The sequence below is a fragment of the Coloeus monedula genome, assembly GCF_965178545.1.
Source record: "Coloeus monedula genome assembly, chromosome: 6".
Taxonomy (NCBI): Eukaryota; Metazoa; Chordata; class Aves; order Passeriformes; family Corvidae; genus Coloeus; species Coloeus monedula.
This window is the reverse complement of record NC_138786.1, coordinates 47,974,064-48,046,152: the sequence shown is the minus strand read 5'-3', so window position 1 is coordinate 48,046,152 and position 72,089 is coordinate 47,974,064. Positions and strand designations below refer to the sequence as shown.

Sequence of the window (72,089 nt, the reverse complement as noted above, 5' to 3'; positions counted from 1 at the left end):
TCAGGTTTCTTACAACTAGGCTGTTACACAGTGAGCTTTTTCTATAGTACCCTGCTGCTCCAATTGTTTGATTTAATTCTATCACAGGTTTTATGGCAGGAGGTTATGGTTCTGAGCCTTCTTTCGTTGTGGTGCTGGTTTGATCAGTCTCAGCATGTAATTGACTTTCTGGATGTAAACTTTTAACTTGTTTGCTATCCATCCTAGCATAGATTCCATGACAACAAAACAGACTAATAGAGAGCAAGGGCTCTCAGGATTAATCTGTTGGATAGGGGCAGGCATCTGGTGCAACTGTAGCATTATACTTCTGTCCCCAGACTGATGTGCTGGATGTGCAGGAAGATACAAGCGTCCACACCGGCCCTCTTTTGCTACTTCTGCACCCGTGTCCATGAATCATATACTGAGGTCCCAAATTGTAGCTTGCTTCCCTCATCTCCGGAAAAAGAAGTCAGCTTCATTTCCTCATATGCCTACACTCCATCTATGTCACATTTCCAAACTTGTCTTGGTCCCAGAGTCTTGGAAAAGGTGGCTCTTGACTTGACAGTGAGGGCAATGACAGTGCAGAGACAAGAGCTGCTAACCTGGACAGCAGCCAAAACACTGCCCATCAGCTGGCTGATCTTATCTGCTGGTTATACACAACTCCAGGGTGGAGGAGCTTCCAGGCTGCAGAGAACCTGCTCTGTGCCAAAGCATAGTGGAGATACACAAAAACTTCACAGTATGCATGGTTAGTGACTGCTTAGAACTACTTTTGCAGTGGAGATTGCTCCACAGCTCGTGTATATTCGATTTGTGGCCTGCTTTGCCACAAATAGTGGCAAAGAGTGTTAAAAAGGCAAAATAATGTTGTTAATTAATGGGATTATTGATCTTGTCTGAATCAGAGACCACTTTAGCCCTTAAACCCTCGCTGTGTTTCTCTGCTTAAAGTGGCCCCAAGTACAAGTGAAAGTAGAATGTGGGTCAAGTTTTTGTGCAGAGCTGCATTTAAAAAAAAAAACAACCTAACTGCAGAGATTAAAACATAGTTGATTTACTATGTTGAGAAAAAAAAAATTATAAATTGGTTTCATTGTTTATGTGCCTTATTCTTAAAATGGTTGTTACTGATAAAGCAAAATGGGGGAAAAAATTAACTGAAATTGGCATCTCCTCTGCTTTCTTCAGCTCCAAAACAACAGGCAGATCACAGGAAGCTCAGAGGTTGCTATGTAGAAAATACTGTTCTGCATCAGACTGGAGATCAGACTAGGTCAGTATCTTTCTACAGCCATGGCAAGATGAGGTCCTTGAATGAAGTACTTGTTCCTGGTAAGAGGAAACAGTCCATCCCCATGAAGGATGGTATTCTAAACCTTAACAGTAAGAGATTTTCTTAACTTTGAAGCATGACATGTAAAAAGGCTTCCAGAGTTATTGTGAGCAACCACAGCTCCAGGTAGTTTCGTATTCATGCCCGTTTTCAGAATTTACTCAGTTCTTGACCTTGGTGGATTTCTGCAGCAATATATTTCACCAAGCAATTACTTATTGACTTGGCAAACAGTAATCAAACACATTCTTTCTTCTACAAAAATGATGCAAGATTTTATGTTCCATTACAAAGGAGGAAACATTTTGGCTCTCTTCTTTTGTCTGAGAAATTGACATACAGCAAACTGCATTCAGCTGGCTGTATCTTTTAGATCTGATTATCTTAAAATGTCATATTGGGATTCTGGTGTTAATTTGCAGTGTCAACATGTCTTAGGGTGGATGCTTAGTGTTTTACTGAAACATAATGTTTTCTGGGTTTTCCAATAATTCAAACCAGCTTTATCTAGTTATTTTCAGCTTTCATAATTATGTGTATTTTCTTTACCTTCATGCTTAAATCAATGGGTATTATTTAGTCCAACATTTGGATTACTTCTGTTTAACAATAAAAGCCTGTACAGATGGCTGCAAAACAGAACCCTCAGACACAGTTGGATTTGTACACTTGTGCTGATTTCTTGCTTAAGGGAGCTCAGTTCAACATGCTGTACTGCCAGATCTGTCCCTGCAGAAATTCTCTTGGCTTCAGTGGATGGCCACATGGGATTGCCTGTGCTATCTGGCTAAGAGATTCCATACAATTACAAAGGGATCTGTTTGACAATATGAAAAAATGAAGTCTGAAGAGCATGCTAACTGTGTTGGGTTTTGGACAGTTCAACCATTTTGTTCAAAGTAGGGGCCATAAGAGCCAGTTTCCATTCAGAAACCACAAGAAACAATTACAACTTTGATTTACATAATGGGCAGTAGAAAATACTGTGATCACACTGGATCCCGTGCAGGTGCAGACAATAGGAGGGTCAAAGAGTTCAGCTGATTTTCTGAGGATTTAGGAATCATTTCAGAACTGAGGCAGTCTTTGGGAAGCTGCACTAATTCTGTCTGTGTGGCATTAGAAATGATGGAAGATTTTTAGAATACAGCTGCCTACAAAAAGTCCAGGAACTACAGGTAAATGAATTGTTCCTATTCATGTGAATTTCTTTGTGCTCCGTAAATCAGGTTGTAATGCCCATTATTCGTAAAAGAACAAGGATCATATCAAATTTCATCAATTTCTTTTCCTAATGGAAAAACCCTTAAAGATGTAGAAATCTGAGCAACTCTTGGGGCCAAAAGGAATTGATACTTCTAGAGAATATAATATTCCACAAGATTGCAACATAGGAACAGGCCAACAGCTTGTTTGGCTTTGTTTGGTATTGCTTATACACGGCAGGCAGAACATGCAGAGCTGCAAGTCCTGAAGCTGACTTGTTTTTATGAAGTTGTGCATCTTATCTGAATAATTAGTTGTGAATTTTTGATCATCCATTAAAGGCAAACTGCGATAGTGATTCTGTTAAAGTAAAATTACTTGTGCTCACTTGTAAGTTGGCTTGCTTTTCTCCGGCAAATGATGTTCTTTTAAAATAATCCAAAATGGTAAGCACATTTATGGTGCAATACAAATAAAACAGAATAATCAGCTATCCAGCACTAAAATGTACTTCCACACTGAGAGGCGATCATAGTTTGTAGGAAACAACTGTGCTTGTAAGCAGTGTTAACACTAACAACCAACCAAGAAAGAGTCACCGTGTAACTTCAGCTGAATCCTGAGGGTCCTGCAGCTCAGTTGGGCTGGAGCTGACCCAAAGATGGAATGCTTCTCAACACCTTACTCCTCCTAATTGTAATGTTTCTCATTTTCTTTTGCAAGTAATATTTTATAGTGTAAATGCCTCACTGGTGGTATAACCTATGACATTTTTGCCTTTTCATTCTGCTCCCATACTTTCCTCCAGAAACTGGCCAGGATTCTTGCTGTTGGTGTTTCAATGCTATCTCCCCAGTTCCTTGTAGGAGAGTTTGTTGGGTCAGATATCCAAACTGGATCCGTGCATGTGTATCATATTCACCTGACCTAAAAGGCCTCCCATAATCCTGCCTGCTGGGGATCATTTCCACGTGAAGGTGCCGGCAGCTGGCCTGAAGCCCAGCTAGGTTTGAGCTGTTCCTGAGGGGAAGCAATGTGGTATGACTGCAGCATGTTAACTGTCACTCCTGAATCTGGGAGCATGGTGAGGAAAAACTTCAGCTGTTTTTTCACAGAGGTCACTTTGGTTTGACAGAATTTGTGATCTCTGGCTCTGTGGGAAGGTGCATGTAGTGTTTCAAAGCCACACACAGTCTTGCAAGAGATGTTTGTACAGTTGTGGGCTTCAGCTAATGCCTATGCTGGATTCAGGGTGGTTGGTTTTACACTTGTGGCACAGATAACCTGCAATGAAGATAATCTAATCATAGATAATTGAGAATTGGCTTAATGGGTGTTACAATCCTGCTTTCAGTTCTGATCTTGCACAGTCTGTTATTTTGCTGCTGTCCAGGCACCACTATCAGCATGAGGTATTCCCGTTTCCTTGCTCCTGTTCCTTCTTCTGCCCATGGCATGCCAACCATTCAGTTGTGGTAGCAAGTGAATGTGCTAGTGATTATCACAATCAATAATTCTTTTTTAACTCCAGTCAGTTCCTTGACTTAGTGCTGACAACTTTTTAATGAACCTCAATTAAGAAGCCCTGCGAGCAATTTTGTTGGCACAGCTGAGGGGCACAGGGGTATTAAGAAATTTTTAAGCTACTAGTGCCATTTTTTATCATGAAGCAGTAACCACATTTTTATCATGAAATAGTAGCCACAGTTTAACTGTATTTCTTAATTCCACTGATTTTAGTAACTATTCCATTATAAATTAGGAGTAATCTCAAAACAATGCTTTCATGATCACCAAACATGTTTTGAGAAGGTGAAATATTAAAAAAAAAAAAAGAAAAATGATGGTTGGTAGTTGGAGATTTGAGAGAAGGCTTTTTCTGCCTTGCAAATAAAATAATTTAGGAACGGCATCAATAATAGAATTATTTGATTTCAGCAGATGAAAAAAGTATTATCTTCATTTTAGTGCTGAACCACCACTTAGAAAACTGCAGGGTTACAAAATCACAAATCACACACAGTACTCTCTGAAAATCCGGATTGCTTCACTGAGCCGTGTACCACAGTGCACTTCATGGCATGTTGGGAATGAGAAACAATAGAGCCTCGGGTTTGCCAGTCATCTTTGTCATCCACTTCAGTGAAGAAAAGGCTACAAATAAAGTTGCCGCGGGGGCCCTCTGCCTCACAGCCGGGTGTGGCGGGGCCAGACATTGCAGAGAAATAAATGCCTTCTTGTCCTTGGAGCTGCCTCTCTCACACCACCCTGCTTGTGGGGGGGGAGGGGGGGAATGGACAGGGTGGAAGGATACTGATGATCATCAGGCTTCAGAAATCCCATCTAGGAGTGCCATGTGATAGGTCTAACTGTGGTTTTCCTTGAGAGGGTAAATATCTTTGTGTGCAGAAAACATAATGGAAAAGGAAAAGAAATCCAAACAAAGGGAATAAATGCAGAGCAGGCACTTTGACAAGGAGCAAACAGATTCCCTTTTGACAAGCGATGGAACTGATGAATGTCAAGCTCTTTCCTTGACAGGGAAAAAAGATGTCAGAATCTGCCACTGGAGAAATCTTCCACCCAATCTGACTATCAAAACACAGCTGGCAACCCCAAGGAAGAAGATCCCTGAACAACAGGGAAAAACAACACATGAAAATACTCTATTTCTTTTGACCTGAGAAGAAAAAATTCTATTACCAGGAATTCTGTTTGGCTGCAGCTATTAATTGACACTATTGGCATTTTCTAACTCTGGCGTTTCTTACTGCTCTCCTCCCTCCCTCCCTCCCTTTCCTCCTTAGTCTCTCCAAGCACCTCTCCCCATCTTATGTTGTTCCTGACAGCTCACTAACTCACTGTGCTAATTATTTGAATGTCCTTCTCCCTGAGCTTGTCTGTGATGACTGCTAGTCCTAGTAATTTACCTTCTTCAAATAGTTATTTACTGAATAGCAATAAAAAGTAATAGCTTCTAACAGCCAAAGAAAAGCCCTGATTTTAGCATTTTACAATAGGATCCTTTACAGACAAGGTCTTAAAGTCTTCAGTGTTCATATTTCTGTAGTAGTACTCTAGTACAGGGCCTCTGTTAACTATTATGGCTGTTCAAGCACTTCTATAATGTCAACATTGGAGTCTTTTTCCTTTCTAGTATAGTGTTACTGATTTTTTTCTAACAATTATGGGATACCAACTCACAAGCTGAAGGTACAGTGTTCTATAAATGAACTTGGATGAACCTAGCAGAGCCTGCTTTATGTAGCTCTTCCTAAATGAAGGCTGCTTTGACAGTGTTTAGAGATTCCGCAGTTCATATGAGGCTACTGTGTGCTTCTGCCAAGGGCCGTAACGTAGTTTGGGGTGGAGTGCAGCTTCCCCTTTCAGTGTGAAGGTGCCAGAATTTTTTTATTTAAGCATATGGTGTACTTTCTTCATTAAATCAGCAATGTGCTTAGCTCAGGAGAATACTTAATTCTAAAATTCACAGATACCCTTTTGACAGCATTGCTGGAATGCCATTTCAGTGTTACTTGGATTTTAGGACTTTGAGCAGCCCTAAATATCAGGAATCAATGGTTGTGATTCCTGGGAAATACAGCTGCAGCGTTTCATTGCTTTCAGCACAAGATTGTCTACCATGATTAGCTATACTCAATGAAGTTGTTCTGGATATACTGATGAACACTAACAATAATTTCTTAGTCATTAATTAATTGTGTAAATTATCTGCCTTTCTATTTACTTCTATATGGATTTTCTATATTGTTTTATATATATAATATGATTTTTAGTTCAGAATGGTAACCTGATGTAATCACTAGGCTAAATTATAGAAAGAAGAGCTCATATCTAATGTGGATAATAATGGAAAGACTAGACAGGAATTGTTTATCAAAGCAAAGTGTATGGAATAAGAAACTGTCACTGAAGCATCTTAGAGGTTTTCCATATTTATGTGACACTTTGTGTAAGTAAAATGAATTCATGAAAATAAGTGAGAAGTCCTCTGTCCAAAAAAACCCTTATAGCCAGAGGGGTAGAAAGTATTTCAAATAACGATTGTAGTTGAGAAAATGAACTCAGGGTTCATGAAAGTCCAACAGCCTTGAACAAAATTTATGATCTAAGAGAAAGTAATGAAGAATCTGTGGGGAATTAAAAAAGAAAGTAATGTTTATTAAGGGAAGAAAGAGTATTTGGGATAGACAGTGAGATAAATGATTGGTGTACAATACTGAGTGTCTGGAAAAAGAAAGGAACAATATATGCCTGGCCATTTGTGAGCATCTAGATGGTCATGTGTGGTCATGATCATCCTGAATTTGATTACCAAAAAGGGAATAAGTATATATGGGAGACAGATCTGTGCTACAAGCTTTTTGACAAAGGGTTGTCATCTGGTTTTGTGCATGTCTGGGTGTGGAATAGTGGTTGTGAAGAGAGAGAATTCTAGAGAGAGAATTCATACAGCATCATAGTACAGGTCAGCTTGGAAGAGCCTTCAGAATATCTTCTAGTCCAGCCTCCTGCTCACATGGGAATGGTTGCAGACATTTTGATAAAGTTGTGCGTGTTCATATTAGTGGTACAGACTAACAGATTTTTGAATCTCAATTTCTTGGGAATTTGTAAATTTCAAGCTGCTCCACTCCTGTATGTGTGTATAAAATAAGATACAGAATATTAAAATTGTATATACATTTTCGCTCTTACCCTGATGCAGGTATATGGGCATTCAAATTATTTTGGCTTAGGCTATTCTTATTATTATATGCACTATGAACTAGGTTTGAATTGCCATCATCCTTACTTTTCCTCCTAATCCATTTCATATATGTACAATTGGTTCCACCTTCTGAGCCAAAAGAACCGCTTTTATGCAATTTAACGGGTGTAGCAAAACACTGAGGGACAGGTAAGGTGAAAAAGAAGTGCATGAAAGAAGCACAGACATACCTTTGAGGAAGAACCATAAAAATAAAATTAATGTTCCTTCTTCTCTACATGAAAATTAATTGCCAATTGCTGTTATAGAGCTTACCCTGTGTACTTACCTATGCATTCTCCTCTTTTCAAGGTTGTGCAGCATACTGATGCTTTTTGGGTTGCAAAGAACAGCTCATCAGCAGAATAACTGCAGTCTGTATGATGGGACTTTCACTGGTAGTAAGATAGAGGATTAAATTTTAATAAATATATAATTGATTAGTCCCAGTTCATACAGTATTATGACTTAGTGATGCCATCCATAATTTAGGTATATTAGGTTGGGTTTTTTATAGGTTTAATAATCTTCAGTGTGCTGAAAGAACAGTGTAATAGTTGAGGACAGCAGGATTTCAGGCCACTATGTTGTAGATTTTTTTAACTGTGTATTTATCAACTAGCTTCAATGCCTGTTATATCAGTTGTCTAGTGACAGCAATCAGCATTCTGGCAGAGAGGTGACATTGCATACAACTCAAGCATTATACAAATTGTCTGGTAATAAGCTTTTCAATACCAATAATAGATATCTATGTGATATTATTTACAAATTGAAATTTTCTAGAAAACTGGGGAAAATTTATGGTCTTGTTGGCAGTTGAATTAATGTTACTTTGCAGCACAAAAGGAGAGTGGAGAAAGGAAACTCTGTAGGCATCTGAGCTGAATTGTTGGTGAAACATGGGGATGAGGAAGATTTCTGACAAGGTTGAAGAGAGATTAAAAAATGCAGCTGTACAGTGGAAGACATGGGCTGCTAATTCCACTACAGCTCAGATACTTGTGCAAGTGTCAACAAAAGCTTTTTATTTTTCTGGGTACAAACTGATGCTATTTTAGACTAATTTATGTAGGTAGTAATGATGGGGAGGAAACTGGTTGTGTTTAAAGTCAAAACAGAACAGTCCTCTCTCCATCCTCACCTGGTTGAAAATTCCAAATGAAATGAAAGAATAAACAAAACTTTTTGGACAAAGTTTTAGAGGGCTTTTTAAATACTATAAGAACAAATATTGATAAATTAGACATAGTAGTTGAGGTAATAAATCAGAGGCTCAAACATGACAGAGATCTGGAGTTTATCTAACTCAGATACAAAAAAATGTCTGGAATTTACATTCCAGGTATGAAAGAGGGATGAGTAACTACCTTCACAGTCAGAGAAAAAACAAGGAAAAGCTTTGTATAGAATGGAGAAGAGAAATGAATGAATCAAGAAAGCTATGATTTGGAGTCTTGGAGTTGCAGACTCAAGGAAGATTTGCCAAACCTAACTCAGAGTTAGATCTTGCAGAAGACTGAATCAAAATGCAAAAGACTATTTAGCATTATAGGCAGCACATTGCAACTAGCACATAAAGAAGGGGGATCCCTAAAGGTTTTGTATACTCTAATTGCATTCCCCAGCCTAATGAGTAATTTTTGCAGCTTTCAGAACAGACAAAGATGTAGAAAGGAAGGTCAAAGCCAGAAGAGGATATACGTGAAGTGAAAAGAACTGTGGGATGGAAGCTAAACTAGGAGAGCTCAACTTGTTCAAAGGGGTGGGGAGCATTACTGACCAGTGAAAAAACTAGGGAATGAAGTTTTATGGCTTATGGTAGACATTTTAATCCACCTGTGGTATTGTGGTGGTGCTATATGGCAAGCATCACTTTTATTTTATAAACATTTGCTATATTAGCAATTATTCTGTTAGTCTACAACAACACACAAAGCTTTAAAATAAAGTTTGAAATTAATGAAAATATGGAAATAAATGGAAGATAGGATAAAATGCAGTTCAAGTTTACCAAAGATAGACTGTGAGTTTATTTTAATGGCAGCAGAATTTTTATTATGGAAACCTGTTAGATACAATTAATTTTTATTTGACAGTTTACTACTTGTGAGATTATTAGGTGAAATGGGAAATAGCACAAGAAATGTAAGTTAGATAAAGGAGTGGCTAAAAAGAGGGATGAGAACAGACCTGTGCTGGAAATGGGACTATGAGACCAAAGAGGGAATTCAACAGGGGCTCCTTATACCAACATTTGGCCAATATTATTTAACAAAGGCAATGACACAAAAATAAGAGTGTGCTAATTAAACTTGCTGATGGCAAAAACAGAGGCATTGCTCACGAGCCGTATCAAAAACTTCAGTCCTATAAAACAGGTGATCTAGCAGCTTGCAGTAATGGAAGTAAAGCTGAATTTAATACAGAATAGAAGGGCATGTCCTTAGGGACTAATAACAAGATTTTCTGGTATAATAGGGGGAATTCATAGAAGGGAAGCAACTGTTTTGAAATGCCCAATTATAGTTAGTAATTATGGTCCTTATGAGCCACTAGTATGATTCAGCCAACTAAATGTTAAATGCAGGGCTGTAGAATATTTCCAGTAGAGACTGAGTACCACCATGTCTTGAATACTGTGTACAATTCTAGTTCAGAATATGAACTGAGAGAAGTGCAAAAAATTCAGTGGACTGAGCAACGAAAAATTTTAAATTGCTCATTTAATGGCAGAAAGGCTGAGTGGCATATGATTACTGTCTGTGCATAGATTACATCCAGGTTAGCACCCTCATGAAGCAGAGAGCTATTTTAAGCCATAGGAAATTGCTGGCCTAGAAACAGATGGATATAAACATGAATGTAATTAAGGAGGAAGCCAGGATGTTTCTAAGCATTGGAACATCGTGGTTCTGGACCTGTCTCTCTACATCAGTTGTGGGTAGAAAAACCCAACAAATTTCAAAACTGAATATATGAAAAGACTTATGTGGTGAGGTTGTCTACAGAGAAGGCTGAACTCGGTGACTTGGACCATCCCTTCCAGACATATGGTCACAAAAGGTTAGAGACTAGGGATAAATGCCAAGATAAACTTTACTTGGGGGAAAAGTCTAATGATAAATTAGCATGGATTTTACATAAGAAATAAATAATGAAATCCAGGGAAAATGCAGAATTGCTAAATGCAATAGAAAATGGAAAATTCTGTTTGTGTAGCTTTTTTATTTTTTAAATACTATTTAAGCATGTAGGCTGCATTTTGAAAGGTTCATTAGGAATATGACTCCTCCTCCAAATTAACATCTGATCCTATGATCCCAAGATACTAAAAAACCAAAAAACTCACCTCATTACAGTAACTGGAAGCTTCACCTGTGGCTGCATGATGAAGCCATAAAGTCACCTCAAAATTATGCAGTAAGTTGAATGTTTTCTGACAAAATGGCATGTAACACTTGTTTTGATTTGAGAATAAAGAAGTACGTCAAAAGCATTTTTCTTACAGGAGGATCTATTACTGTGGTATTTTAAAAAGAAAGATGGCAGAACTACAGGGTACAAAATATACAATTAGGCCAAAAATAAGGGTGGATGTGGGGTGGGTTTTTTGTTTGGTTGGTTGATTTGGTTTGCATTTTTTTTGAGGATTAAAATTTGTCGCCTCTTTTCTCTGCAAAAAAGAAACTGGATAAAATTGCATGGGTCTGGATATATACAGGAAGTTCTGATCATTCTGAATTTCTTAAAATTCTCTAGTCTTCGTCATGAGAAGGCCTGTATAAAATGCTAGTGGGCCTTTCTAGCAAACAAAATGCTCTGCTTATATCTGCAAAATACCTCCTTTCTCTTCTACTGTGTTTGTTCACAGTAAATGTACTGGGAACAATATCAAGACCCTCATGTTTCTGGAATCTATATAGAAATAACAGATTTATATTCACATATGCATACATGCATGCATAGCAGAACTTAAAATACTTTACAAGTCTGAGGTTTATGTCTAAACACCTCATAGACCTCTCTTGAGTATGCCTTTGATACAGATTTTTCATATTAATTTTGTTGCTGTTTCTGTTTTGTATAATGGAACAGTGTATACATATTTCAAACTTGCCTACAAGATCAGTCTGACCATGGCTTTAATTTGAAGTTCAAGGCCAGCACTGCCATGCAGCTTGAAGAATCAAGTAAAAAAACTCCTTTAGGTTTTTGAAGTGTAGCATCAGAATGTGTATCTGAACTGAACCAGTTACCTTTATTACGTGTCCATCACAAATATACCTGTAATAACTGATCTACCCAGCAAGCACTTGATAGCCCAGCAAGCTTTTTGTAAGTGAAGATCTTAGAGGTAGGACTTGGATCAGTAAATAAACCACCAGATTTATTAAAGCATTAGAAAGATGGCCTGACAGCCTTTGTGAAAATATTAGGAATAATGCATTGATCAACTTGTGTATGTTTATTTTCTGTTTAATTTTATCTGTTGAAGGAAAAACATTTCACCTTTTCCATGTAATTTTATATCCCTATTTTATTAATAATTTGAACCACTAAGATTTTATTCAGGTATTGTTTATTACATTGTAAGAAGAAGGTGGTAGAATTGCATTTTTATAACGTAATCTTCAAAATACTTGTATAAAATACTTTAGGAAGAATATACATACTGACCTGCAAAGTAGGTCCTTTGAGGATAAAATATGATACATCAAATATAATAGCAGTATTATATAGTATCATCAACTGGAATACTTACTGTACATGTAATATAGTAGATAATTAAAAACTGAAGAGGACATTAGTAATTGGAATTTTTTGCTAAATATGAGTTATTTCCCTTTAAAAATACAAGAGAAGCCCTTTTGAAAGACAGATGTAAAATTATTATACCTTCATATCCAGCTGTGTTCAGTTTTGATCTGTCAGTTTTGAGGATTGGAAGAATAACATTAGACATTTAAGAATAACTTTTTCTTAGAAGACATCTTCTTGAGTTGCCTCTCTCAAACAACAGCAAAGCATGAGACGATGGAGAGCTCTACATCTTTTCCTCTGTGAGATGCCCCAGCCATGCCATGCCTGATGCAAGCAGCATGAATCTGGTTACTTGGGAGAGAAAGCAGGCAGGGAGGAGAGCTGGTGGAGGTACATCAGACATGGGAAGGGTGAAGGGCTGGGAAGTGTAACAGCGGCTTTGCTGGGAAAGAGAGCACAGCCAGTCTCCAGCTCCCCACAGCCCTGCCCTCCCCAGCCATGGGCCCCTCCAGGCTGGGCATACTTGTGGGTCTTTGTCCCAGCCTGTCCTTTTCCCCAGGGTGGTGCCTGGTTCCAGACTAGGGCTGTCTCTGGTGCTGCCAGTGCTCCCTGCTCCTGACTGGGAAGCTCCTGTCCTGGCCCACACAGCTCCTGGGCCCCCAGGAGCTGCCAGCCCACACAGCACCCTGACAACAGGGTAGAAAGAGGAAATTAAATAACTATAGGGACTTCAATAGCACCACCGAAGTTCCCAAACATGTGATGGTCCTGCAGGAGATAATTTTTCTGTGCTGTTCTCCTGGCAAGGCCAGCCATGGGATGGTGCTGAGGGTACAGCTCAGCAGCTACACGTTGCACCTGGCAGAGCTGAAACCAGAGTTCTTGTGTTTCTGCCTGCTTGAGTAGGTGTCAATAAAAAACTAGCCCTTGGTAAAATTACTGAGTAGATCTCAATACATCTGAGTAGTGCTGGCATAGACAAAAGGATTTCTTAGTGAAAGAAACATGAGAAAGGGCTGGGAAAATGTAGAGTAAGGCTGGAAACTCCTGTTGTGCTCCATGAGTCCCACTGCAGGGAGATAACAGCTATAGCCCCTTCCTTTTACGTTCACCCAGTTCCTCTCACTCTTGGAATATGCTAAATGCAGGGTATCAAAGCCATGTCGGAGTAAGCTGCACAAGCATTCTAATCATGATATGAGTGCATCATCACATGATGCTGGCAGCACTCAGTTCATCAGTGAGGTTTGAAAAGGCTGGAGCAAAAGCCTGCTAGTCCATCACATTAGGGTTATTCAGGGGAGCCAAAGATGGCTCCCAACTGTTCCTCTAGCTCTGTGACCAGAATGGAGATCTGAATTACTGCTTCACATAGCACCCATTTCACAAATGTCAGATTCACAAATATCCACTACAATTTCATTGTAATAAGGAAAATGGGTCTCATGAGAGGGCTTTTTTTTGCCCCTAAATATAATGCCATAATTTTAATCGAATCATACAAAAGAACTCAAATTCTAAATCTACTGTAATCAATCACTCTCACATCTGTTTAGGCAGTTCAGTACATTACTCATTGTAAAGTTTTTCAAAGAAGAAAATCCTTATCAAAGAACAAAAATCCTTAAAATTGATTAATTAAAAAAAATTAACTCTACCAGACTTTATTATGTTAAATAGGTAGAAACAAAAAAAGCAGACCAGAGTGTTCTTAAGGGACTTGTTAGTTCCTCTAGTTGGTTAGTTCGTTCCTTCTTATTAACAAGGAACTCATATTGTATGCAGCTATTGTGGATTTGCCTGTAATGTAAAAGGCTTGATGGTTTGCTTTTATTAGGATAGAACTGAAAAAAACTATGCTGAGTATTTCTTTACTCTAGACATCAAGAGGTCCTTTGGTTAGGTTTTTTAGTAAATCCTAAGGAAAACTGTGGCTAAACTCTGTTGAGGCAACTTATTTATTTAATACATTAAATACATTGCAGAAAACTACATTTCATCAAAATGGGCCCTGCTTGCTCAGTAATACAAGGAAATGTCAAAGTAGATTTTACTAGAGAGCCAACTTCTACTAACGTTAAATAGCAACTATTTGTGCAATAATCTAAGGGCAACATTCACACAAGTTTAACTTCACTTGTGATAATGGAAGAAATTGCTTTCAATTTTGTGGTAGTGTTAAATATGTTTGGTTGGGGTTTTTTTGTCACAGTAAGAGATGTATGGCAACAATAATAACACTTCGTTAATGCATCCTTCTCTTTAGCCATAATTTGGTATGACTTTCAGGGACACAGGGTATAAATCTGTGTTTAGGATTCTTATAAACTCTATCTTTGGTCATTTGCTTTACTCTCAAAAAGCACATTTTCTGTATTCTCTTTGTTGAGAAGCCATTAGCTACCATCACTGTGAGCAGCTGAGAGACAGTGTGAAAAATGACATTCAGCAAATAAACTGAATGCTTTTTAATTAAATCTATTTAGTTTCTCTTGCACTAGAGCATCAAAAGCTTGAAAGCGCTTTGAGTCTCACTCCTAAGAGAATAGGGAAATAATTATTCTCCTGTAGATTGGTGGTAGTTTTCCCATTGCTGAGGTATGCAGAATAAACACATTTACAGATTTCAGAAACTATCCAAATAAGATGATAACAAATATTTCCATGAACAGGAGAGTTCTGACTCAACTTTCTCAGTAGGACAGTCTCCCAATGTGAACTGCACGCACACTGGAGTTTTGCTCCCACTCAAAATCCTGCTCTGACTTCCTACCTGTTTTCATCTGATTTGCAGCAATGTAATAACCTGTAACCTTCTTTTAAATTTGGTTGATACTGATCATGAGTTCTAAAACTACCTGGAGAAATTATGCCAGGCAGACAGAAACACAAAATTACATGTTTTTTTTTCTCAGAATAAAGGCTGAAAGGTGCATGTGGCAAGGTAATTACTTCTTAATTGTCTCTTCAAAATTGGTAGTGTGCCTCTTTTAGGTGTCTTCCCTATCTTCTGTATCAGTTCTAGGTAGGTACATATTTCTGTATGTTACATACTACATTTTCTACTTTCTAATGTTTTACTACAAAACTTCATAGATGTTAACATACCTGAACAAAAACTTGGCTTCATATCAGTAGGTGAGAAAAAAATTAAAGCCAAACTTTCAAAGCTGGAAATCAGGCCCCACTCCTTTGATGACTTCCAGACTATCAGTGTCCATGACCACTATTTTGTTCTGAATCCTCTTCTCTCTGTACTTTCATACTTATCTGCTGTTGATGAATAGCATTTTATGGACTAATAATAAACTAAAGGTAGTAAACAAGGATTAAGAAATAGTTTTAGAGTTTTCTAAAGGATGAACTCATCAACATCTAAAAAAAGGCTGCAAATGGCAGCGACTGTAGAGTTGACAAAGTCTGCAGATGGTGCACAGGTATTCATGGCAATCAACTGGAAATCTGACTGGGAAAGGCCGCTGAAGTATTTAAAAAATAAATTATAAAATGACAAAAATATCAGCTCGGTAGATGTGAAGTAGTGTGTATAGGGAAGGTACTCCTATCATCTACACACAGTAGTTACCTATTACCTTTTGCCAATCAGAAACGGTCTCTTGACAGATACTGTAGCTCAGGAGAAGACAAAAGCCGAACAGAATGATCCGAAGGTATTGAAAAAGGAGCACAAAACAAGCCAGTTGTCATAATTCCATACAATCCCTAAACTCACTAGCTTAATCATGACATGAAATTCTGGTCATGCATTAGTATTAATGTAAGAATTAGAAAAACTAAAGAAATTCAACAAGGAGACTATTATGGAGTGGCTTTTGCATACAAAGAAAAAAGGCAAAATTTTCAGTCTAGGAAGGAGAATACTGAACTACATTAATAAGGTATAAAATTTTGCAGAAGAAGGGACTAGGGTGGTTATTTTTTCCCTCACAATGCAAGAATCAGGCATTGGCTAGAGGAAAAAAAAGGAAATACTGGTTCAGACAATACATAATTAAGAAGCAGAACATCCTGTCCCAGAAGGCACAAAGAAATAATTTTTCCAGTTCCATCCATGAGAGCAGGCTCATGGATGCTATCAGACATGATGGGTGACTCCCCGGTCAGGAGGCTGAGAGAGGCCCGACTGTAGCAGGTTATTTGTTCCCCGTGCCCTCCCTGACGCTGTTGAGACAGGCTACGAGGGTGCTCGGGCCTCCAGGCATACACTCACTAGTTCCTAACAGAAAGGCCGCCTGGCTTTTTACAGCATCATCTTTTACACAGCTGAGCATTCCAGTCTCCTGGAGACATCGCTTGGGAGTTCTGTCCCAGAGAACCTCATGAAGGATGAGGGTGGTGGGAAGGAAGGGCTGGCTCTAGAAGCTCCATCCCGCCTTTCCCCGCAGCAGCCCCCTCCGCCAGTCCCGCAGTGCGGCGGCGCAGGGCGCACGATACACGAGAACCCGCAGAAAATCGGCCGCCCGCAGTGGCCAAAAGGCCACGCTCTCCTGCCCTCAGCCGCCATCTTGGGTCCGGCCGGAAGAACTACCAGTCCCAGCGCGCTTGGCGCCGCGCCGCCATCTTGCCGCCGGGCAGATCGGGCGGGGGGCGGCGGTGGCCGCCGAGACATGGCGCTGTTCCCGGCCTTCGCCGGGGCCGCCCAGCCCGGGGAGCCCATCGCCGGCAGCTCCAAGGGCTCCACGAGAGGTAAAGTCCTGGGAGAACCGTCTTTCCCTTAACAGCTCTCCAGCGGCCCTCCCCACACACCGCTGGCCCCGCTCTGGCTGCCGTGCTTGTCCGTGCTTCCCCCGCCGTGGAGCGGCGGCGGCGGGGGCGGTGCTGCCGCTGGGCCCGGGCCCATCGGCCCGTAACCATCGCCCCCGGAGGCTGCGGAGCGCGGCACGGGGGCTTGTGTTTTGTTGTTGTTACTTTCTTTTTTTTTTCCTTCCCCACTATCTTTGGATATCTTGAAAAATGTTTTTTAATTCCTTGCTTATTAAGCCAAATCACAGTTGTGAAGGACGTTTTTTGGATTATGATTCATTGTATCACATTTACTTGCAGTTGCGAGTAATACTTCTAATAAGTAAATAATAATATTAAAGGAAATAACACTTTCTGGTGTAGTGCCAAGCAGTGAAGTAGGTACTACGTTTATTAATTCTACTGGACAGGATTTGAACTAACCCTTCCTTTTGCTTGCCAGGTTCTACCACCCTTAAATCTTCCCATTCTCTAGACACTACAGCAAAGGGAAACAAGAGAAGCATTTACCTAGGCTGAATTTCTTGTATATTTGGTCCGGTCGGTATGGTGCGTTAGCTTCTTGTTCTAACCAGTTCTGCCTTACCCCGATGGCATAACAGTGGTTGATACTCACTCTGCCAGTACAGAAATGTTCTAGCTGCATTTAGGACCCTTTCTGGTAATGACTCTTGGTGTAGGGAGTAGCGGACATAATAAGATACCAAATTACAGCTTCTAGGAATAGAGGAGCTGTTCTGCCAGGGAGAGATACAGTAAAATTCTCTGGTAGTAAGACCTTGGTTGTATTTTAAAACTTTGGGAATTTAGCCTTTAAGGTTGTTACGGTAGTCTGTGTCGCTTCAGGCCACCTGTCTGGAAGATCAGATTATACAGAAAAAGATGTGAGATTGACTTGTGGATCCAGATTTCAGTTGTTAGCACTGTTTATGACTTACATTTTGGTATACTGAAAGCTTTTTGTGTGAGAATTATTGACAAAACTGGAACATAATTTGTTTGGTTTATGTTTTAGTAAATATTGTACTTTGGTTTTGACAGCAACGTTTTAATGTAAGTTGTAAAAATTAAATATTAACTCAGAACCACATTTATGGTGGTGTATATCAAATTTCACACATTCAGCTTGTGAGAACTTGAGAACTTGACAGGCAACTTTAGTATCTCTCTGATAGATGGTTCTCTGCTCAGAGCTGCCGTGAAGCCAAAGTGCATCGTAATGCAGAGATCCCAGAGTATTTTGATTTTAGTGTTATGTAAAACTGAGGTGCTTTTTGCAGACATTTAGGACTGCTTCATGGCTTTATTGTAAAAGTTGAAGTAATAATGTGTATATGTTGGTCATGTTTCATTCAGCCAACCACTTTGCATCATACTTTTAAAAACCTTCCTACACCACTTTTAAAGCGAAAGTGCTGTCTGAAACAGAAACAGAAGTGGTGCTTATGCTTCCTGTGTTGCCCAATTGCTGAGTTGCAGCAGCCTCTAGAGTGCTGCAATTTTGTATATGCTTTGATACAATTATGTTGTCAAGCTTAATTAGTGTTTGGTGGAAGATAAATTGCAAATTTATCTGTAGCCATGAGGAGAGCAGTAGTAATTAGTAACCCTGATGACATTAGTAAGCACCACATGCAGCATTATTTGCAGTCTGAACTATGCTGTAGGTCAGATGGTGCAGTGAATTTTGCTGAAAGCAGATTTTCAGGATCCTGAGAGGCAACAAAAGGCTTCGTGTAGCTCTTAAAAGTTGTTGGTGTAGACATACACTGTAATTTTGTCATTTTTCTTTTTCCTTGAGAAGGTATAAAGAGAATGCCATTGGATTACTGCTGCGTTTGTGCTCATAAACATGTAACAAGTGCATGCATATTATCACAAAATAGGTCTTTTATATCTGGTCTGTGAAAATTATAAACTTCTTAGACATTCCACAAGAAAAAAGCCTAACAACTGAAGAGATAGCGGGATACAAGCATTTCGAACATCACAATGCATTCCAAACTTTAAAACACTAACTGATTCACTTGAGATTATTTACAAGCGGTTTGAACTTGCATGTTGCAAAATGGCAAAAATGGCTCATTTTTTTCTGAGTATTAGGTCAGTTTGATTAAATTTTTCAGAAAATACTGTACTTGGAGAATTCTGAACTTCCCTGCTGTAGCCACAGATGTATATTGACTGTGCTACAGGGCTTGGTTCTCACAAAGTGATTCTTCAATGCATTAAAGATGCAACTTGATCTTAGCTGCTCAGGTAGAACCAAGCTACAGGAACAGGCTGGGAAATGGTGCATGGTGCTGTTCTGCAGCATGTTGGTTAGGCTCGTCGTGGGGGAGTGTGATTTGGTCTTGACAGTGCCATGAATTGTGGATTCTCCCATGCACAGAGATGGAGGTTCAAGATGAGCCAGGGAGGTGATCCCTCCTTATGGGGCCTTTCAAAATGGGAGTGGACTCTTGGGAAACACAAACTGGAGCTTTGCTTTATCGTATGTACTTCTTGATGTGTTTAGCTTAGGTTAACAAACTGTTTTGCAGTCTGCTCTGCTTTAAATCCTTTTGTGGACAACAGTTCAGGGACATGAGACAGAAGAAAGCTTTTCATACCAAAATTCTGTTTATGAAAAAAATACTTTAGAAGGAGGAGAGGTATCTGGCTTGACAGACAATGAGTTCATTCTGTTGAGGGGTAGAGGTCAGTGTAGTCAAGAACACAAAGACAGGAATGTGACAGGAAGAGCGCTGAGGCAGAAGTGATTGTAAAGAGCATGGAGGAGAGGCAGGGAGACCAAATTTGTTCCTTTTGTTATTATCTCTATCAGTGTGACACTGGAGGGGCTGCTGTTAAGTTCTGTATTTACACAAAATAACTTTTGTTGTTTAATAGCTAAGAAATTTCACATGCTTAAAGAATTCTAGAAATGAAATCTCTATGAAAATTGTTATAAAACTTCTAATATCAGTAAAATTGTGACAGAAAGTTTCCCTTCCACATCCTGTCAGTGTCTGATCTTATATGGTGACTGAAATGCAGAGGTCTAGGTGCAGGATGCTTAATGCTGACTGATATATACAAATTAGCATCCAGTGGCTTTCTTTCACACTATTGATAAGTCTAATGATATTTCAGTGGCATGTTTTGGCCATGTATAAAACACCTGAGTGTTACTTATCAGTAATGGGTGTGCCTATCAATAAAATTGTGTGAAGAGTATTTTCCGCACAGTCAGTAATGTATACTTTTGTTAGTTTGTATAAATTGTATTGCATTCATTAACTACACCTTTTGTTTAATTATGCCTTTCTGTAATTTTTTCAATTTCACTTTTTAAATATGTAAATACTTCTGTTCTATATTGTATATAGACATTAATGTATAATTAATATATAGTAGTAAATATATTATGATACAGTAGATCTTATATATATGTGACAAATTTATACATATATAAATATATAAAGTTAGAACTTTAAATGATAAAAATGAATATTGGATAGATTCTTTTTTTGTGTGTAGAGCTGTGTATTTTTGTGTATAGAGCTATGTATTAAACATAGCTTTCAGTATGAGCTAAATGGAAATTTCATGGACTGCTTTCGAATATGCTCAGTTATTGCACATGACTTAGTGACATTTACTGTGAATTTAGCTGTCTGCTGACTAGATTAACCCCTAACTTTAAAAAGCACAGCAAGCTAATTTGTGTTGATCTTACACTTTTTTTTACCTGCAGAATTAGATTGGCTGAGTAACCCAAGCTTCTCTGCAGAAGATGCACTATTACTGCACCAACGCACTACAGAAGATGCCGATCTCATTCCTGAAAAGTCACTATTAGTAAGGTAGAGTGTACTCCAATGTCTTTTGAAATAGCCTCTTTCTTTTGTCTTGCTTATCTTTTGTTATGTGAGACCAAATTCAGAATCTAAAAGCTTTTCGTTCTACTGTTCAGTATTTTAAAATGCTTGAACTGAGTCATGTGTAAAAGTATGAATAATGCTTCCAATGTCTTTTAACTTAAAATAATGAGAAATTGTACGTATGCAATTACATTCCCATTTTCTTTTTTTCAGAGCTGCATTTAAATGATTGTTATTTTGGAATGGAGAGGGAACTGAGCAATCATGATTCTTCATTAGCTTTTGAATGTCTTAAGTGACCCTTGAAATAATCTAAAGATTAAGCATTAGCTTTGTGATTTCTCTGTGGAAACCAGAGAAATCACCCATTTCACAGTTGAGTTTTTTATTTTTTAAAAAGCAGTTGACAATGTGAAATAATGAAATATTACATGTATCAGGTTGTGTCTGGCTGTAGAATATGCTGGCCAACTGAAGTGGGTGATGATATCCTTTTACAGAAATGAGCTTTAAGCAGCCGTGTTTGCTGAAAAACTGTTTTTAATACGTTCACTAGACTCATTGCTGTACTTGGCCTATCTACACTGTAACTAGCACTCAATAGTGAATGCAGTCAAGTTGTAGTTGTCAAGTTCAAAACTTCAGTCACTTTTAATTTGATGCAAACTTCCGTTTTTATGATGATTGGTGGTGGTCATGATATAGAAAATCTTTATAATACCAAGCACACCTGAATACATCTTTTTCTGTACTTATTCTTGCATTTACATGCATTGTGTGTTTGAAATGCAATCAGTGTTTTGTTTATCAGTCATGTATTCTACTTCTGTTTCTTCAAATCTTTGTAGGACTTTAATGTCATAAAACTAAGGATTTTGCAAGTTGCCATCAGACAGAATCACATAACAAACCCACCATAATAATTTTATCTTCGAAAAAGACTGTGTCAAAAATTAGTGTGCAGAAAAATGTTTGGGTGTTTGTTGTTTGGGGGTTTCTTTGCCCATTACTCGGGTACTTGGTTTAATAAAAACTAATTTGTTTTATCTCAGTTCAATAGAACTAATTGCTCCAATGTAGTTGGTGGTTTTGAGAGGGTTTGCTTTGTTTGTTTGGTTTGCAGAAGTGTGTGTGTTTGTTTTAAAGGTCTGCTTATGGTTCTTCCTTCGTTTCTTTTTTCTTTCTGTGTCAGGGCTGTTACTTGAGATACCTTGTTTCTGAAATACAGTATTTTCTTTTATTGAAATATTTGGAATACTGAGAGTTGTAAGAATTGAAATTAAACCATTGAAATCTTTCATTGAAAGATTGCAGAAAAAAAAAAAGTTTAAAAAGAAGTTGTGCTTTAATTAAGGGTTAGAGAAGACCTCCCTTATTCATTTGATTATTAAGTGTGGGAGTTTATGTGGTATGTACAGTAATATACATGTGTTTTGCCAAAACTATGTGTCCTTTGTGTGATCTCTCAATAACTCAGTTGTCTGTTGTACGTAGTGTTATTGTATTACATTATACTGTATTATATGATAACAGTTCCATAGTCATAAAAAATTGTTTCTTGATTGGTGAGATTTGATTTTCTAATCTGGAAGTGATTTTAAAAGTGTGGTTTTGATACTTTCTATGTAAGTCATAAAAAAACCCAGGGAAAACAAATCAGACTTTTTTCTTTTGCAGGTCACAGTGGAAGATTTCTCAGTCGTTTAGCTTGAGCTAAGTTGTTTAGCAAAGTTAGGAAATTTTATCATCTTGGTCATCTTCTTTAGTTTGGCAATGTTAACAGATGGATATTTGTGCAGATCACACATCAAAATGCCTTGACAATTAAAACGTTAAGGCTGGTTGTCAGTGATTCCAGCAGCTGAAAAATATAGTTGTTATTTAATGCAGATTTATATCACTTTTGCTGTATATGTTACTGCTACCTTCTCAAATAAAATACAGGGAGAAAAAATGTAAAGAGTAAAATGTTCTGAACTTTCTTTTTGTGGTATTCCTTAACAGTTTTACTGCTTAGCTATATAGGTGTATATATAGATGTATGTATTTTTTTCCGAGCAGGACTGCTTCAAGATCTGAGTTGTCCGAGGAGAGTGATACAGATGAGAGTCTGAAACAGACAAGTAAGAAAAGGAAAAAGAAAAAGCATCACCACAGTAAGAAGACAAAAAAGAAAACCAAAGGAGATTCCAGTAGCAGTGAATCGGATGTGGACACTAAGCACATCAAGGACAAAGGAAGTGGCAAAAGGAGTGAAAGGGAAGCAGCAGCAAAGTATGTATATATTAACACCATGCAAGATGTAAATTCATTGTGTTCTTGTGCTTGTCTCTTCAACTGAAATTTTTACCACTGGTTGATGATCTTTTTATAAGCTTTATATGACTAAACGTGCATTCAAAGCAAAGGAAACAAATTTAGAACCACTTGTTTAATCATATAAAAAAACTGTGACTAAAATATTCAGTGAAGTACTGTTGTGCAGAGCAAAAGCATGGTATGGTGATTATGAAATAAATTTTTAAAGTCATGTAGAGGCTTATGTTCAGTTTTTGTAAGCATCTTGTTTCCTGTCACAGATCTCTTGTGAGGGTTTGGAGAGGGGTTGCATTAAACATTCTTAATTAGTGCAAGAATCTTAATATGTGGCTGGGTTTGCCTTGTAGTGTAACTTCCTCCTCACAGAGTTAACATTTCCTTGTTTTTCATTTTAAGAGAAAATTTGTTGTATGATTTAATGTTTCTTTTATTTCTGCAGTCTAGGTAAGAAAGCATCAAATGTTACGAGCAGTCGCTCTATTTGGCTTGATGATATCCAGGCTCCCACAGCAGACACCTTTCGGATAGACAAGAAACCAGACCCTGCAAACTGGGCCTACAAATCCTTGTATCGTGGGGACATAGCAAGGTATGGAACGTTGTTCTCTATTGGTATCCAAACTATCGCAGAGTTGCTTGAGTCTGGCTGTGACGTTTTTATATAGAAGATGAGAAGAGATAACTGAGTAGCCTATTTCAAAATTTGACTTGGCTTTGGGCCAGTGTCAGTGGCAAGTGGTATCCCCTGGGGGTCTGTACTAGGACCTGTGCTATCTCATGTGTTCTTCATCAGTGACAAAGACAGCAGGATCAAGTGTACACTCAGTAAGTTTGACAACGCCAAGCTGAGTAGTGCAGTTAACGCTTCTGAAGGATGGGATGCCATCCAGAGGGACCTGGGCAAGCTCAAGAAGAGGGCCCTCATGAGATTTAACATGTGGAAGTGCTGCACCTGGATCAGGGCAACCCTCAGTGTCAACACAGGCTGGGGGATTAAGAGATCCAGAGGAAGGGCTCGGGGGTGCTGGTGGGTGAGAGCAATGATGAGAGCAAGTGGATGACGAGCTGGAAATACGCGCTGGCAGCCCAGAAAGCCAGTTGTATCCTGGGCTGCATCCCAAGCAATGTGGCAGTAGGGCAAGGGAGGGGATTCTGCCCCTCCACTCTGCTCTGGTGAGACCCCACCTGAAGTGCTGCATCCAGCTCTGGAGTCCCCAGCACAAGAAGGACATTGACCTTTTGGAGTGAGTCCAGAGAAGGGCCACCAGAGAGCTGGATCACCTCTCCTATGAGTAAAGGCTGAGAGAATTGGAATTGTTCAGCCTGAAAAAGAGAAGGCTCCATCCAGTACCTGAAGGGAGCCTACAAGAAAGATGGAGAGGGACTTTTTATGAGGGCATGTAGTGACAGGACATGGGGAAATGGTTTTAAACTGAAGAGTAGGTTTTGATTGAATATTAGGAAGAAATTCTTTACTGTGAGGGTGGTGAGACATTGGAATAGGCTGCCTAGAGGAGTTGAGGATGTCCCATCCCTGGAAATGTTCGAGGCCAGATTGGATGGAGCTTTGAGCAGCCTGATCTAGTGTAAGTTGTCTCTGCCCGGGGGGTTGGAATGAGATGATCTGTAAGGCCCCTTCTAACTCGAACCATTCTATGATTCTTGGATAAATGTTTTAAAAGGCAAAAGATGGCATGAAATAATGGGCATAAAGTGCATGATTTTAGTTGTTTTTAAAAACATTCTGTGTAGCAAACTACAGGGCCATCTGGAGATGGCAGCATGGGACAGATTCAAAGATATGTTTTTGAGGTCAGAAATCCCAGGTTGCATTATAAATCATCTTTGGGCAAGTGCTCTCTTTGGTCTCTGTTGTTCTGTTTCTATGTTTGAAAGGGAGGTGAAGGTATTGATTATTTTATACTAGATTTATCATGAGATTTATTTAATTGAGTAGTTAGATATCCTTGTAAAAAAGCCCAAAAGCTACAGGTATATTCTTAGCAAACAGATTTCAGCCAGGCCTTGTACTAAAATGTGTCTGTCCTATGCAATGCTGCATTTCAAGTTAGTAGAGATGAAATTGCAAGTTCAACATCCGTAGTGGGTTACTGGTCCTATGATGACCCTTCAGAACATTTCCTTGCATTAATACAGAAGCCCATCCAAAGGAGCCTACACTTGGCTCGTGCATTATGTATGTACACTTACTTCTTTATTTTCTCAGGAAAATTGTTTACTGTATATACAATAATACTGTGTATAATTCTTTGTGGAGGAGGGAGGATTTATAGGTTATATTTTTGTAGCGTTATATACCTTTACAATAAAATTGGCTGGTTACAATTCATTTCAATTTTCTATCACCTTTGGACTGTCAGCTATTTTCTGAGATGAAGAGTGTTATTTTAGCATTGCACACCACTATATCTGCCACTGAAATTACATTCTTGGTAATATTTGAAGATGGTATTTTCCTATCTTAATCCATAGGGTTATTGTGGCCTTTATAAACATGGCTTCTCTTTTTCTCTTCATGCTTCTCACCACTTTTTGATGTATAAAATGGACAGAGGCTTAGGGATGCAGAAGAAAATTACTGGACTGAACAACTGGTATCTTATTTTCAGTTTAAAATAATCGAAGTAACCCTAAATAGTGTCTGTTGTTCTTTCTCCAGGTTTGTCTACGTGGCTTAAAATGATAGAAAGGAAAAAGACTTTTCTTCTGCTTGAGTATGACATACATTGTTGAACTCAGAGGAAGCTTAGTATGATATTAGAAGTGTGATGACACTGAAAGAATTTATAAGTTGAAGTCTTAAATAAGGAGAAAGTTACCAGGTTCTTAAACTTTTGAAGCTCTACACATACATTATTTGGGTCAATTTGAATGAAAGTATTTCTTTCAAAAGGAGGTGTCTTTTCTAATGTGTATTTTGGAAGATGTTTAATTCTGTTTTCTCTTTCAAGATATAAAAGGAAAGGAGAGTCCTGTCTTGGCATAGATGCAAAGAAACACTGTATAACTTGGGACAGTTCTGCATCAAAAAGGAAGCAAGTACAGAGTCGACCTGAGCGCTACTTCACAAAGAACAACGTGAAGATGCTGAACACAGATGGGATTCTTGTTTGTAATAAAAATTCTCCATCTGACTCACTTGCCTTTATACCAGTTTCCCAAGTGGAAACTGATGATTCTTCTGACACAACAGAAGTTAATCCTCTTGGGATTTATGATCAATCAACCACAGTGTGGCTACAAGGAAAAGGGTGCAAGAGTGCAGACAATGGGTCTGTAAATACACAGCAAACAACTCAAGAGCCTGGGATAAACATGAACTCCATTCTAATGACAAAAGTGGAAGAACATAACAAGAAAGTCAGAGAAAACCCAAGAGATATTAATGCTTGGATGGAATTTATTTCCTTTCAGGTATGTATTCTAATGGACCTTATTGCTTATTATAAGTAACGAACATCATATTGTAGTTTCATTTGTTTAGAGCTGTATATCTTCTGTTGGTTAAGAATGAGCTGTTAACTCATCTTCACAAATGGCAGCATTCTTGTGATTCTAGTGATCGTTCTTCCTAAGGTTGTAGTGATGTTTCTTTTTGTTTTAAGGATGAATTAATGAGAGGACCTAGCCCGTATGCCAGTAGCGGAGAGCAGGAATTAAGAAGAAAATCACTCAAGTTAATCCTGGAAAAGAAACTGGCTATTTTGGAGAGGGCAATTGAAAGCAATCCAAGTAATATTGATCTAAAACTTGCCAGGCTGAAGCTTTGCACAGAATTCTGGGAACCACCAGCTTTGATCAAAGAATGGCAGAAGCTAATTTTTTTACATCCCAATAATCCAGAGATGTGGAAGAAATACCTTCTGTTCTGTCAAAGTCAGTTCACTACCTTTTCTGTTTCAAAGATCAACAGTCTCTATGGAAAGTGTTTGACAACACTGGCAGCTGTACAGGATGGCAGCATGGTATCCCATCCTCTGCTGCCTGGCACAGAGGAAGCTATGCTGGGTAAGGTTCTTTCTGTTTCATATTATGGTCAGATTGGTCTTCACAGGAGCTAACTGCATTAAGAAAAGATTTTCCTATGTATTGCACGAAGCTTTTCTCCTCTTCAAAATGCCTGGCATCCTGATTTCTTAGCTGAGAATTAAAGCAGATATTCCAACCAAATATGGATGTAGCAGATCCTTCTCTTCCCCAGGAGAGCTTATGATACAACATCCAGTAAAGTCTAACGTGTTGAGTGGTTTATAGTACAATGTCAAGACTGGAGAATTGCAGCCAACAGCTGGAGATGTGCTTTTATAAAAACGAGACTTGTGAAAAAAACAATTATCTTTTGTTCAGAAGTTTTACAGCTGATTACTTTAATCCAGAAAAGAGAAGGAACATTACAAGTCTGATGTGAAATATTCTTGAGAATCCCAGTTTGTAGATGGAGAATTCTAAGCTGTAATACCATGTGATCATGCCTTTTGTATTTATTCTATGCATGCATCTACTACTTCATAATTTATTATATAATTTTCCCTGGAAGGAAAATAAGTCGGATAGTTAGGATGCTGGAGTGGATTCAGGGAAGAAATGAGTTCATGCTCAGTTCTGGCATGGTCTTTAAATTTATTTGGAGCTAAATGACTTAGCCTATCCATTTCAATATTGCTTCTCTATCTTGCTGTGTCATTGTGATTATTAATCTGTGAATAGACTGAGGAGGGAAAAATATTAGTGTTACCATAAATATCACCATACCTTGGTTTTTTTTCTTTTAAAATTAGTTCTCAATCTAAAAGAGACTATTATGGAGGAGTCCACTTTTTTCATGTGCATCATAGTCCAAGAAACCTCTTGTTTTTATCCAGTCCTGTAATTCCTGTTGGAGCAACAATGTTATGCAATATCCAGTCTGGACTTACAGATTGAGATGCTGGGTTACCAGGTTAGTTTTAGGTGTTAAGATCTCATACGATCTTTGGCTGATTGATCTTGGATCAAGCACTGGAAAAAGTGCTGCAAAGGGAAAATGCTTTACTGACCAGTGGATATTGTACAGCCTCGTAGCTTCTAATTATTTCTGCTATCTCTGATTCCCAATATTTCAGTCACTTTTGTACACTAACCACAATGAATGATTCTCAGGACAAGTGTTTTATTCAGAATCTATTTTTGGAAATGGGAAGTTTTTTCTTTCATTTTGTTTTCCCGTACATATTTGAACATGTGACTCATGAAATACAAACTCATGAAGCAGTTTGCCAACTGCTATGAGATTTTTTTTTTTTTTAATAGAATTTCTTTAGCAAGTTAACTAATATTAGATTGAAGTTTTTCTAAGTACTTCTTTGCTGGCAATATCCACAGATAGGTTAAAATGAAAATGAACTCAACTTCATGAGTGGAACAGAAACACAAATAACTTCTTCTTGTTCTCTTTTAAGCCTATAGTGATTTGTTTATGAATGCTCTCAAGTATTCTATTTTTCCCCTTCAGAATTCAAATGATAGGATTAGAGAAATTTCCATTGGGAGACTTCTTGTTTTGAGATTTCTTTATTAGTGACTCAACTATGTAATTCTTGGGCTGAGTTTTAATTGACAGTGTACTTATGAGGAAGGTTACCAAGGTGTTTGTTAAGCTGAAATAGAATATTTCACAAATTAATTATGAGGTGAGTAGCAGTGTAGGTGTACATTAGGCTTGTATCTTAAACCTTTGACCTTTGCTAAGGACAAAGTGTTAAGAGCTCTAATTTTAAATAGTGCGGAACTGTGCCATCTAGTGTTCAGTTCAGTATGCAGTATTATCTACTTGGAAATAGGTAGGTGCTTTTTTAAAGTATTTCTAAATCTAAAAAAGGTAAAACTGAATTTAATTAAAATGGTAGATCAGTCTTAATGTAAATTTTGAGATAAGAATTTATAATACTTTAAATTTACTAGGAACTGTTAATATAAAGCAGATGATAAAGTAGTCTTAATTTTTGATGTGTAAAGGGAGTCCTGTTTTTCAAATTATACCTAGTGGTTGGGGAGAAACATCCTTATCTTTTAAGTCAGTTCAGCTGCAGAAGTGTCTTAGCATCATGGACTGAATTAAGTATGTATTCATGCTTTTTTCAGTTTTTGCCACAAAGAAAATGGTGATCTTTGCATTTCTTCAAATACCTTTTTGTTTTTTCTAATGCAGAAAATTTTACACTCTAATTTATTTTTGTCACCAGTTTGGCAGCAAATCCTGATGAGACATTCTCTACATTCAGAGTATTTTAATCAAAGTTCATCTCTGAAGCTGAGAGACTAGGAAAGGACAATTTTTTCAGTGTAGTTGGACACAGTGCCTAAATTGATTAAAATACTTGGGAAGATTGTATTATAAATTTAATCATTGTTTTTGTTGTTAAATACCTTCAGAAATCTCAAAGTTTTTGTTTACAGCAGTAATCATTGACTTTACCGAAAAAATTGGATTAAATGCCTACTTTACATCTTCTAGCTGAATTCACGTTTTTATGTGCATGCATCTTATATACATCTAAATTCCGATAAAAGGAGTGAATAATTTCTCACGTATTAAATATAAGATGATGATTAAGAGCAGTTGATGCTAACCGATGTTGTTACATGTGTATCTAGACACCTAAATATTTGGATTGTTTAAAACCCTCCAAAGCCAATGTGTTTAGTGAAGGAATAGTAATATTTGAAGAACTGTTTTACTGTTTTCCAAGCTGTGGGTGATTTATTTAAGTCTTTATGGGCTTGGGGTTTTTTTGCAAGTTGATTATGATTTAAAGCAATTTGAACAGCTTCTATTTTGTTAGGACTGGAATGTGATTTGGAGTGACTGAGTGTCACTGAAATGTCCTTGAGCTGCCTCATAATCTAGGTGTTTGGAACACCTGTTATTTCTCCAACTCTTCTGTTTAAGACTCTTGTTGCAAAATACGAAGAGAAACACTGGGACTTTGCTTCCCTTTTTAAGCTGAGACTGAGGCTCAGTGTGTTCTAGGGATATAGACAAATAATTTGTTGAAGAGCAAGGGATAGGGCTCTTCCCTAATTTTAAGCAGTAATATTTTGACCAAAAGACTGGTCTTCTCTTAACTCAGGTCTTACATAAAGGAAAAGGGAATGACAATTGGAATGAAAATGATATATTGTGAACATATTATCAATGTAAATATGTCATGCAAAACTGAGACAAAAAGGATTTTTGTTGTTATCTCCTGCTGCGTGCATTGTGATAATGCCCAGCATCTTCAAAGAGGGCTATGACCCATTGGCAGACGTTGGATACAGTGACATTCAGGCCATTGTATTTAACTTTCCATCAGTAAGGACAGTGCATGTATGGCATGAATAAAAAGTTACCTCTTTGGCACTGACAAGTGGGCAGTCCTAAAGTTAATTAAACAGTGACAATTTTGACATGCAGTTATGCTAGTTACTCCCTGTGTTTTGGATTTTGATAGTGTTCCAAAACAATTATGTTCTACAGCATGTTGTGTATGTATTTTTATATTTGTGGGCTGTAATAAAATACTTTGCAACAAAATTTGAAATACTAAAATTTTATCTTGTTTACCTTACAGCTATATTTATTCAGCAATGCCACTTTCTGAGACAGGCTGGCCATTCTGAGAAAGCAGTGTCTTTGTTTCAGGCTCTGATTGACTTCACCTTCTTTAAACCTGACAGTGTAAAAGATCTGCCAACAAGAGGACAGGTAGCAATTTCCATTTAAATGGGTGTGTGTCTTTATGTATTTCAGAGAATCCTGTACCAGAAAATGTTGATGAATTTTTAAGGACATAGGGAAATATTTTGGATAACAGTTTACTTAGAGGTTCTTCAAGGTGATGCTTGCATTGAAAAAATGCGTGTGAGTCCTCTGGAACTACAGGCCAAATGGCTTCTTCTACTGTATATTATATAAGTGTGATAACCAGTCGTTTTCTATCTTTTTTAATAATTAAAGATGGAAAAAAATTGAACTACCTGACCAATGTCTGTGTCTAGTTAGCACTTGCCCTGCTTCTTTTCCCCCAAAATGCTGTTGTTCTGTTACTGTTGATGGAGAGAGCAGATAGGCCATAAAATCTTTCCGTTCTATACAGTTTTTGCAAAAGTCTCTTAGGTTCTCTGTTACCTATTTCCATTAATTTGGTGGCTACATTAGGAAGACTTTCGTGCTTTCAAGTGCCTTTTATTCGACCCATGAGATACTGTTCAGTTTATAATGGTAAATGTTGAAGTACTAAATCACTTTTTCTCTTAATTTGTTCAGGAGAATATTGCACGTGCACCCCACTAATAGTAAGGAAATATTTGGATGATATTTGGATAGTATTTGGATGCCAGTAGCATCCTCCCACTGAACTGTTAGGAACTGTTTCCTTTTTAATGAGTGGTAGAGAGGCCACCATTTAGGCAGCTGGGCTACTGTAGAGGATAAAAATTGAATTTGCTTCTGTTACCTCACTATCTTCCCCAGAAACCCAGACTCCAGTTCTTGCTCTCTCAATTAATACTGTTACCCACAAATGGAGCAATCTTACAGGTTAAAAAATAGTGGTGTCTCCTTAAAGAGCTAAAATTTAGAGTTCAGTCATAGCTATCATGGAGGATTTGGTGTAATTGCACAGATACACATAGTTACAGTTCCAATCATTTGAAAAACTGCATTATCTGTAGTATTTAAAAAATCTTAGAGCAGGATGAAAAGGAACCTCAATTCAAAAGGACCATGTTTAGGTTGGAAAGTGCAGTTCTTGAAAATAGGAAAATGCCGGATTTACAGCTGATCACACATTCTGCTGTCTTACAGAAGTGTTATGACTCAGTCTGGAATTACTTGTTTCTGTACTTTTTTCACAGTTCACTTTCTCACTTGCAGCAAAGAATAAATCCATGAGGAGCAGAATTAAATTTTGCAGTTGCTGTAAGCCCTGAATTTTCTGACGTGTTGATGCTTGATTTTTCTTGGACTAAATTTTATTGTTAATATTTGTACTAACAGTCACATCTCAATGTCCAAGCCAGGGGTTGGTACACAGCAGAAGCATGTAGTGGGAGAGGGATGGTCATTAGAGCTACGGATACACAATGCAGAGGAGGGGTTGATGAACACAGAGATGACTGATTGCATACTGGCAGTGACAAATTCACTAGGACTAGAACCCTGGACTTCTGATTCCATGGAAAAGCACCCTGACCTTGTTGACCACTTTTAAACCTGAAAGATGAAAGTCCTTACTGATCTTTTTCTTTTGTCCTTAGTCCAGTCATATTTATGTGCAACTGTAACATTTCAATTTCACCATAGGTGTGTGACTGAGTTATCATTCCATTAGCCAAACTCTTCATGGTCCCATGGAAGTTAGGGAGGAGGGGAGTTTTGGGTTCTGAAAGCTGCATCCTGGGGACTTTGGATCTTTATCTTTGAAGGATCTATAAAGGACTGAGGCACAAAAGTATTTTGCTTTCTTTAAAGCCTGTTACCTTTTAAAACAATCTTTATTTTCACGAGAAGAGCTGATGACAGTCCTTATGTGCCACAGGCATAACTGAAGTACTCAGTTGTTCCTGATGAATCTTAAGCGGCATCTAACAAAGTCTTCAGATACAGAAATTATATCCAGATAGGTGTTTTTAGGGTCTGGAAAACTTAAGTTGACACAGCTGATGTCTGTACAACAGCAAAAATTATTTTTCAATATTGTTTTGTTTTGGTTGATCCTGTCGAAAACAATAGGTGGAATTCTTTGAGCCCTTTTGGGATAGTGGAGAACCACGAATTGGAGAAAAAGGAGCAAGAGGCTGGAAAGCATGGATGCACCAACAAGAAAAGGGTGGCTGGGTTGTTCTTAAGCCTGGTATGTGTGTGTCAGTATGTGTAGTTGTATGTCCATATGTTCTTCTAAACATTTTGATTAGAATTATATAATCTGATTTTTGTCATGTTTTTGCATACAAATTTAAAAAAATATTTACTGAGATCAGGATGATGTATATCACACTTCACAGGGAATAGCATGTTTTGAATGTTCTGTGCACGTTATTGTTTATGGAACATTTTTGTCCTTTATACAGTGAGAATTAAGGAAGAGGGTGACATATCCTCCACTTTACGTTGAAAAACTAAAGCTAAAGGTGTGAGTACTTGGTGGAGATTCATGACCATCAAAAGTGAAAGGAAGCTACTTCCCTTAAGACCCTTTCACCATATTAATAGATGAGGTGGTATTATATTATTAGATGACAGTTGCCTCAAGGATACCTAGATTTATGATTCTATTTCTAGAATCAGATTTCAATTTCTTAAGCAAAGGTGTAGTTAAAATAGGAGGAAAACCTTTCCTTTCTCTTTGTGATGCAGAAAATGAAGGAATTGTGTCTTCACTTGGCTGGATTGCTTCTGGATGAGCAGGGATGCAGAAAACACTCCCCGCTGCTTAGCCTCACTTTGTCATGTGGTCTACAGCACTTCCTTTCAAGTCAAGGACTGTTTCTCAAACAGCTAAAGCTTTCAGGGAAGCAGGAGGCTGGAATGTGTCTGACCAAAGATGAGCAGTCTTTGCTTTTACTAATCCTACTCCTGTAGCAACTCTGATGAAGCAAGTTTGGGTCTGCTTTCAGTAAACAAAGGAAGTGAAAGTGCTCCCCTTGTCCCTGGTTTAAGGTGGAATTTCCTTGGCCTTTTACTGAGGTCAGCAGTTTTATTTTTGATGGCTCTAGACATTTTGTTCACAAATTGAGAAGACTCAGTATAGAGAAGAGGACCACTGTCAGTCTTGGGCAGATCCAGTATGTAGCAGTGCTTTCCCCATACATGTCAACCCCTAAAGTTCAGGTGCAATCTACAATTGAGTGTTCATCAAAAACCGTCAGGTTTCTTCAAACTTTGATTAGATTGTGGAAATGCTGTCTTCTTTCATAGAGTTGCTGACTAAAGGAGATACTGTTGATCACAAAAATACATAGAGAGTAAAAATCTTGCAACAACCTGGTTGTTTTACCTGAAATTTAAGAAGAGGTGGGATTGGGAGTGTTTCACCTAGTTAATGGCAGATGTCAGGACCAAGAATTTGGAGGTGGTGTAGAAATGGCTTCATTTTTGTAACCATTAAGTTTTGAGGGCTATTTCTTTTCCTCATCAATAAAAAACATCTCTGCAAGCTTTCCCTTCGCCTATAGGTGCTCCTCAGTTTCTGCATGGAATTAATATATTGCTGTCAGAGGAAAAATATGGTAATTTTGTCCAATAGTCCAGAAAGATTATAATAGTGGCATGTGGTTAAGCATGTCCATTTTTGTGTATGTGTCAGTACATGGGTTGTTTCAACTGCACATTAATTAAAATGCTGAAAATACCACATACTATAAAGTAACATGGCCAAACTTGTTTTGCAATGTTTAATATTAAAGTACCATTTTTAATACACAGTGGTTTTCTTAAAATGTTTTATGCACACTAGTATTCATAGAGCATACTTGAAATTTTATGCCCAGGTATGAAGAATCTAAATAGCACAAAAGGATGACTGACTCTTGGCTGTTGCTTGCAGATTGGTGTTGATAAAAGTGGTCCACAGCCTGTCAGTGTTTCCTTTTCTCCTCTGTGAAAAAGTTTGAGTGCTGACACTAATTCACAGCTTTTAAAAGTTTGGAAGCTTCCTACCTTCCTATTTTTACAGACTTGGTGTCAAAACCCAGAACTGTGATGTGGAAGTTCTCAGCTATGTCTTGTATGTTGTTTTATTAATGCTGTATTTACTTCCATTGTTAAAGTAGTTAAAGTGTATGTCGTGTCTGGCCTTTGGATTTGGTGGATTAATTTTTCTTTAATAATTTTGTGTGTTTATATATTGATTTGATTTTAGATGATGAGGACGATGAAGAGATAGATGAGGATCAAGAAATAAAAGATAAAACTCTTCCCAAGTGGCATATTTGGTTGGATGTTGAATATTCCCGTGAAGCAAGGCACTGGTTACCTTGGAGGCCAGACAAAACCAAAAAGGAAACTGAAGAAGATTGTGAAGATCCAGAAAGACAGGTCACTGTGCTATAATAGAACAAGGGGAGATGATAAGACTAGTTATCCTTTATTTTGAATTCATTCCCATGTTTTTGGGTATTTTAGAAGAGTAATACTTTCCTTTGTTTGGAAAAAAGATCTTTTCTTTGAAATTCAAAATTTGCCTGAGGTTTTGTGCTGAGACTTCTGAAAACCATGGGAAGCTCATGGTAAACTCTGGAAAGTCTGGCGGCAAATAGCCTGTCTTTGCTGTTCAGTGATTCCTGTCATCTGTGTGGAGAAATCTCACAGAAATATGTGCTTAAGAAGAGATGTGCATTAAATGAAGTTTTCATTGCCTTCAAGTCAGATAGTTGGATAATTTTTATTCCTTGGGAAATAGGTCAAGTCAGACACCGATTTTCAAATCGGAATGTGTTAAATGGCCTATGCATTAAAGTCTTCAGACCTTCATTTTCTAAGTTTTCTGTGGAGGTCTTTGTTGCTCACAGGCAAAGAAATCTCTTGACAGCAAATTTACAGTCTGACTGGAGAAACAGATTGTTTGTTTAACTTGTCCGTTTTTAATTTAAATGACATTCTGATACCATTTAATAGTAATTCTAAATCATATTGATTTGAAAAAGTTCTTTAATTATATAAATTATGGATTTGCTGCTTTTATTTGATTGCATAAATTAATGGAATTTGTTTTAATTTCGGTTTTTTTAGGTGTTATTTGATGATCTTGGACCATCTTTAATCCGTCTTTCTAATCCAAGGCTTCAGCATCAACTATTGTACTCTTTTTTGCAATTCCTGGGAGTTCCATGTACAAGTAAACCTTTTCCTTCCAGTCTCTATGTTGCCATGGATGAAAATAACATCTTTGACAGTGTGCTTTATGATGATAAACCACTGACTTCTGTTGATTTTCCACTTTCTGGATTCAACAGTATTGGTCATATGGATACTATGTTACGAGGCAGGCATCAGATAGGCCGCTGTAAAGAAGGAGAGGAGTTCATACAGAATGTCTTCCAAGTTCTGTCCCAGATATTTACAGGAAAGGAAAAATCTAACCTGGCCATTTGTTGGCTACAGTATGAAATATCTAAGGTAATGAAGAGTCTGCATATAATCAATTTTGTGATGTGTGGCTTTCTTCTGTTTTAATGTTTATATTGAATTTAAATAAATTTTCATGCAAGTTGTCTTGCAGACAATCATTTGAAATATTCAAATCGGGAAATGCCAGTTAAGATTGCACAAGGGGAAAAAAAAGCAAAAACCCCTTTTCTTCAGTGCATGTTACAGGGTGGCATGCTTGTAGCAAACTATTTTAAAGTTTTGGATAAATGTTATTATATGATACATTGTAGGCTGGGCAGGAATCACTGCAAGGGGTTTTTTACAGTGCAAAATGAGTCAGCCACGTACTGCTAAATGAATAATCCCTGATACCATAACAAAAACACCTATCCAGAAACTTTCTGCCTCCTATACAAGTTACTTTTGTAGTGTTCTTGAAGGATATAACACCATATCACTTTCCCCAACTCTGGCAGTGTCCAAGGCCAGGTTAGATAAGGCCTTGAACAGTCTGGTGTAGTGTGAGGTGTCCCTGCCTGCAGCAGGACAGGTTAGGACTAGATAATCTTCAAGGTCCCTTCCAACCCTCAGAATTCTGAGATTCTGTGCATATGGGTTTATTCAAGTAAAACTTCTCTAATAAATGCCCACAGAAGGGCAGAGGTTCCAGGTTGCCTTTCTAGTTCTTAAGAAAGTTTGATACTGTGTTTCCTTATGGGTAAGCTCACCCTCTCTTACCTCACCACTACCTGACAAGAAGATCTCATGTCCTGTAGTCTTCCCATCCAATCTCCACATTTGTCTGTTAGCATGTTCCTGATGTGAAAAGCTACTTGGGTTTATTTGTGGTAGTCATAAGCTACATCATTTTTTTTCCTTTTCTCAACCATCACAAGTTAGCAGCTCTGTGTTTGAGCAGCTGACCTTTTAAAAGAGTGAAGTTTGATATTATTACTTAATGTCAGCAGCAGGAGTAAGAATGATAAACCTTTGTAATTTACTGTGTTGGAGGGAGCCGACAACAGGCAGTTGTGACAACAGTATTCAGTAGCAACAGATCTGGCTGGTGGTAAAATATGAAACAATATGAAAACAAAATACAGTAATGAAATAAAAAAATTGCTGTGAAGGTTTTTTTTTCCTTTCTTCCATCCCTCTCAAAATATGCTCTGTTTATTTTCTCCTGCAGGTAATTCAGTGTCTCCAAGCAAAAAAGAAAAAGAAGCTAAAAGCACAAGGGAGGAAGAGTAAAAAGTTGGCCAAGAATTTCCTTAAAGCACCTGACAACCGAAACAACCTTTGTCTCTGGAAACTTTATGCATACCTAGAGTGGCTGCTTGGTAACACAGATGATGCCAGGAAGGTGTTTGACACAGCTCTTTGCACAGCAGGCACAGGAGGATTGAAGAGTGCCCAGCTCTGCAGCCTCAGCCTGCTTTATGCTCAGCTGGAAGTGGAACTGCTAGAAAGTACAGAAGGAGCTGTTATGTCACGTGCTGTTCACATATTGACCAAATTGACTGAAAACGGACCATATGTGCCCTATAGTGGACAAGTGTTATCTGTGAATGTCTTGAAAGCTCGTAAAACATATGAGCATGCACTGCAAGATTATTTAAGTAAAACACCAGTTTCTGATCAGGATCAGGTCAATGATACTGATCAGCTGGTTAACCTGGTTGGTTGTTATGCACTGTTCCAGTATTTGACTGTTGGGATTGATGCTGCAGTATTAATTTATACCCAGGCTTCAGAAAAACTTGAAGCTTCTGGTTCACAGAAATGTGAAAATACTGGAGAGAATTTTGGCATTCTAAATTTTCCCACTGCTCTTGAAGCTGTCACACTGCTGCATACAAATTTACTGAGATTCCACATGAAAATTAGTGTTTATCCTTTGAATCCCCTTCGAGAGGCACTAATGGAGGCTCTGAAACGGTATCCTAGCAACCAATCTCTTTGGAGGTCATACATCCACATCCAGAGGAAGTCTCACAGTGCGAGCAAAGCACGAAGATTTTTTGATAATGTCACAAGGTCTTCTAACTCTTTAGAGCCATGGCTGTTCGCAATCCAAGCAGAGCAGATGAGAAAAAAACTCACAGAGAAGGTCCAGAGGTAATACCTTGCAGCTCCTTACAATTACACTTTTTTGAATCTGTCTAATCACCTAACAGAGGAGAGAAAATGCTATCACAGTTCTCATTTTTCAGATGAAGAAGCTGTAGCCTAGAGGTTTTTTGTTCAAGACCGAACAGGGAGTCAGTGGCAGAATCTTGAACAGAATTGGAGCCCTGGGTGATAGCCTTATGTCCTTTCTACTGAGCCAGATTGTATTTGAATTTGTTTGATTACTTGCTACTGGCATCAGGATGATACACTTTACTTTAAGGAATTATTAAATAACTAAGCCTGCTTAGATGGTCAAGATAGACACTGTGAGCTTAGAAACTGCTGTATTTTAGTACTACAGCAATAAAGAGCATAATACAGAGAGCTACGCTGCAGTTTCTGTCTGAGCTGGCTGCCCTACTTTACTCCTGAATCACAGAATACAGTTGTGGCAGATCTGTTTCCATAGTGAGTCCTTGAGAGTTCAGTTTTCATATGGGGCTGTTACTAGGTAGAAGAGGCTGAAAATTCTATGAATTCACAGTGGTCTTTGCTCAAATTTTTTGCTCCTGAGAAAGGTGAAAAGGGTAGGAGATATGGGGAACAAGGTACATGTTCATTCCTAGAGCTCAGTCTCTTAACTGTTGTCTTCTCATTGTTTGGAGCTACGTATCCACTGCTACCTACGTATCTCCAGTGACATCGACAGCTTGGTTGGTTGTGTCTGCACATAGCAACAGATTTCTAGGGAAGAGTTACCTGGAAGTTTTACATAGCTGTAAGCTCACAATATTCACACTTGGTGAAATGACATAATTATCAGTATATTTGCAATTATGGGGCATCCACTTCTTTGACTGCTGCAGACTGGCAGCAGGCATTCAGACATGCTAGTGACATTCCTGAGCTGTTACTACAATTTAGGATGACACAGACTAAGGGTTCTACAGCCACCAAATGTAAATGAAGATTGTACTTTGATTTTCTGTTAATTACAGATTAACGCTATGATAGGTTTTCATTATTGTTACTTGGAACTGAAAATTTCAGAATTATTTTCTCAGTGACGTTGAGTTCCTTTCCAGATTGTTCACTGCTAGTAAAGCCTTTCCTATACATTATATTTATAAGGAATAAGTTGGGTGTTGCAAGAGCAGAGCTGAACTACTGCAGCAGGGAGACAAGTGGCCTGTCAGTCATGCATAAAACTAATGTTTTGTGATGTTGTGACAAAATAAGAAAATGTCTGTGCTATGTCTGACTATTTCATATTCTGGTTTGTGTTTCTGCTTAAGTGCATGGAATTCAGATGAAAAAATGAACATGAAGGGTAAAACAGGAACATTCGTAAGTCAGTGTTAGGTACAAGGCTTCAAATGTTTGACTACATGCAGAGTAGGTTACATAATATTCCCTTATGGCAAAGGTTAAGATGAGAGGGAAAATTACTTGAAAGGCACATGAGAAAAAGAGACAGCTTAGGAGCCAAATGTTAATGGGGAGTGGAACAAGCTGACAGGCTAAAAGAACATACACAGGCAAGTGATGTTGCCATCAGTGCTCCAGTCTTTTTTTTCAAGCTCAAGCATCAAAAGTAAGCCAGTCTGTATCAACTGTAGAAGGAAATCAGTGCTTTGGTGAAAACTACATACCTTCTTTTGTGTTCTGCCTGGAACTTAGGGGATTTGAATCTCTGGGTGAAAATTACTGTTGTAATTGTGGTTGAAATCCAGAGTTGTAATTTTGACCTTGATCAAAGACCAATGTATGGCCTTATAAAAGTGAGGGGTAAATTTGAACAAACTTGCCTGGGCACCAGAAGAAGATGTGCTGATCCAGACTTGAATTTCTTTTGAGCTGCTGTGCCAAGCTTAGAATGATCTTGGAGGTAGACTAAGACGTTTTAAGATCATATGATAGTGGATTATCATGTTCAAAGATAAATGATTTTTGAACATGCTACATGAATTTTCAAAAAATATTAATTTATATTTTTTCCCTAATTTTCCTATTTAGAAATGTGTTGATTTCATTAGCAAGTTCTAAAAATCTGGTTTATAACATTGAGTTTATAGCATGAATTACCAAAGCCTGGCTATATACGGTGCTGTGAACAGACAGTACATTGTTCTTTACCCCTTCTTACCTGGATGTGGTCCCTTGGCTTAGGTTTAAAGGACTGTTGTTTCTTCTCTCCTCTGTGTTTCAGGGCAGATGTTGGTGAAATACACTGTACTATTCCTGAAACTGGATTAACAAATCGGATTGTAGCTCTATTTGAACATGCAGTTCAGAGTGAAAATGGTACCCATTGTCCACTGCTGTGGAGAATGTATTTGAACTTTATGGTAAGAAGAGTATCAGTTTTGTTTTGTTTTGGAATTCTCACAAGCACGGCTGGAATACTGCTTAGGAAAATGAATACTAAATGCTGCCATGCTTCTGTGATTTGCAAGGTGATATATTTGAATTGTACTGCTCCTAATTGTTGGGAACATTAAGGAAAAGGTAATTCATGTGGATTAGGAGTAATAGCTTCTGACAGTGTAGTCTTAATACAGATGCAGACATTGTGTCTGTCATCTTACACAGATAAAAAGTGTGTCATAAGATATCAATAGATGTCAAGCTGCTTGCCAGTGGAGTAGATGCTAGCATATATTGGTGAAGGAATTTGCACTTCCTGTTGAACTTTGAAGTTCCTGTCAGCTGATTTCTTCATTCCATTGTGATCCCTTCTGGATGGCAACATGACCCTCGGGTGTATCAGCCACTCCTCTCAGTTTTGTGTCATCTGCAGGATTGCTGAGAGTGTACTCTGCACCATTAGTCAGATCATTAATGAAGCTGTTAAATGAGATTGGTCCCAATTAGTGTCCCCCAGGGTACTGCTAGTCACTGACCTGCAACTAGACTTGATCCATGGATCACCACCCTCTGGGCCCAGACTTTGTGACAGTTTTCTCACTGTCTGTGCATCCAGTTCTTTTGTCAACTGCTTATTTAGGAGCTCTTACAGGAGACAGTATCAAAGGCCTTACTGAAGTCCAGATGGACAATGTCCACTGCTCTCCCCTTATCCACCAGGCCAGTCATTTAATCATGGCAGTTTATTGAGTTGGTCTGTCATGAGCTTGAGTGAATTCACAGTCTGCTGCTGAGTTTCTTTTCATTCACGTGCCTGGAAATAGTTTCCAGGGTTGGCTGCTCTGCCACCTTCCCAGGGCACAAGGTGAGGCTGACCAGCCTGTAGTTCACTGCATACTCCTTTTTCCTCTTCTTGAAAGCAGGAGTGATGTTTTACTTTCTTCAGTCTTTGGGTGCTTCTCCCAGTTGCTGTGATCAGTCAAAGATTGTCAAGAGTGACCTCTCAGTGACATCTGCCAGCTCCCTCAACACTTGAGGTTCAGTCCACATGCAAAATAAATGCATGGTAGGCAGAACATAGCTATAGCTTCTATAACTTGCCTTCAATTTTGACAGTCTTTTGAAACTTAAAAGCTGCATATAAAAGTTCTGTTAACTGGTGTTGCAGTTCAATGCTAAAAAGCAATAATATTTGTTTCTTCCATAATTCCCCATGGAAGTACATAAATAAAATCTTATAGTCTGCTTTGCTATCTTGGTTTTCTGGCTTCTCCAAAGTACAATATGGAAGATGAAAACACTATGGTAACGACTTTCATTTCCCAGTGTTACTCCTCTGTTCACATCCCCTGGTGTAATGAGTTGTCAGAGGGGGATCCAGAAGGCTGTGAAATACAGAGGAGGCAGGGGAAGGAGAGATCTTGTTTTGTGTTTGAGAAGATCTCTTGCATGAGACTGTTAATTGTAACCATTTCTACATAAATACTTGCTTGTAAATATTTTATACAACTTTCTTTATAGGAATGTACAACTGAATTACTGCTATTCTTTACAAACTAATAATGACACCCCAGTATGCATAAATGCTAAAGATCACCCATTATGTATTTTATCACTAGTGCTTCATTTGTGGAAGATACCTTTTCACAAGAACAACAAGGAGTATTTACTAGATGCTAATAAGATGGAGGAAAATACTGTTACAGTAATAGCTTGGAATAACATTGTTTAGAGAAGCAAAATCAATTAGAAATATTAAAATTTTCAGATATAGTCATAGAAGAACTTGTGATTGTTCAGTATTACACTAAGTTCTGTAGATCTCTCTGTTTTCTCTTTGCTGATGAAACATGGGTTGTGGACAGTGATATGGGCTGGACTCTGGCTGAACTGCCAGGCTCAAAGGCTTGTAGTCAGCAGTATGAACTCTGCTGCAGGCCAGCCACTGGTGCTGTACCCCAGGGATTGATACTGAGACCAGTGCCCTTTAACATTGTCGGTAATGATCTGGATGATGAGAGTCTGTACCATCAGCAAGTTTGCAGCTGATAAAAATCAAGAGGAGTGGCCAAAGCACCATGTTCTGCTCTTGGTCTGTCCAGGCTCCTTTTGAATAGCCAAGAACCATGAAAATGAATGAGGGGTTGGAGCATGTGTCATACAGGGAGAGGCTGGGGATTTCCGGTCATTCATCTTGGAGAAGTGAAGGCTCCTGGAAGATACTGTCAAAGTATGGAAATACCTCATAAGAGGGTGTGAAGACAGCCAGAATCTTCTCAGTGCTGCCTCGTGACAAGACAAGAGGCAATAGCCACAAGATTAAATATGTAAAATTCCATTCAGACATGAGAAAAAGCTTTTTTACTGGGAGGGTGATGAAACACTGGAATAGATTGTCCAGAGGTTATGTAGTCTCCAACCATGAAGATACTCAAAACCCAACGGGATGTGGTTCTGAGCAGCCTGCTTTTGCTGATCCTGCTTTGAGCAGAGGGCTTGGAGCAGATGGTCTCCAGAGCTTCCTTCCAACCTCCGCAATTCTGTGAAAAAGGCAGAGGCAGGACACTACTGAAAGCTCTTTGCAGAGCTGCAAAAGAGTTCCTAAATTCCAAGAACTGACAATTCTGATTTTTAGCAGCAGTAGAAAGAAAAGAAGAAAACATAAACTCATTATGAAAGACTTCTCCAAATATCACAAAATATTTAGTGTATTTTCAGTATTCTGAAATTAGTGGGTTTTTTTGGTTTTGCTGTAAAAACCCATTTGTTAAGTGTTCTTTAAAGTATCTCAATTCAAAATATTTCTTCACAGGAGATTGTAATTATTTCTACCTGTAACTGGGATGACTGAAGCTAAGGGACTGTTCAGTACTCTGACCTCTGCTGCCTTTCTCTTTCTAAACTTCATGATAGCTGTGTGCTCTGTACTTGTATCACATAGTTAAATGGGTGCTTTCAGGAAGAAGTTTTAACTCCTTCCAAACAGTTGCTAATTTTTCATATCCATTTTTGTATGGAAGGAAGTTCAGCTGTACCAAACTGCTGCTGAGTAAGAACACGTATGTACACGATTTGCACTGCTGAGTATTACTGTCAAATCTAGGCAAAGGCACTGACTTGAACTGAAATACTCAGCAGAGGCTCTTTCTGTGAGTCCTTGTTCTCCTACTTGTCTTTAAAGTAAAGCCCTGAAACTCCTTTAAGATGTCAGAGGAGTGTAACCTGACAAATTGCATAGCTACCACAGTGTATAGTAAAAAGGAGTTCACAACAGAAGAACACTGAGCTTTTCAGCAATCATTTCTTTCTCTCAAAAGTAATTGTTTCAATATTTCAGCTATTACTGCACTAAAGTATGAACATTTTTTTTATCACACAGGCTTCACTAGGAAAAAAAGAAAAAAGTAAAGGGTTGTTTTATAAAGCCCTTCAAAACTGTCCTTGGGCAAAGGTAAGCACAGAAAACAGGTAAACTTGTCATCATACTTTAATTTTTGAAGTTCTGTATTTGAAAAAAAAAGTTAATCTTTAGTAGTTGTTGTAAGGACTTAGATGCAAATGAAAGGAGAGGTTTCTGAGGAAGTAATGTTAGGATTTTCTGCAAATAAGAGATGCATCTTAAATGGAAACAGGGTCAGTAGTCAGTGCTGTTTGTGTTTCAGGACAGGCAGGTGTTGCATTGAGGCACAGCAGTAGTAAATCCTGTGTGATCTAGAAATGACTGAGCCTTTCAGACTTTTATCATGAGCATGGTAGTATCAGAAATACACAGCCAAATAAAAAATTATTTATGTAATAATATATAAAATTATTTAGGAGAACCTGCAACTCCTCAGGTAATGTCTGTATGTGCTGCAAATGCTCCAGTGCCTCTTGACCTCCATTTTATCTTTTTGAATGAAGTTATTTAGTAAGAGTTGGAAAAGACTTGCTTAAACATCTACTTGGCTGTCACTTTAGAGTACTAATCCTGTTTGTATTACTTTAAAGAATACTTATATAAGAATATTTATGTTCTTGCTACAGAGTTGTTGCTGTTCACATATTTATACTGTGTTTCTTGCTAGAAAGGTTGCACAGAAAATGTTCTTGTTGTCTTTCCAGGTACTTTATATGGATGCAGTAGAGTATTTCCCTGATGATCTGCAAGAGACGCTCGATCTAATGACTGAAAAAGAATTGAGAGTGCGGGTACCTATGGAAGAGCTGGATCTGCTACTAGAGATTTAAAAGAAGATTGTAGCAGAGCAGAAAAAGTACAGAGGCTACTTCCAGAGCTAACAATTAGACCCATCTTTTTTCATCCAGGAACTCTGTTGGGACTTGGGTACTATGTACTTGGTATTTTTTTGTTGTTGTTAAATCTTTTATATAAATTCCTATCAAAATGGAGTTCTATCTGCAAGTATTCTGGAATCAAGAACTGCAATTTGCCTACAGTAATGGATCCATTTCTCTGAAGTATTGCTGGCTCCCACAGAAGGATACCCTCTTTAAATAGCCTCCTGTTGAAAGTTGCCTGCATTTCTTATTCTGTTGTTTGAAATTACATTCCCTAGGGTTCAGAAGAGGTTCAGTACATGCCAGCTATGACTTGGTGAGCAGCACAGGAAATAAACATCTGCCAAATGGATGCTCCACTGTCCTCCAGTTGGCAGACTTCAGTAATCTCCTTCAGCTTGGTATGCCTGGTAACTACCCAGTCAAACAGCCATTACATCTGTACATTACAATCTGTATATACGCTGTGAGTAAAAAAGTAAATTTTTTGTTTGGGCAGGCACCTGTTTTGCTGTGCTTTGACAGATGACTATTTTAATATAAATATTTATGAAAAGTACACCTGAATATTTGAAAATTCAAAAGTAACTTGTTTTTCATTTGTTAATTTAATAGAACTCTGAGTGTATTAAAAATGAAAATGTGTCCGTAATGCATCTCTGAGCAGCTCACTTCTAAACAAATTTTTGTAATTGATTACTTGCCTTTGACCCAAATCCAGGCAATTGTCGTAAGAGAAGTGGAGGTTTGATCTGTACTTGATTCTCATCAAAGAAGGCCCAGTCTTCTATGATTGTTTAAAAAGCAGTTTATATTCCAGGAGACTTTAAGCAAGCTCCTAGAGAAGTAATAAGAAATGTGGTAACAATTTAAAGATACAATTATGTTATACATTTATTTTGTAAGACAGAATATGCTGAAATATGGAAAGGACTGTTTAGCTCAGAAACTGGATTTTCATCTGAAACAAGCATACCTGCAGCCACTGAATACCCAAAACTGCTTCAGAGGCTTTTCATGAGAAAACTAAATATCTAACTAAACTGCTGTCACTAGCAGCACTAAAGCAATTGGGATCATCCAGCAGGTGAGATCTGGTTACACATGAAACTATGTCTGGACAAAGATGTACAACTTCTGGCTTTGGTTTGCCACCATGATACAAGATACAATACGTTTTAGTTCAGGCTGCATTTCATTTATTCCTTTCTAAAATTATTTTAAATATTGCAGGGAATGTATATAATTTTAAATGATATTACAGCACTTCTGAAGAGCCTTATAATATTGATGTAGTTACAAGTGATGCTGGTTTTGCTGTGAAAGTAATTGATTAGACTTCGTGAAAAATATATAGTTTATTTTTAAAATCTATACTTCCTACAAAAATGACAGAACTCCTGAATTGGAAGTAGAAGTTACTCTGTACCCTGAACAGTAACATGACAAATTATGCCTGTGTTTGTTTATGCTTTCCCATCACAGCAGAATGCCATTTCCTCTAAAGCCCTGAAAGGGCCATGGAGAAGGGAGAGGCTTGATTGTGCTGCTGCCCAGGTTGGGAGGGAAAGATCATCTGGTCCAACCTTTTGTGGGACAAGTAGCCTAGATGAGATTAACTAGCTCTCTTTCCAATCACATTAGAAAACTTCCAGTGATGACCTCTGTATCCATCACTTTTCTTCCATGCATCCTGTCCCAAGTCCTTTCCTTTGCAGAGTTTCTCCCAAAGCAGCAGCTGGGCTGTTTCCTTCATTTGAATGGTCAGAGGCTTCCTGGAGCAAGTCCTGCTTTTTAATTCAGACTCCAGTAGCTTTCCTGTCCTTGTGGGGGATATACTTGCTGTTCACTTTCTCCTGATATTTATTACTTTCGTCTTGATGTTCAAGTTCAGAAACTTTGGTCCAAGTGGTAGAAGTAATTCTGCTGCAAAAGCTTAAGAACTGAATTTTCAAACTTGTATGTTTTTCAGTTCCTGTGGTGGCAGACAGGGTACTAGAACAGAGTCCTTGGGTTCATTTAATGCAGTGCAGCTGCTCTTCAGGGAGCTGAACCCACCTCTTTGTGGCTGTTGCTTCGAGCCAGCAGTAACAGCCCTGTCCCAAATAAAAAGTGCCTTGCTTGCCACACATGTTGTAAAGTTCTTCAGCCCCTCGAGCAATGATGAGATCAACTGCCATGATTAGAAAGTGCAACAAAATCCCTAGCTTTTTGTGACCTTTCCAAGAACACAGATCTCCTAAGGTTTGTAAGAATGGGTAATAAAACTTGTTTTTCTAGCTCCAGATGAAAACCAATTCTATTTCAGGGTTTCTGTCATTCACATTAAATAAAGGGCTCCATTCATCTGTAGGGTTCATTTTTAACAATGGGCTACATAATTTTTACACAGAAAAATAGAATCCCTTGGCCCTGCTGCTACCACTGTTGTTGGAGCACTGGCAGTAAGCAAAGGCATTGCTCTGGGTATAACTCTCCACTGTCTGTTACTGGTCTGTGTTTGCTCCCACAGAAAGTTCCCAGAACAAAGACTGAATGTTGCATAACTGGTTTGCATGTGGAACTTTTGTATAAACATTAAAGATCACATGTACAACATTTGGAAATTAATTACTTAGAACTTGACAAACCCTTTACAGAAGTGTACTACCCAGGATACTTCATAAGGAGTATATGCATGACTACATCTGCTGAGCCAACAAACATCCAGCCCCCATGGGAATGGAGCTGCACAGATTTGTGTAGAGGGGAAGAATTCAAGGTTATGCTGTAGAACACCAAGCATGGGACGTGTAGTTAAGAGTTTCTCTGTGCACATCTGCTGCAAGACAGACCTGGCACCTCTAGCACTGGGGCTGGTGCCTTATGAGCACACATGTCCTGCCTTGGGCAGCATGGTGCTCCTACTACTATGTTGGTTCCTTTCAGAGACATTCTCTAGCTTGGATACTTACATAATGAACTGTAACCTTTTTGGGAAAAACAAATTTATAATCTTACAAGTACCCTATCCAAACATGTTTCGATGTTTAAGGTAAGATTACTAATGAGCATCCATCTTTCTCTCTTAAAAGCTGCAAGTGCTAGAGATGGGTACCTTTAAATTGTACTCAGTGTTACTCAGGGTTGCACACTTGTTGATTTTTGTGTATAAATGACTGATGACAATGAGGTTACTTAAAAGTGACTTGTCCTAGTTAGCCCCTAAAAAAAGATAAAAGAAGGTAATCAAGAACAACAGCAATTCTAGAGTAGTTGTAACAGACTGCCATGCCTCAGGAGAGTTGGGGCACCAGCATTTGTTCTTGAAAGTAAGTCAGAGAATACAACAGTTCCATGTAAACAGCAGACTTTGCCACCAAAACGGTTCAATTCAAATAAATGTTTTATTGGGAGGTGAAGAGTTACACTGACTGAAAACTCACAGCCCACCAGCTTTCAACCTGTTCATGAATGCAAACTAGCTGCGTGGTTTTACAAGACTCTCATCAACACAGAGAGTTCTGTATAGTTCCCAAAGAGACAGATGACTTAAAGATACAGTCCCTCAGGGGTTCCCTCTTGCTTTTTATAGAGAACATTCTCTTTAGACTTTTTGAAATCTTCATTTGTTACTTTCATTCTCCGTTCTCTCAAAGCCATCAATCCAGCTTCTGTACAAATTGCCTGCAACACAGAAAGCAAGAATAGTTACAGGTTCTGTGCAACCCCTTCAAGCCACACCCTCAAAGGCAGCTGCATCTTCCTACTGCTCTGGTAACTGTAGAAGTGAGGAGTGTTAACAAAATCTACATTCTGAAGTTTGATACTGTTCTGTAGAAGTGAAGCAGGCTGGATAAAGGCAGATGAGTGTGTCCAAAAGGACAGAGGTAGTCAAGAGTTACACATCCCTGACAGAAAGGCAGCTTTGTAAGAACAGTAATTTCCCTTGTGCAAGGAAAGACATGCCCAGCTGTGTGATCCTTCTACAGGGACCTGAGGGTTGTGTCATCTTGGTTTGAGCTCATGAGTGTGGTAACTGTAGCAAGGCCTCTATCGGCTTTAAAAAGAACAGACTGGGTGTGGCTGAAGCTTCCTAATAAACAGTTACATTTTTATCTGCTTGCAGCCTAGTCCCTAAAAATGCTACTTATCCTGCACTATCTTAAGTAATGTTTAAGATACCTCGCACAAGAGTCCATATTCTCCTTAGAGTTTCTACTTTGCTACTTTAAAATTTCATATTCAGATAACACAGGTACATACTCTTACCACCACAAGCTACCTCACAATTAGGATTTTGATGATTTCCCATTTGTAAAGCAGAGCAAATAAAAAGATGCAGCAAAAATGAGATTTGATTTTTGCATTGAAGTATAAACAATGGTGATGTGCACTGACCTTAATATCTGCACCACTGAGATCATCTTTTGCCATAATCAGCTCATCCAAAGTCACATCATCTGCCAACGTCATCCTACTTGTGTGAATCTGAAAGATTCGTTTCTTCGTCTTCTCATCAGGTAGAGGGAACTCTATTTTCCTATCAATACGTCCTGTGCAAAAGAAAAATTCAGTCTTGGATTTTTTGCATGCAGCCGTTGGAAAGAGCAGGAAGAACACCTGACGGGTTTGACTGACAGTAACTGCTAAGCTGCAGCGTGTCCAGAGAAGGGCAATGCAGCTGGTGAAGGGTCTGGAGCACAAGTCACATGAGGAACATCGAAAGGAATATCTGGGGATGTTTAGTCTGGAGAAAAGGGAGCTCAGGGATGACCTTATCACCCTCTACAACTACTGGAAGGAGGTTGTAGCCAGGTGGGGGTTGGTCTTTTCACCGAGGAAACAGGTCAAGAGAAAATGGCCTTAAGTTCACATGGGGAGGTTTAGGTTGGATATTAGGAAAAATTTCTTCATGGAAAGGTTTGTCAAGTATTTGAACAGGCCACCCAGGGAAGTGGTGAAATCACCATCCCTGAAAGTGCTCAAAAGAGGTGTAGAAGTGGCACCTGGGGACATGGCTTAGTGGTGGACTTGGCCATGTTAGCTTAATGGGTGGACTCAATGATCTGAAAGGTTCTTTCCAACTTAAACAGTTCAATGATTCTTCCTGCCACAATGAATCATGACTTGGAGTAGAAAGTGAGGTCAGACTATTTGCAATGAACAGGAAGCTACTGAAGCTGAAAGATACCATGCTGCTGAAACAGCCTGTCATTGCAGGGAAGACACCCCTCACCTGGGAAACATGAGAAACCTTCCTTGAGTCATATACAAATACAAAAAATTGCACTGTCGCAGTACAGGGAAGTGTTAAAGAAATACTTAGGTTCTTGTAATATATTTTATTCTACACTTAGCTTACATTTAGCTTTGAACTTTAATTTTCTGCTGCATACGCACACAGAGAAGATAAATCACTGTGCCAACTTTAATAACTCGCCCTATTAAAAAAAACCTAAAAAACAAACAAAACCAAAACCAAACTGAGGAAGAAAGGTTTTGCAAAAATAGTTGGAAGTTGCTGCTTGCTGTTTCCTCTATGTCAGTAGGGACTCTGCATGTTCTGGTACCTGTTGTTTCAACTGAGCAATCTTTTAAAATGTGTTTTCCATCTCCAGATCCCTCCTTTTTTTCCTTTACAATGCCTTTTCTGAAGAGGGTGATGGTACCTCATAACACAGTCCAGATTATCATAAATCCAGACAATGGTAAATCAGTCCATCGAGCTGCTCTAAGTGCCCTGGTTGCTTCAGCAGTAGTTGTAATTTAAATACCTGATACACAGGTGTAGGAAGCTTCCTTCCAACAACTTCCAGATCATCTTAGCTCTCTTTCAGTACTGGCACAGTATTATCTCCTCTGTATTCTAACAGCACTAGGTCTGACCTGAAGGGTCTAAAGCTAAATGACGACAAAACCAGACCAAACACACACCTCAGCAACTTCAAACCATGGAAGTATTTCAGCTTATTCCATTGATCTCTGTGTTGTTTTCTACCTTCCAATTTAACAGACACCACAGACATACTGTGCCTTGGTACATTTTTAGTGGTCATTTGGAAATACTACCTGGGGGCCTGCTCAATGTGTAACACATGCATCTCCCTCACTCATCCCCCAAATGGCAGGAGTGTGCCAGGTCAGTAAGGAGCAGCCTGCATTCCTTGCACCGGAATCCAGGCTGTCTCTGGTGAGGCTTAGGCTCTCACCCCCAAAACACAGGTGGTGCTGCCCTGCCTTCCCCAGCTGCTGCAGGTGTGCTGCTGCTGCACACAGCCTCCCTTAATAATTACTTAAAATGGCTGTGCCATCTTAATAGAAAAGAAGAATATTCAAATTGCTTATGTATATGTAAAGAAATTAACAAGTTTCTTCTCTCCCAAAGATTTTTCTCCTATTTAGAATCTTGTGAATGGGTTCTGATTTTAACAGATGCAGCAGCATACATGAGAAGGTGAATAAGGACAAACTTGCAGTCTTTTTACCAGCCTGTGTTTGTCAAGTTAAGACAAGTCCCTTCACACAAAAAGTGGCTTAAGCATACACAGCAGGGAAGTCCCTTACCTGGTCTAATTAAAGCTGGGTCCAGTGTTTCTATTCTGTTTGTAGCCATGATAACTTTAACATCCCCCCGAGAGTCAAACCCATCCAGCTGGTTCAGCAGCTCCAACATCGTGCGCTGGATCTCTCTCTCACCCCCTGAATTTGAGTCATACCTTTAAGAAAAAAAAGCATAGTCAGAAAAAGCACTATGTAACTGCCAAAAAGGTATAAACAAAGGGGGGAGAAAAGTATTTTGTCTGTAAACATCCGTAAGAGATTTAAAAAAAAATTAATGTTTATCCATATAAACAAAATGCAGGTTTTCAGAATCGTGTTATGACAGCTAGGGAAGTAAAGAGACACTGAACTATTTTTGTAGTTGGGGAATGTAACAGCCATCATGTGAAGGAAATCTGTTCTTTTTCTATGTTTGTTATATATTTGGAAATATCTTTTCCCCACTAATAAAGTTAACATAAAAAAGGGAAAAACTTAATTCTTAAAAGCACAGACATCCATACATAAGGCAGCAGCTGATACTTTGGGCTAGTGGTACTTTGGGCTTATACTGGCACTTCGAGCTAGTTGCCATGTAGTAAACATGTACAAACACCTTTTTATTTATTTAAAGAACACTGACTACTTTAAAGACTATTTGCATTAGACAGTTCCAACAAGCCTAAAGAATTTTTGAAGTAATACAGTTTGGATATGGGCTGAACAAGAGTTTAGTGTGGCACAAGCAATGCTTCTCCATGACAAACACTGTAACTTTCTGTAAAATCCTCTCAGAGCAGAAGTATTTAGTCACCTACTCAAGAGGGAAACAACAAATGGATATATTCTATATTAAATATTCTGCTTTACTGTTGGATTACTAAAGCAAATTACTGTATACGGACTTGCAGCTAGAGGACCCCATATACACAGTGTCTCTGGCTTTGACACACTCTCTTAGAGATTCTGCCATGTAGCAAGACAACAGAGGTTGTCTCTGGTCATGTCTATTTAGTATGAAAAGGTTGTGATATACTGTGTTTCCATGGAAATTATTTGAAGTGTTACTTGTTACAAATGCTTACATCAAAACAGTATATGCAAATGGTAGCAGAGCAAAGAAACTGAGTCTCAGTATAGTTACAAAAGAAGTGTTTCTAGTAAAGCTTTGGTTGTGCTGGCAATCCCTATGTGTGAAGCAGAGCTCACAACTGCACCTCTTTGTACCGATGGCATCGATTTCATCAATGAAGACGATGGATGGGGCGTGCTCCTCAGCCACACGGAACAGCTCGCGCACGAGCTTGGGGCCGTCACCCAGGTACTTCTGGATGAGCTCCGAACCAACCACTCTCAGGAAGGTTGCAGAAGTTTGGTTTGCCACTGCTTTGGCGAGTAAAGTTTTGCCTGTTTTCAGTTGGAAAGAAATATTGTAATTAGTTTGCAGAGAAAGGAAAGAAAAAGAGAAGGAAAAAAGTGCCTTAACAAAACAGTTGTATGAAATTTGTGACAGACTTGGCAATGCTAACAAAAGTGTAAATTATTTTACTTGCGTTATCTCAGCACAAGTGTTAAATAACTGTAAAATACCTGTCCCAGGTGGGCCATACAGAATGACTCCTTTGGGTGGCTTTATACCCATCTCTTCATAATATTCCGGGTGGGTGAGAGGAAGCTCCACAGACTCCTGCAGCGTAAGAAACACAAACGTGTTTTTATAAGAGTGAGTGGTCTCCAACAAAGATCTGCAGGGATCTTCAGAACAGCAATAATGAAAGCAGTAAAGGCAAAAAGAACCTAACTGATTTCAAGCCAGACCTTAAAAAGCACGGCTTTCTGGTGCATCCATTTCAAAGGCAGACAATTACTCTATCTGCACAGGTCTTCCTATTGTTTCCACTTGATGTGTGGTAGAGCGGCAGTGAATGTTCCCCCTCCTCCATCCTCAGTGCATCATCCCAAATTTAGAACCCTGAACCCCAAACACTCATGGATGACCTTGGGGCCAGGGAACCCTTTATGAAAAGATGCTTTCTATAAAGAGTTACCAGATACTACAGATCAGTATTTTAAGAGCATTTGTGTTTTTAGACCCCTACCCAGAAAAATAGGGTCGAGTTTTAGCAAGGTTCAGATAGAGTTCTGCTGGTAGGGAAGAAACCAACCAACCCAACCCACCCCAACCAAACAACAAACAAATGCAAAAAAACCCCAATCAATCTCGGTCAGAGACTAAATCTTTAGACTGCACAGCATCAGACACTCAAAATAACCTCTGCAGTTTTTACAATTTAACTCTCATCTTACAACAACTGAAACTCTGCATGTTGCAAAGTAATAAGCTATAAGAGAGATTTTATGAGCACTGGGCTCTATGGGTTCCTGAGCGACTGTGAAAGGTTCTTGTGCACACAGCCTCTGGTGACCCACTTAAAAGACTGAGGTCCACAAGTCTGCCAAGTGAACTCTAATGAAGAAATGCCCCACAGAAAGACAAAGGACACCACTACAGGAACAGCAGCCAGTCCTGCTTTTTCCCTTAGCTCCTAGCACAACAGCTACATTTGTAAATGAGTACAACTGAATACCTTGATTTCTTGAATTTGGTTGTCAAGGCCACCAATGTCAGCATACGTTTCTTGAGGAGCTTTCTCTACTTTCATCACAGTCACTAAAGGGTCTGTGTCATCCATCAGAACTCCTATCACAGCATGAACCTAATTCAAGAATTAAGAGTTGTCAAAGAAGGCAAGCAGGATTATTAATACAAGCTGAAGTCTCATCCCTATGACCGCCTATTTAGGTGTGTGAAATAAACAGCATTCTCTCTCCTGTGGTCTTCAGAAAAAAAAGACCAGTTAAAAACAGTACAAGAACTTGCAAGAAACTTCATTTTATAAATACAACTCACCTTATGATTTAGCAAAACAGAGCAGCCTGGCTCTAGCAGGTCCTTGTCCACAAAAGACAGAATACTGACATAGTGTTCTGATCCCACTGATGTGGACACAATTGCGTGGTTGTCATCAATGATCTCCTCCAAGGTACCCACCGACATGGGTGTTCCTCTCAGATCATCCACCTTGGATCGTTCTTCCTGTTGTCAAGAAGAATCCAAGAAACAACTGAACACCACAGCCAAAACATTCTTGTACAACACTGGCTCAACAACTCAGACACAACATAGCAGAACCAGTCTTTCTTATTGTTATTTCACTGCCCCAAAAGGCATAACAGCAGAGGTCAGTAACAAAATCCACTATTATTTTAGTCCTACCCTATAGACACTATTTATATGGATGTAAATAACTAGAATCTTCTTTCACTGTTGATGGGTATCTGGGAGCTGCACTTTGATAGAGCATTAAGAAAATGAAAACTCATGTGGCTTCATCTGTAGTGATCTGTGCTTGGTCTAAAACAATTTAGCCAAATAATGAGGAATTGTGATAAACCTGATATGTTTGCATCAACTTGCACACTGATGGCACTTTATTTCCACTGCTTTGGTATGAAGTAGTTCACGTTAATTAAGAGCATTTACCGTAACATTAGAAGTAACAGTTCATTCAAACCTCACCTCTTGTTTTTCTTCCAAAGGTTTCATCTGTTCTTGATTTCTGATAAATTCTTCCTCCATTAAGAGGTAATCTTTAATTCTCTCCAATTTCAACAGCTTGAGTCTGCACTGTGTGTGAGGAGTCACTGTAACCAAAGCAGAATCACAGTATTTTAGAGCAAGTTTGACATGGTACCAACTAATCACTAATTCATTACTAGAAATCCTGCTTTATTTTCCTCACAGTAACTTCTACCTTACTTGTACCACTGTAATTCCAGGTGAAAAACAGATTTAATGTTTCCCCTGCATTCTTCCTCAGTTTAATTTCTCTCTCTCTCTCTTACCTGGGAATTCAGGGGCTGCATCTTGCAAAACAATAATCTTTATTCTATGGAGGGCTTTTCTACATTAATTAAAAATAAAACTATATTTGACTTTGTGCCAGTGACCTCCACAGAGCCAGATCTTGAGGAGAGAAGAGCTCTGCACTTCCCAAAAAGCGGACAGTCCGCAGCTCTGCAGGGGAGGAAGAATGCTTACCCAGGGGGAGTTTGCTGGCAGCATCTGGTCCCTTAGTCTTCTTCTTCTTTTTCCCCACTCTGGTAGGAACTGGAGGTTCATATTTCTTCTTCTTATCCTTATTCATAAAAAGAATTCCATAAGAAGACAAAGAAATCAGGATAATAACAAAGAAACAACACACACAGGTGGTTAAGTGCACAGACTAAAAGAGAGCTCAAGGTGAAAGACTTCATAACAAAACTTTCTCCTTATGATCTGTAGCGAGAAGCCCAAAAGAAATATGACTCTTATTTCTCAGGAAAGTTGAAGAATTTCTTCTCCTGCTTATTTTACACCCCTCTTTCTAATTTAGACTCTGCCAGTTTTCAGGGAGTATAGAACATGGAAGGCTCACGACTGAAGTAAATCACAAACAAAATGAATAGATGAGACAATAAGGAAAATATTGAATCTCCACCCTTCTGCTGCACTCTAATCAGTAAGTAACACACATTCAGTTTCCCAGCCTAGACTGCTTGCTGAGTACACTGTACTTCCAGCTCCAAATAAGACCAGAGAGGCCTCTGATGTCCCACAATGTGAAGTACAGACCTATTGCAGATCATTGTGTGGTATCACTTTCAAGCCAATAACAGTTCCTTTAGTGACAGCTTGAAGGCAACTAGTCTTTCCTAACCCTGACACATTTATACTTCTATTTTTTAAAAAAAAACACGTCACCGTCAAGAAATTTCAGATTTTCTTAAGCTCCCTTTTCTATTTATGAACAACAACTGTTTTCCCCAATGTGCACCCAGTAAAGACATTCATCAGAACCAGCAAGAGTGTAATTTTATGCAGTTCCAAAATCAAGAATAACAAAAAAAAGTAAATTAAAAAAGCTTATTGCAGCCAGGCTCCAATGCAACACACTTGTAGGTCATTCTGTAAGTATTTATTTGGGTTTCAGTTACCTTGTCATCCTTCTTGCTACCACCAGGACCATGTCCACCACTCTGACTTTGACCCTAGACAAAAGGTAAAAAACAAACGAAAAACCCTAAATAAGTGTACAGTTCTATAAATCGAGAAGCCTATGGGCACGTACAGAAATCCCATAACTGGATTTCTCCTATCTAAACAAAGCGATAACATATTCCAACTTATTGTCCAAAAATAAAAAGAAGTGTCCCGCCCGGCCCGGCCCCACCGCCCGCGCTCCCCCCCTCGCCGGGCCGCGGCCTGGAGGCGCCGGCGGTGACTCCGCAAAACGCCGGGCGCTGGCGGCGGAGCCTGAAGGGGCTCCCGTTGGGCGCCGCAAGCAGAGCCGCGCTGTGCCCCCCCGGGGCCGCGCTCGGTGCCGTCCCGGGCCGGGGCTGCCGGGGCCGCTCTCACCATCGCCGCGACCGCCCGGAAGCGCCCCGCACCGCAACGCTACGGGCCACGGCGGCCGCGTCACTACGGGCACCGGCGAGGGACAAGCGAGCGGGCGGGGCCGAGCGCGGGTCCCCGGCAGCCGCGCGCCTGTGGTGCCGGCAGGGGCCGGCAGAGGGCGCCATGTGCCCGCGGTGTGTGTGTGAGGGGCGCCGTGACCCCGCGGTGTCGGTGAGAGGGTGTAAGGGTGTGTGTGTGTGTGTGTGAGGGTGTAAGGGTGTGTGTGTGTGTGTGTGAGGGTGTAAGGGTGTGTGTGTGTGTGTGTGAGGGTGTAAGGGTGGAGGGAGTGTGTGTGTGAGGGTGTAAGGGTGGGGGGTGTGTGTGTGAGGGTGTAAGGGGGTGTGTGTGTGTGAGGGTGTAAGGGGGTGTGTGTGTGTGTGTGTGAGGGTGTAAGGGTGGGGTGTGTGTGTGAGAGAGTGTAAGGGGGTGTGTGTGTGTGAGGGTGTAAGGGTGTGGGTGTGTGTGTGTGTGAGGGTGTAAGGGGGTGTGGGTGTGTGTGTGTGAGGGTGTAAGGGGGTGTGGGTGTGTGTGTGAGGGTGTAAGGGTGGGGTGTGTGTGTGTGAGGGTGTAAGGGTGTGGGTGTGTGTGTGAGGGTGTAAGGGGGTGTGGGTGTGTGTGTGAGGGGTGCCGTGACCCCGCGGTGTTGGTGAGAGGGGGTGGGTGTGTGGGGGTGTCAGGGGCGCAGAACTGAAGAAGAGTGGCAAATCTTCATGCCTTATATTTGAAGTTACAGGGTTTTTTTTCCTAGACCTGATCCTTCCTTCCACCTCTTGTATTAGCTAGTCAATATAAAAACATATTATTTTTGTGTGTGCTGTAAGAATCGTTTTTCTTGTGGACAGCACTTTAAGAACGCGGGTAAAATTTTCAGGAAATCCCTCCCTCCAGAAAAACATAACTTTTATACCTACAATGAGTTCTACTGGTCTGTGGTATTCCTGGGGAAATGCAGCAGAAACTGTCAGTGTCTGCTTTTGACATTTTCAAAATAAAGCTCAGACTGAACTCAAGCAACGTGCCCAATCCCGGATGAAAGCCACTTTTGGGCCAAGCCTGATTTACACCATTTCTTTGCACCAGAGGTCCCGTCCTTGTGCGGGGCCACAGCAGCTGCTCTGTGCCTGCCTGCCAGAACCAAAGCTCCTGCCTCCTCCTGGGGGATCTTCAGATACTTCGCTGCTTTGGGCTGAAAAGAACATCACTATCAGCAGAAAGTTACAGTCAAGATGAGGGCATAGTCTAAAAATACTTACAGCCTGTTCTCACCCATTTAACCAGCATATAGATTATATTTGCATCCATCACTGTTTTCAGTGTAAAGATCAGAGCATTTGTGAAAAGAGGCTTCAGTTCACAGCAGTCAGTAGGATGTGGGATTGTTTTGCTTTGCTTTGATATTGTTTTTCTTTCACACTTTCTCTAGAATTCCTGTCTTAGTAGGGAACGTTATTAATTATTAATGTAACTGGCTGAGCTGTGTAGAAAGGTGTGAGGTTTTGATAATTTAGTTTGGTTTGGTTCCATTTTTTCACAAGGGTTACTGTTGTGCACTGTGGATTTAATTTGAGTTTTCTATTGTTTTTATCATTTTATTAATTACCTGCCTTTTTGTTACAGTATCAGCTGTTCTGTAACTTTTAAGGACATTGAAATGAAATTAAATACAACAGGTGTTCTTTGCTTTAATAACATTCATTTTTTGGAGTTTACAGTCTTACAGAATTGCGTCTGTATTTCTTTTAACCTTACAGTGTAAAGATGCTAGAACATTCTTTCCATCATGCAATTTTTCCTCACCTTAACCTCCCTTTAGACTCAGACATACCCATATTTATTTCAAATTGTACCAATAATTGGTAGTTCTAGTTATGAGAGAGAATTCTTGTCACTTTTTTCTTAGAAAAGCCTGATTTTAGTGCCATGTAGCTTTGCAGCCATTTTAACTGAGAGGATTATGGCGTAAACTGACCTAAATGGTAAAGGTGTTGGATGAATGTAAAAGCTGAACTTTCCATTTATGAGCTGACAAGACAAATCTGTGATAGCCTATCTGGTTTTGTAGTTTTTGTAAGTATTAGGAAATTATGAAATTATAAATATGGCAGCAATAGTAAAATGATGTTGTCAAGATTGTTTCCCAGCTCGTTCACTTAAAGACATACTATGGAACAGCTGTGACAGAAAACATGAACCACAGCAGGGAAATACTGTGTTTGGGGTGATCTGGTTAATGGCTTTCAGTTCTTGGGGTGAACAGTGCTGGCAAACGGGAAATGAAATAGAAATGTGGCTCTCTAACCTGGCTGCTTGCCTTAACTTTGCACATCCAGAATTTGGTTCGGTTTCAGAGTACAGATAATGTCAAATTAGGAACTTTAAACAATAAATATGTTTAATGATCCAACTGCCTCTGATTTCTAGGGTTATGCTTACTAAAAAAAAAAAACCCAAAAGAGTGAGCAGGGGTAACAGGAAGGAACACACAGTCCTTGTTTGTTAAAGATGAACATAGCCTCAGGGGCATCTAAAAGCTCTTCGTATCAAAAAATACCAAGACTTGTTCAGAGAGGGTGGGGTTTTTTGCACTTTGTTTTTAGCTAGTGTTTTCTACCCGTCTTCTTTATTCTGCAGTAAGCTTACTGCTGATCTTTTAGGCATATTGTAAAGCCCCCAGCTCTGTTCCCAGGCCTCTGTGGAGGAAGAGGGCAGCTGAGGGCTGGGGGAATATTGGTATTGGGATTAGGACATAAAGAGGTTTATTTTCCCTTTGCACATACAGGAAATTACTAGGATTGCTTATGCTGCTGATGTTGATTTGTCTTTCTTAGTATATGTCTAGCTGCCTAGAGCTTTTTATGTTTGCATAAAATGAAATAAACCTACAGATCAGAAAAATATTAATCTTGCTATTGCAGCTACATATAGTGGGTTGCATTTTCAAAAGCTGCAATTTGGACTCCCTCTTTTCATAAATGGGCTTTGAACTTACATCACCTTCAATAAATGAATAAAAATGCAGGGATTTAAGGACCATTTGGATTTTTTTTTAAGTGTGAATATGTCAAAGTACCAAATTAACTATTAAGCTTCTCTGCTGCTTACAAGTTATTCGAATAGTTTAGAAGTGAAGGTATTCCTACCACTTACTAATTGGCAAGTAACAATGTGAAGGATAATTATTAGCAGAATACTAATTCTTGTAGGCTCCTCACAGAAACAACTCAGACTAAGGCTTCTCACCTTCTGGAAGAGTCTTTTACTTTACATTGTCTGTCCATGAAACTAGGGACATGACTTTTTAAAATTAAGGTGCTCAAATAAATGCCTGATATCAAGCAACATGATTGCTTCCTCCTTCTCTCATCACCAAGATTTAAATATGATTTTAAAAATAGGAATGTCACCTTCACCTCCAGTGTTTTTCCTGAAGTCTGTACCGTACATTTGAGCCAATTCATTTTCAAAAAGGAGTGGAAGCCAATAAGCTTCAGCCCTAACTACATCAATGTCTCTTAGCTAAAACCCCTTTGATGTGAATTATTGGGTATTCACAAAGATGGCATTCCCTTAGGAAAGATTCACCTGATGTTTCATGACTTGAATCATCAGTCATAAGTTCTCTGGTCTTCCTTGACATCGTGCTGTGTTTCTCAGCTGTGAAGGGCTGTGGTCCTTATGCCTTCCTGGTGTTCTGTGCCTTGCTCCCAGTGTGGATGTCAGCAGCTTCAGCCTCCTCTGGTATGCAGTGACTGCTGCATCCCCAGGCACCAAGAGCTCTCGCCCTGCCTTTGTTTCCTTGCATGTGCTGGCCAGGCTGCTGCCCAAGGGAAGAAATGAAACAGGAAATGAAGGCAGTTTGCTAATTCCTCGTTTCACTGGAGAGCCCAGAGGGATGCCCAGCTTTAGTGCAGCTTCATGGTTGTGAATTAGCACCAAGAGGCGGTAGCAGGATTCTACTGTGCATTGGAAAGGAGATGCTAAAATAGAGGAGGAGTCCTTACACTCTTATTCCCAAACAATTTGAAAACTACATTTTCTGCATGGCTAGAAATAATCTGGATGAACTTCATGTTCTTGGATATGCCATCCTCCATTTACACAATCTTAGTTGGCATTTATTATATTCCTAAACATATTTATGCATAGTTTACTGTTGTGAAATTTTATTTCTTGGCAGCAACCACATTAGAGCAATGTTTAGGTATACTAAAAATTAATTGTCTTGACAGCATTAGCTATGGACTTGCTTTGAAGCTTTGATTACTACAGTATTGTTTAGAACAAGGTCAGATATGAAAGGTTTCTGAGACCATTCTTTAAAAGTAGCTGATGCACTTAATTTGAACAATAAATTTAAGATTTTAAGAGGTTTATTATTTAAGCTCGGCGTATACTGTAGAATTTTCTTTGAAAACAGAATTAAGTTTTTTTTCATCCACATGGAAAGGCAGTATCTTACTGGACACATGAATCTTAACTCTCCACTGAGAGGGAGGGCTATGAAGGGTAACTTAGGAGACTGTTAAAGTGTCACAAACCACCTAAAGAGATTGTATAAAAACAGTAGCTTTTATACAGGGGCTGCACATGTTTCTTTGGTTTTCTTGGCCATATACTTTGGAGCACACTGTGCCATCAGGTCAGCATGCACTGGTCTCTGGAAGGCTGCAGGGCTGGGCAGATGGAAACAGGAAGGACTATTCCCTAAACATGGAGTTTCTGCACAGGGTGGACGAGGTTGGTGTTGTCAGCCGGAGTAACTTCCATGCTGCAGTGTATAAACCTGTTCCTTGTTATCTGCTGGCTCTTCTCCAAGAGCTGCAAGTACAAGCATTTTTTTTCATTTTAACATATTTATTTTTCATTTTTAAAGTAAATAAGTTGGGGGTCATGGTTTAGTGGTGAAGGTGACAGTGCTGGGTTATCAGTTGGACTCAATGATATCAAAGGCCTTTTCCAATCCTAATGATTCTATGATTCAAAATCAGCTAAAATTTCTAAACAGTATGGCATTAATGAAACTGTTTTTAGTTTAAAAAGCAAGTACAATGAGTTGACAATGTTGAAGTTTTATCTCAGGCTTTCTTTGAATAATTAATTGTAACCAACCCTTGCCATAGTCTTACTTTTGGGGAAAAAAGAAAAAACACAAACATTTTGCAAAGAAAAATGTCAAAATGTCCAACCAGATATCCCTAATTAGCTTTGGAAAGAAGTGACATTTTTGTCCACTTTCCAGATTAACAACTACTTTAAATAAAGTTGAGCAAGTCTGGTTTTGGTTCTGTAGCCAAAAGGACCAAATTTGATATATCAAAGATTTATCTGAAGGGCAAATGATGCCAAGTTGAATGGAACAGAAAAAACAATTTCAATCTGCAAAGGGCAGAGTAATTCGGACATACTGTTACAGTCGAAGGAAGGTATTGTGCTAGAAGGTATGTATTTGAGAGAGGGAAATCAGGAAATAAGGAAAAATTACCAACTGCTGAATAGCAAGAATCATAAGGAAATAGAAATATGTTTGTTTCTTAGCTTAATAATTATTAAGGAGACAGCTGAGCAGTACAGCAAATGCTCACTCTCAGAGCTGTACTAATCACACTGTGCTTCAGTGTAAACAGGATGGTGTAACTTCACCTTTCTGCTCTAGGGGGTGAAGTGTGCTGGGCATGTTGTAAAGCATCTGTCCCATCCTGCTTACCTGCTGGCTGTGGCAGGTGTTGATTAGTGCCACAAGTGATATGTTTAATTTCTCTGCAGTATCTATTCATTTGGATAGCTCACCTGATTTTCTGGCTACTGACCCATCTGCACATCATATCCTGCACAAATACCCTGCTGATATTTGTTGGTGTTGTGGTCTGATTACCACTGAAAAGCAGACTTCTTGGAGCAGAAATTATTTGGAACTAGACAAGCAAAATTCAAAATATCTGAAGTGCACAGATGCTTTCAAAAATTTTTGGTAATAAAATCCTTGGGAGTCTTTCCATGCTGTAGCAAAGTCTGGCACCTTGAAGATTGTTTCATACATGTTTTCAGAATACTGCAGATCAAGTCATTTTATTAAAAATTATGTTTATAATATCCTATGCCTTTATGTTTATAATATCCTATGCTCTCATTTGGAAGTCTCCGAGCAACACACAATTCCCCTAAGTTAGGCCTCATAGTCTTGCAGGTAGCTGAAGGAGACTGTCTCAGTCTTACCATCCAAGAGCTGAAGTGAAACTACTTCTCCATTAGTGTGAGAAGTATCAGAGACACTTCTTTCACCTGGTGGCAAATATATTCCCGTAAGTGATGGCAAAGTTTGGCCCAAAGGATTCCAAGGGATGAGAGCAGAACAAGAGCAAAGTGGAATCCTAAACCCAGTGGAAAGTGAGTGTAAGAAGAAAATACCTTTCACCCTGTGCAGAGGTTAGCAAAAACCAGATAGTGTGGCTTATTAGTTCTCATATTTAGGTAAGAGAAGATCCTGTGGTACTTCAGCAGTGACCACAGAATGATGTTGCTATGGTGACTTCTTGTTGCTTGGCAGGAAAATGTAATAAGAAATTGATTTTTTTTTAAAAACATATTAGCTGGTCTAAATTCTGTAGAGTTTTTGGTAGCTCTATGAAAGCTAGAACAAAAGACTGTGTGATAACAAACTTACTACACTTGGGGCAAAGAGAAAAAGATAAAGGATCAAATATGGAGTTATCATCTAAATGGAATACAGAGTTCTTCACCTCGCTAATTAATGGTTGCTGATGTTGAAAAGAGGCCATCACCCAGTGCTCCTCAGAGTCAATCCACTGATATACTAACAGCTGAGGATGATTTTAACAAACTGAATACTTCATCAGTAATTACATCAACATTCACATAAACTAATTGGATTCACTTTGCAGGACTCAATCAAATGATAAAGAGATACTGAAATAACTTTTATGGAAAAAATGAAATAGGCTTTTCCTTTCATTTCAGAGAAAGTAGTATTTCTAAAGACACAAATGCTTTCTAAATATTATACTGACTACTACATAGGCTGTGAGTCTGAAATTCCTAGACAGAAATAAATCTTTGCCAAATCTGTGTGCTCCATTGTTTTGCTAACTGCTAATGATTTGTATGTTTTCCATCATGAAAGGGCAGAGTTGTTATAATTACTCATCTAATGCTGCAAGTGCTCCTGCTTTGCAAAACCCAGGAAAGTCATTATGCCTGCTCCAGGTCCTCTCCTCACAGTGCAGTGCAGAGGGAGGCCAGAGGGCAGAGCACATCAGCACAAATACACCAGCAAGCCCTCATTAAAGACAGGAGTTTGGAGGAGAGTCTTAAAGTCAGAAAGCTTTAGGAACAGTCCCACTGAAGCAGACGGAAAGAACGGCTGAATCTAACAATGAAAAGCCTAAGTGGACTGAATGCACTGGAGTATTAAAGGGAGTAGAAACTGGAAAATAGGGAGAGAGCCATCATCAGTGTTGGGGAATGGCAATTGTCTGAGACATCAGAAAAACAAGGTCTCTGGTAACCTAGGAGCCACTAGCTTCACCACCTTGCCACTGGAATTGAAGATATGTTGGCTTTAATTGCTCCTCCCTGAAGTACTGGTTCTGCATTAATCTGTTGACTATAATGTAATGGCTCCTTTGTCATTTCCTGCAACACTGTAATCTAATACTGCACAAGTGTCTCACCATGTTCATTCTCTGTTGAGTAACTGTGGCTCTGGTTTCATGGTGCATAGTCTGTTCAATCAGCCTGTAATTGCAGCACTATCTGGAGGTATGGTTGATAAATCTATGTAATTATGTTTATTGTTAATAATGCAAATTGAATCTGTTGAGTTAGTCAAGTCAGTCATCCTCAAGAAGCAGTTCCTACAGATGATTTTTTTAGCTGCTGAGGACTGATTTTTTTAGTTCTCCTTTGCTCTTTCACAGAAAATATACTCTTATTGAAAGATAACTTTGAAAATAAGAACCACAGCCCCATCATGGAAGTGTCAGCATGTACTGTAGAGCCTCTGCAGAAATCTTGTCTATCCAAAACATCTGGAGAAGGCCCTGAATTCAGTCCAATGAGTGTGGTACTAGCATGTGGAGTGAGAACTGAGAAATGCATGAATTCCTGTTTGCTTTGGGTATTGCTTCATATGGGCTTTTCTAATAATTGGCAAGGTGATGAATTCAGGAGTGTTTGGAGATGCCAGTCTTGTCTGGAAAAGCACAGAAGCTGTGCAGGTGCTGTGGCTCTGAAGCTGTATTTTATCTTCTACAAACATGTCTGTTAAAAAAAACTTTGTCACTCCCTGATACAGATTTCTTTCCCCGCCAATCTTGCATCAAGTCAGCCTTGGCAAAGGTTTTCAGATACAGGTTTATAGTTGATGAAATTGTCTGTATTCCCTGCTATAAATATAGCTCTCTGTATAATTTTCCTTCATATTACTCAAATGTTACATCTATCAGGATAATATACTTCATATTCTGTTCAAGGCCAGGTTGGATGAGGCCCTGAGCAACCTGATCTAGTGAATGGCATCCCTGCCCACAGCAGGGGGGTTGGAACCAGATGATCTTTAAGATCACTTCTAACCCAAAACATTCTATGATTCAATGGTTATAGTGTGAAGTGTTCAGACTGTCTGCTTCCTAGTCATATGTGGCACATCATTTCCTTCTGCTGAAACCCGCTTTCATGGGAATTTTTTTGTTAAAAGGAATTGCTCATTTTGTGGTCTTTTTATCTCAGGATGCTCTTTTTGTAAATGAAGAATTGGTTATATAGTATGAATAACACTTGAAAATGGGTCTCTTGAGCGCATTTAATTGAGACTGAATATAGCATTGTTGCAATAAAATAACTTCAATTCTGCATCCAACAGCTGGGAGCACTGCATTTTACATTTTACAGCCACAGAGTTCTCCCCCCTTTTCTGCATTTAGGTGGCTGTTGGAAACCATTTGTTGGTTCTGCATTGTTATTCTGGCCAACTGTATTGCCTGTGGCTCTGTAAACTCCCTGAAAACAACTCTGAGTTCAGCTATTTACATAACGACTGTAGAGTTTTCTTAGGAAGTGCCCTCTGAACATGCAAATCTCTCCTCACCTTGCTGATTCGTATGGTCCCTGTGAAAAACGAGGTTCACTCTCCTGTTAGGATTTAAAGGTTTAATAAAAGACAATAAGGGACAAAGATAATAAAGCAAAATTCACAGCGCTGGGTGCTTTGGCACTCAGCCAAGAACACACCTGTTATTTCAGAGACACTCTTTACATACTTGTCCTATGGCATCAGCCTAGTGCATATTCATAATCAATTATGCACATTCAAACTTTTCCCCAAACTAGTTTACTTTTTCCCCAAACTAGTTGTCCCAGGAGCTGTTTAGCACGGCTCTTCCTTGGGTCCGCATTTTTAGAGCATGCGCATTTCTTGGCTGTGGTTTTAGTCAGTTTTTATTATCACCTCCAGAGTGGGCTTTGGTCGATGGTTTCAGTTGCCGAGAGTTGGCATGTCAGTAGCAGGGGTCTTCAACACATGTTGGTTGGATGCTATCCAACCAAGCAGACAGTTCACAAGCATAACTATATTAGCTATTTCACTATTATGTCTAAGTTTTTAGTTAATGACAGAAATAAAGGCATTAGTTATTGCTACAAAACTATATAACAAAGCTACTTTTACATATAGCAGAAATTATAATATGTTACTATTATAATATGTATCTATTACAATAACAAAGCTGCTTTAACATCACTCATTTTAACATTTGCAGAAAGCCAATATTGTAACATTTATCTATCACAGTCCCTCAGCTCTGACTGACTCCAAACATCACTTTAAGTTCTTATGTGATGGCAAAAGTGCACCAAGAAAGACTGTCAAAGACGGAGCATTCAAGGGGTAGTGTTATTTTGTTTACACAAAGCTCGTAAGCACCCTCAAGGCACTCTCCCTTTATCTTCCTGTCTCACCACTGGCCAGCTGGGTGGAGATGGCCCTGGCCATGCAGCACCTCTTCAGAGTCTTGATGGCAGCTGTGGGGTGGGGTTACAGAAAAGGTTACAGAAGGCAATCAAGGGGAACCTACCAAATTTTCTATTGGTTCCTAGCAGCACTGTCAACCTTTTTATACTTCATTCTTCTGTCTTCTGCTTAACCGTTGAAGTTTCGGAGTATTCACAAGGACTTCAGGGTATTTTACCAATCAATCCAGGCTTTTGGCTATTCAGACTAGTGCACAGTTACTGCTTCATAAATTGGAAGCACTTCCAAAGTGGTGTTACTGCAATTCAATGGGAACACTCACTGTTTCCCTGGCAGGTAGCCAAGAGCCCTCTCCATTATTGACGTCCACTGTTAGTCCACCTCCCCTCTGCTCTGAATGTGGGACTTTATAAGGTCATGAAATAGTTTCCTTCTCTACAATGTGAGTGACAAATAGTATTTTTTTCTCTTTTTACATCTTCTTGATAAAGAGACACTATTTGCCTTTTTTGCTTAACATAAGCACTATTCCTCTGGAGAAATAACAGAGGCAAGTGAGTATCCCAACAAAGGTGAAATCCCCGTCCCAGGGCTTGGGCAAATGCAAACCATATTATTGTATTGGTTTAGCACGGCCTGGTTTTGGGTTTCAGGGGGGCCACAAAGGTGGCTCCTGTGAGGAAGCTGCTGGAAGCTTCCCCTCATGTCCAGCAGAGCCAATCAATCACTGATGGCTCTGAAGATGGACATGCTGCTGGCCAAGGCTGGGCCAATGAGAGAGGCTGGTAACGCCTCTGTGATGACATATTTAAGAAGAAAAAGTCACAAGATTGTGGATTCTAGTCAGAGAACAGGAGGAGGTGAGAATGTGTAAGGGAAAATAACATAGTGACACCAAGGTCCGTGAAGAAGGAGGGGGAGCCGAGATGCCTCTGCAGGCCGTGGTGCACACCATGGTGAAGCAAGTTGTCCCCCTGCAGCCCGTGGGGATCCACGGGGGATGCAGAGATCCACCCACAGCCCGTGGGGATCCACGGGGGATGCAGAGATCCACCCGCAGCCCGTGGGGATCCACGGGGGATGCAGAGATCCACCCACAGCCCATGGGGGAGGTGCCCGTGCCGGAGCGGGTGGATGCCTGGAGGAGGCTGTGATCCAGTGGGAGACCCGCTGGAGAGAGAGGGCCCCGCTTCCAGGCTGGAGCAGCCTGTCCTTGGGGGACTGCACCCCGCGGAAAGAGAGAGCCCCGGCGCTGCAGTTTGGGAGGGCTGTGTGCCCGTGGGAGGGGCTCACGCTGCAGCAGGGGCGGTGCGGTCGCTGCTCGGGAGAGAGGACCCACGCCAGGGAAGTTCAGGAGAGCTGTCTCCTATGGGAGGGACCCACGGCCTCACAGGGGAAGACTCCTCTCCTGGAGCGGCGGAAGGAAATCCCGGTGATGGACTGACCAAACCCCCAGGCCCTGTCTCCCTGCGCTGTCGGTGGGAAGGAGGGAGGGGCTGGGGGAGAAAGGTGTTCTAATGGCTTATTTTACTTCTTATTATCCTCCTCTGATTCTGTTGGTAATAAATTCACTTCAGCTTAAGTTGAGCCTGTTTTGCTCTTGAAGTGTTTCTCCCGGTCCTTATGTCACGAAGCGTTCGTTAACTTTTTTTTCTTTTCCCCTCCTCTGCCCAGCTGTGGCAGGGGAGGGCGAGCGAGCGGCTCTCGTGGGTGCCTGGCGTTGGGCCAGTGTCAAACCGTGACAATTATCTGCAAAGTGATTTCACAAGAAAAGTAGGGCACTCCTCTGAAACATAGACAGCAATGGTGTGTTCCCAGAAAGCTGGGAAGTCTCAGGAATAAGCTGTGATCAGGGAAAGTGAAAACTTTTTTTTTTTTTTTTTTTTTTTTTTTTTTGGGTCCTGGTCAATTCTTTAAAGATGCCACACTTCTTCTACAGCAGACAGTACATGGCGTATCTTAAACACAGCCCAACACTGTGACTCTTGTTTTGGAGGTTCTGACTTTTTCTAGGCATTTCCCCCAGCCAAGTCAAGGTCATCATTTCCCAGAGGTGACAAGAAGGAACTCAGAGTCATGTGATTCCAGAGGATTTTGGTGGATTTCTGATGGCAAATTTGACATTTAGCCCTTTGAGAATTTAAATTTATGGCCTTTGTAGTAACTACAAACTCCCCTTTACTAGTATGAACCACACCCAGGCAGATGAGAAGCCGGCATGGTACTGTAAGTAATAATGATATTTAGATAAAAGTCTTAATATTAAATATCTGTTCTTGAGCCAGAAAGATCTGTACCATGTATAGTCATGGTATTTTCCCTTACGCTAGATTCCAAGCTATGAATATGCTGTCTTTAAGATATATGGAAATTAAAATGCTGTCTATAAGATATAAGGAAATTAAAAAAGAATCTAACTCATTACCTTGTAAGAAGACTGTCTCTCTCTTATTGACTAACTTCAGTCTGTGTCTCCCCAAGATATTTGAAGCAGCTGATCTGTCTTTCACCTCATGACTGGGTTATTGGCTATATTTCAACAGGATAAATGGAATCAAAACAAATGGTCCACAAATGATGCATTTGTACAGTGAAGGGGAACAGTGTCAATCATGGCTTGTGTGGACTTCAGTGAAAGTTTTCAAATTGTTTAATATCATAAGCAAGGCAAACTAGAAGATGGAATCTCTAGAGCGGGTGGATTTGCTAGCCCAACCAGATGCGTTTTTCAGAGGTCCTACTGCCCATTAAAAAGTGATTGGCTGTGTAATTATGGATATGATTACAAATATTAGATCAACAGGCTGACAATGATCGTGGCAGCCAAGTTTTAGTCTCTGGCAGAAATGAGATTAACAATTGAGAGGTTCTTTCATGGAGACTAACCAGATTTCCTGTGCAACATAAGCATTTTTTATTAAGGTTGTCCAATGAAAAGGCCACAAGACATCCTGAAATAGCAGTTTGTTTCACTGTCCTCCTCTGAATAGGTCAGTGTCTGATGTTCCCATCAGTTTGTTCTATAGGCCACTGACTGTGTGTGGAATGGGTGCCTGGTTTGATGAGCAACCCAAACATGGCAGGGAAGGCAGCAGAGTTGGGTCACTGCTAGGTGAGGTGTCTCATCTGAATCTGAAGCAGTGCGGATTCTGGCCAAGCAGTGGGACACTGGTGCACAGACTGGCCACAGGCTGTTCAGGGCAGAAGCCAGGTTTGAATTGCAGTCAGAAGTCACCAATTTCCACACTAAGCAGGCAAAGGTTTTGTTTGAAGGCAATGCAACTGCAGGGAGGCAGCTGACACCATTCACTTGAGTCTGCATGTTCACAGCACTGGGTACCTCCTGTTCCTGCCAGTTTGCAGAGTCCACTTTACCCCTCAAGAAGGCTAAATCCATTGTTAGAAGCTTTTCTCAGACTTCTCTGCTGCCTCCTCCTGGGAGTTTTTCAGTGGGAGCTGCAGACAATCCACCCCCATGCTAACAACTGCTCTCTGCAGGGCTTTTGTATAGCATTCACAGCACTTCCAACTCCAAATCCCAAAGCCATACTGTAAACACTGAAATGAGAATTGCAATATTTCCCATGATTTTTAGAAACACATTTTAATGGTTCCTCTGCCCACAGCTTTATGACCTTACAGAGTGTAGCAGGATCTTGTGTTCCAGCTTTGTTTGTGACCATGACAGAGTACTTTTTTTTATAAAAGAAAGCTGAGATTCTTCCACATGACAGTGACACAGGGGCTGGAAGTTCGAAGGAAAGTGTTCAGGAACTGGGAGTTCCAAGGAAAGTGCTCAATATGCTCAATACGCCAATAAAATCATGGTGCTGAGAAATCCCATGATTATGGATGATTGCTCCAGGAGCACAGACCTTGCAAGGCAGTGATGGAACAGTAAGAACTTGTTGGTTAGACAAAGGGCAGCAACAAGTGAAGCAATGAAAAGAGAGGCAGGGGAGCAGAGCTTTATGTCTGTGCTGCCTGGCTGCTGGCTGAAGTGCAAAGGGATTTCAGCTGATTGCTGTCACCTATAACCAGAGAAGGTATTTCTGTAAGAGGAAAGTAAGAGTCTGGAGGAGATGTGTAACAGCGAACAGAAGAAAATGGGAACATCATTTAATTTTCATCACTAGCTTGTGGTAGGAGCACTGGAAAGTCGCTGTTTACATACACCCCAAATAAAAAGGAGCGCCGGGCAGGCAGAGATCTGACATGTATCGAATTATTACAAAACCAGCAGGGATGTGATGTCTCCATGCTCTCAAACTCCTTGGAGGAGGCAAAAATTGCTGTGGGAACCCTTAACCATTTACTTGCTTTAATGTCCTGAGTTTGTAAACAATTTGATTCCTTCCTTCCATGATAAAAGAGATGCAGTTTTGGTTCTGGGCTGAGATACCCTTACACTGCTTCATGTCCTGTAGAGCCAGCTTAGCCAGGCTTCACAGTGACTTGGGGCTACTGGACAGCTCCTGTATTCACTGCTGGCAGCTGAAAGACAGCCTCACACAGAAAGGACCAGGAGGTCTTCTTTTTTTCTTCTTCTTTCCATTCTCCATGCATCATGGCTCAACATACTCACTGACAACCCTGAGACTGAAGATTTCTATACATGCAAAAGACAGCCTGGATTTCATCCCTACTTGTGTGACCTAAGGATGTAATTCCAAACAGACAGAAGTTCAGTTTTCATGACCCTATCCCTCTTAATCCTTTCCCCTCAGCTCAGGTGGTGGCTAGGCATCCCAGCTGCAAAATATCATGAGGTAGGAGCATCAGTCCCAGATGAACTGGGAATAGACAACTCACTTCCCAAAACAACTGCAGAGGAACAACCAGGTGCTGAAAGCATCTGGACTCAGCAGCCACCTGGAAACTTGTAGTGACAAGCCCAGAGGGAAAATCATGGACTGTCACCATGGTGCTATGAGCTCTCCAGAACAAACAAGTAATAAGGAGGAATGGAAACATACACAGTAGCACCTACAGTGTGTCAGGAAGCTCCCTGCACATGCTATTCAATGGTAGACATATATACAGTTGGGCCACTTGACATATTGATTTAATTTCGAATGGATGCACTGTTGAGAAAAAGAAGAGATGAGAATTTCCTCTCATGTGGCTTGTAGCAACTGATTATTGTAGCAACTCACTGTGAGAATATGAAAAACACAAT

At 39.6% G+C, this 72,089-nt stretch overlaps 2 protein-coding genes across 2 annotated transcripts; one reads left to right on the top strand and one right to left on the bottom strand.

The window, feature by feature from the left end:
- Positions 1-16,651: 16,651 nt before the first annotated feature.
- NRDE2 (NRDE-2, necessary for RNA interference, domain containing) lies at positions 16,652-47,650 on the top strand. Its single transcript, XM_082283788.1, has 14 exons — positions 16,652-16,772; positions 20,569-20,677; positions 22,757-22,969; positions 23,454-23,603; positions 25,987-26,449; positions 26,641-27,043; positions 30,628-30,761; positions 32,790-32,910; positions 34,918-35,093; positions 35,787-36,173; positions 37,336-38,264; positions 40,468-40,606; positions 44,005-44,076; positions 44,730-47,650. Exons 1-14 carry the CDS (start codon positions 16,694-16,696, stop codon positions 44,853-44,855), a joined length of 3,501 nt encoding a protein of 1,166 aa, XP_082139914.1. The 5' UTR covers positions 16,652-16,693; the 3' UTR covers positions 44,856-47,650.
- A 623-nt stretch (positions 47,651-48,273) lies between these two features.
- PSMC1 (proteasome 26S subunit, ATPase 1) lies at positions 48,274-56,956 on the bottom strand. The gene is made up of 11 exons (XM_082283087.1): positions 56,887-56,956; positions 56,466-56,519; positions 55,531-55,627; positions 55,009-55,133; positions 54,340-54,525; positions 54,017-54,145; positions 53,019-53,115; positions 52,646-52,835; positions 51,453-51,604; positions 49,287-49,441; positions 48,274-48,572 (listed from the first exon to the last, which is right to left on the bottom strand). The coding sequence occupies exons 1-11, from the start codon at positions 56,887-56,889 to the stop codon at positions 48,438-48,440; spliced, it is 1,323 nt and encodes a 440-aa protein (XP_082139213.1). The 5' UTR covers positions 56,890-56,956; the 3' UTR covers positions 48,274-48,437.
- Positions 56,957-72,089: the final 15,133 nt, after the last annotated feature.

Coding starts and splice junctions, on each gene's coding strand:
- PSMC1 (XM_082283087.1), bottom strand. Junction 54,526..55,008: donor CTTTGGAAGAAAAACAAGAG/GTGAGGTTTGAA, acceptor TCTTGACAACAG/GAAGAACGATCCAAGGTGGA. Junction 54,146..54,339: donor CTGTTTTGCTAAATCATAAG/GTGAGTTGTATT, acceptor TTCTTGAATTAG/GTTCATGCTGTGATAGGAGT.
- NRDE2 (XM_082283788.1), top strand. CDS start 16,694: ATGGCGCTGTTCCCGGCCTTCGCCGGGGCCGCCCAGCCCGGGGAGCCC. Junction 20,678..22,756: donor GAAAAGTCACTATTAGTAAG/GTAGAGTGTACT, acceptor TTTTCCGAGCAG/GACTGCTTCAAGATCTGAGT. Junction 30,762..32,789: donor ATCTGCCAACAAGAGGACAG/GTAGCAATTTCC, acceptor CGAAAACAATAG/GTGGAATTCTTTGAGCCCTT.